The sequence below is a fragment of the Necator americanus genome, chromosome IV (genome assembly GCF_031761385.1).
Source record: "Necator americanus strain Aroian chromosome IV, whole genome shotgun sequence".
Classification (NCBI taxonomy): Eukaryota; Metazoa; Nematoda; class Chromadorea; order Rhabditida; family Ancylostomatidae; genus Necator; species Necator americanus.
In genome coordinates this window covers 32,927,175-32,998,507 of record NC_087374.1, presented here as the reverse complement: position 1 = coordinate 32,998,507, position 71,333 = coordinate 32,927,175, and the positions used below count along the sequence as shown (strand labels likewise).

At 39.3% G+C, this 71,333-nt stretch overlaps 7 protein-coding genes across 14 annotated transcripts in view; 4 read left to right on the top strand and 3 right to left on the bottom strand.

Moving 5' to 3' along the window:
- Positions 1–8,038, top strand: part of RB195_003515 (uncharacterized protein) — a gene marked incomplete at both ends in the record, with an annotated part of 10,042 nt that extends 2,004 nt beyond the window's left edge. Inside the window, 10 exons of one of the 2 annotated variants that reach the window (XM_064201202.1) lie at positions 1,500–1,585; positions 2,785–2,934; positions 3,004–3,123; positions 4,753–4,945; positions 5,083–5,161; positions 5,232–5,353; positions 6,291–6,448; positions 7,548–7,662; positions 7,721–7,866; positions 7,945–8,038. In XM_064201202.1, coding sequence (XP_064057083.1) covers positions 1,500–1,585; positions 2,785–2,934; positions 3,004–3,123; positions 4,753–4,945; positions 5,083–5,161; positions 5,232–5,353; positions 6,291–6,448; positions 7,548–7,662; positions 7,721–7,866; positions 7,945–8,038 — 1,263 coding nt within the window. Of the gene's footprint in view, positions 1–1,499; positions 1,586–2,710; positions 2,935–3,003; positions 3,124–4,752; positions 4,946–5,082; positions 5,162–5,231; positions 5,354–6,290; positions 6,449–7,547; positions 7,663–7,720; positions 7,867–7,944 lie in introns of those variants that run through there. The other variant, XM_064201201.1, reaches the window with a different exon arrangement.
- Positions 8,039–13,650: 5,612 nt separating this feature from the next.
- RB195_003514 (uncharacterized protein) lies at positions 13,651–19,594 on the top strand (the record flags this gene model as incomplete). Its single annotated transcript, XM_064201200.1, has 3 exons — positions 13,651–13,748; positions 19,330–19,419; positions 19,504–19,594. 3 exons carry the CDS (start codon positions 13,651–13,653, stop codon positions 19,592–19,594), a joined length of 279 nt encoding a protein of 92 aa, XP_064057081.1.
- A 3,600-nt stretch (positions 19,595–23,194) lies between these two features.
- On the bottom strand, positions 23,195–30,602 carry RB195_003513 (uncharacterized protein; the record flags this gene model as incomplete). 4 transcript variants are annotated; one of them, XM_064201199.1, is made up of 7 exons in its annotated part: positions 23,195–23,331; positions 23,388–23,504; positions 23,580–23,708; positions 27,068–27,154; positions 29,606–29,737; positions 29,810–29,941; positions 30,542–30,602. In XM_064201199.1, the coding sequence occupies 7 exons, from the start codon at positions 30,600–30,602 to the stop codon at positions 23,195–23,197; spliced, it is 795 nt and encodes a 264-aa protein (XP_064057077.1). The 4 variants fall into 4 exon arrangements, with proteins under 4 accessions (XP_064057077.1, XP_064057078.1, XP_064057079.1 ...); XM_064201197.1 differs by having other exon boundaries at positions 23,195–23,316; XM_064201198.1 differs by having other exon boundaries at positions 23,195–23,316; positions 29,606–29,728.
- Positions 30,603–34,058: 3,456 nt separating this feature from the next.
- On the bottom strand, positions 34,059–37,167 carry RB195_003512 (uncharacterized protein; the record flags this gene model as incomplete). 2 transcript variants are annotated; one of them, XM_064201194.1, is made up of 4 exons in its annotated part: positions 34,059–34,200; positions 35,193–35,290; positions 36,917–36,999; positions 37,068–37,167. In XM_064201194.1, the coding sequence occupies 4 exons, from the start codon at positions 37,165–37,167 to the stop codon at positions 34,059–34,061; spliced, it is 423 nt and encodes a 140-aa protein (XP_064057075.1). The 2 variants fall into 2 exon arrangements, with proteins under 2 accessions (XP_064057075.1, XP_064057076.1); XM_064201195.1 differs by having other exon boundaries at positions 34,138–34,200; positions 35,189–35,290.
- Positions 37,168–37,409: 242 nt separating this feature from the next.
- RB195_003511 (uncharacterized protein) lies at positions 37,410–42,530 on the top strand (the record flags this gene model as incomplete). Of its 2 annotated transcripts, none has more annotated exons than XM_013449264.2 (20): positions 37,410–37,557; positions 37,664–37,744; positions 37,982–38,105; positions 38,175–38,253; positions 38,339–38,422; positions 39,275–39,405; positions 39,544–39,643; positions 39,717–39,797; positions 39,888–39,965; positions 40,062–40,206; positions 40,363–40,488; positions 40,791–40,909; positions 40,961–41,123; positions 41,181–41,291; positions 41,440–41,555; positions 41,726–41,809; positions 41,865–41,960; positions 42,022–42,153; positions 42,231–42,308; positions 42,399–42,530. In XM_013449264.2, 20 exons carry the CDS (start codon positions 37,410–37,412, stop codon positions 42,528–42,530), a joined length of 2,208 nt encoding a protein of 735 aa, XP_013304718.2. The 2 variants fall into 2 exon arrangements, with proteins under 2 accessions (XP_013304718.2, XP_064057074.1); XM_064201193.1 differs by having other exon boundaries at positions 37,664–37,780.
- Positions 42,531–43,406: 876 nt separating this feature from the next.
- Positions 43,407–45,903, bottom strand: RB195_003510 (uncharacterized protein; the record flags this gene model as incomplete). Its single annotated transcript, XM_064201192.1, has 6 exons — positions 43,407–43,489; positions 43,601–43,975; positions 44,039–44,224; positions 45,523–45,616; positions 45,676–45,806; positions 45,864–45,903. 6 exons carry the CDS (start codon positions 45,901–45,903, stop codon positions 43,407–43,409), a joined length of 909 nt encoding a protein of 302 aa, XP_064057073.1.
- A 4,701-nt stretch (positions 45,904–50,604) lies between these two features.
- On the top strand, positions 50,605–64,132 carry RB195_003509 (uncharacterized protein; the record flags this gene model as incomplete). 2 transcript variants are annotated; one of them, XM_064201190.1, is made up of 10 exons in its annotated part: positions 50,605–50,673; positions 50,791–50,951; positions 51,049–51,195; positions 56,286–56,365; positions 56,791–56,840; positions 56,898–56,957; positions 57,044–57,124; positions 58,559–58,642; positions 58,708–58,779; positions 64,079–64,132. In XM_064201190.1, the coding sequence occupies 10 exons, from the start codon at positions 50,605–50,607 to the stop codon at positions 64,130–64,132; spliced, it is 858 nt and encodes a 285-aa protein (XP_064057071.1). The 2 variants fall into 2 exon arrangements, with proteins under 2 accessions (XP_064057071.1, XP_064057072.1); XM_064201191.1 differs by lacking the exons at positions 50,605–50,673; positions 50,791–50,951; positions 51,049–51,195 and having other exon boundaries at positions 56,290–56,365.
- Positions 64,133–71,333: the final 7,201 nt, after the last annotated feature.

Here is a 71,333-nt window from a genome sequence, read left to right as displayed (position 1 = left end):
GAATATTATCTCACTACACAAGTTGAGGAATACATCAGCGGCATCCTTTTTCACATTGAAACAACGGTTAGCAGGGTTTGGGTGTGACAAACTTGATCCAAACAGACGACAGAGACACCAGGGCTTCTGAGCAAACGTATGGAGGGGGAGCTCAATCGGAAGTGCGCAGCAAGTTCTGTTATCCTTGAACAGCTAACCATAACTAAGGAAGAATGAAGACCTATTCTAGAGCTAGAATTCTGAAAGGTTCGAAAAGGAGGAATTCCACTCAAGTATCACGTGAGGATAACAAAAAGAGGGAAGAAACTAAAACTTGTAGCTGAAACACAGATCACCCAACAGTTAATGTGGTAACTGCTCCTGAGAATTTTTCAGAGACAATGAGCAATACTTGCTTGTTGTTGCAATTGTGAATGAATTGAAAAAATTGTTTATTTGTGAATTACTGAATGTTCGAAAAATTATTTTTCGCTCATATCTGGAATAGTAAGAACATTCAACTTGGACAACCTATTCTATGAAAATCTTGGGGTTTGGATTAGACAAAACTTGAGCAGAAGGTAAATTACGACGCTGATGCCCAACATAATTTGTATTTGAATAATAATTTTTATAATGTAGTGTTATACTTTGAATGAATTTATAAAAAAAATAAAATAACCCATGAGAAATAAAATGAAATAAATGAAACAACTACGAAGTAACCCATAAACACTAAAATAAAAAAATGATATAAATAATCCATGAGAGGGTGTAGTGTAGCGGCTAAACGTTCCGCTTCCTGCATGATTGTTCGGAAGTTCGAACCCGCCCTAGTGCTCACCAAGCCTTTCATCCCTACGAGGTCGATAAATTGGTTCCAAAGCCATCCCAAGTCATTGTATAGGTTAGTTACACGTTCGTGAACCTCAAACGATTCTGAATTAAAGTGAACGTGGGGGCGCATCCTAAACGGACTGACTAACGCCAGACTCTTCATCCTTTATCCTTTATCTGTTTATTCGCGGTCCTATTCTCTTTCCTGCTTTGTTCAATTCTAAGCAATTCAAAGACACTCTCTGTATGTTTTCTATATTTAGAAGTGGATGCTAAAATATACTATATTTACACATACAATGCAGCTCAACTAGGGAATTCTGCACAACAATCGAACCTCCGTTTAATTTTCAGATGGAAAACAGATTGTATAGGCCAGTTACACGTTCGTAAACTTCACTTTATCAACTTTATCCTTTATAAATAACACAGAGGTTGATGAACTTCAGTGAAAGATAAATGGTCGGGCGGTGGTGTAGGGATGGACTTCATGGAAAGTCGTTACTTCTACAGGTTTTTTGATCATAGCCATTTATGTTTCGACCTATTTCGAAAACAGGACAAAATCCAGGTACACCTGGTTGCAAATTACATCCTTACAATCACAAACGGTCAGCACTACTAACTGTTTGTACTTTCTTATCTTAAAATAAGTGAGAAATAAATGATACGGGACCGCACGGATGGCACGGCGGCCCAATGACAGATGTCATCTTTTCCAACGGAGAAGCGTTGACCAAAGAGATCCAGCAGCTGCCAGTAACATCCGGTGAATTTAATATCCTAATTGTGTTAAGGTGTTCCTAATTCCTAGGAAAAAAATCAAATCAATCAATATTGTAATTTTTCCCTACCAATCGTGTGTATGCCATCCCATCTTACCTGACCTTTTGTGTTTGTCGGCGCAACGAGTTGAGGGACGTTGCTATGGGGACCATTTGAGAACATGCCAACATTCGCATGCTCCTCTAAATCCCACTGAATTCCTTCCTTGAAAATTTGTTTGCTCAAATTATGAATTCTGATTTCATTTGATCATAAAAATAAGGAATATTTTAAACAAAACAACGCTGTTTCACTACGGATGCATCTCCTTTATTGTTCATCTGTTTCATCTAGTTCTCCCTGATATCCCTTGTGGATCACTTTGTACTGGTTTCAAATGGAATCCGGAAGCGTTTTTGATTTTACTGGCTCAGCTAAAATGATGCGATTAAAGTGAGTTGAAAACACGATTTTTTTCTGCTGCTTTTTTTTACCAATAATTATTTTATGCTAAATAGCCTCTGGATTTTTATGTAGATGTTCTAAAATCAATGAAAGAAGCAGTGCAATAAACTAATTCAAATGAGACAAGCAAGGTGAAAATGTGCTTGAAATCAAAAGCGTAAAGGGACTAACGTCCTCAAATCACAATTAAAAATTTGTAAAAGTGAAAGGAACATTTTAAATTTAACAAGAAGGGAAATTTTGGAATAATTATTCCCGTGGTTCACTTGTTATAATTGCAGCATTAAAAGTAGCCATTCAGTCACACATTGAGTTGTTGCTTTGAACTAAATTGAATTGAATTTTGAAACTAAGTTTAAATTTTTAGGTTTGAAATTTGTTTTTATTTATCATATATTTACTATTATTTGGCCATATCTTTGTTTATTTCTACTTTTTGTTTTATGCTTTCATTTATTACTATTTATTCGTTATAGGTTATGTTATATCTATCTACTATTTACTTATTATTATGTACTATTTATTGTTCTCGTTATTCAGTTACTAACTTTTTAGATTGATTGCTTAATTTAAATTTTTAAGCTTTGAATTCTAAATTTATTGTCTTCTCTTATCACTTACGACAATTTGTTTACATTAAATTCTTAGTATAAACAAGTTTTAGTTACGAACTTCAGAGATAACATCAGGAAGCCAAGTGCGGCGCGAAGATTATGAGGATGAAATCGACTATTTTAGAGTTACCCTAGCTCAAAAAGGCCTTAGCGAAACACTTAATGGTGCAGAGGATTTTATGGAGTCACTCGCCAGTCGTCCAATAGATGAACTGAATCTTCAATGGCAGCAGAAAATCTCGCCACACACGCTGAACTCAGACATTGACCAGGAGTAGGATTTTTTTTGTTCTGTTTAAGAGTATTTCTTAAACAGCTACAATACTAATAAATACTATTTAAGTACTTCACGAAAAGAACCTCGACTTTTCACTTACGTCGACGGCGACGAGCTTCCACAACAACTAAAAATTCGCACTAACCCTCAAAGTGTTGAGGCAACCGGAACAAGGACAGGTTACGAGTCAGTTTCCAGTTTTTCTACTTTTTTGTTTCGGAAAATTTGAGGAAAATGGAGCTTTTCACTTTTTATCCTTTCGGAAGCTGTACCCGTAAATGGAAAAAAAATCGTTTCGAATTAAAGCAAACGTTCGAGCGAATTCTTTTCACCACATAGGTTCTAGGCAGGGTAGTTCGGGGATAGTTTTAAGCATAACAAGGACACGCAAAGTAACTCCCACACATCCAGGAATCAAAAATCCCAATTTTTTTGAATAATCGGTTTCTTATAACCTTTCAATCGATGGAATGAAAGTGGAAATGGTGGACTGGGTTGGTGAAAATATCCAAGAATTCAACTCTTCCATTAGTGTTAATCAAGTTTACGTCTAATAATGAAATCCATCACAACCATTTCTTTCAGCACATGGATTTCTCATAATGCCGTTGTGGATTTGCCGTTGAGGACGAGCCGTAACCGTTTCATTCGATGCGAGAAAAAAGTTATGTACATCATGGCTTATTTAGGAAACCTTACCGGGTTGGTGCTTTGATCATTAAATCCATGAGGTAAAATTATAACTGGTACTTTTAACTTAGCGTAACATGCACCATACAACCCAGTACTAGGAGTAACATCAGTTTAGTCGCCTTATTTCCTTTCGAATTTCCCAAACGAATCTCATTAAGGAATTATTGGACTATTGTATATCTTTTTTCCCATTTTTGGGGAAAAAACTTGAGAATTTTCAACAACTTCACGCGGTAAAGCATTTGTGAGATCGAAGAAGTAACGTGGGAATTTTTGAGGGACTCGGCGACCGCCCCCCGTCCGACTATCGCCTGTTCTGGGCCTCGAACCAGCCTTCTTAAAAAAAACACTTTTGAAGAACTCGATGATCTCAAAAACGTAATCAACAACTTTCTAGTCGTCACAGCTTCTCTCTTTAGAAAAAAGGCACAGATATTTTGCTTAAGAAGTGGCTACTTCTTGCTGATAATGATAGTATTGAATAATTACAAATAATAATAAATAATTACATTTTTGATCCTCCTTTTGTACTATTATAGGGATCGCCCCATTAATCTGGGGCGGTTCGGATTTAAGGTGGTTTATGACACCCTAAACTATATATATATATATATATATATATATATATATATATATATATATATATCTACACGGGGTCGTAGATTATGGGGAGGAGAGTGATTCCGTCCATTTCTTCCTGATTGCCGTAAAAAACGGGGCGGAAGATGCGGTCTCGAGCGTTCTAGTTCGATTGGAGCGCTCCAGCCTTGTGCACGCGCCGCATCTTCTGGGCCGTTTTTACGGCAATCAGGAAGAAATGGACCGAATTGCCCTTCTCCCCATAATATACGACCCCGTTTAGGCATAACCCACCTGAAACCCGCACTACTCCAAATTCGTGGGGTGATGCCTCTAAAATATTTTTAAAAAATTGATTTTTGAAGGTGGAAAAATATATATGCAAGGTCTCGATATTTAATTTAATTGAGTAGATTTAATAATTAACTTATCCGTCTTTTCTCGTTTGATACATGAATGTTCAGTGCCTGGGAATTTACGTACATACTACATATAGAAAGAATGAATGGATCCAGAAAATCCTTCAAGATAACATATTTTCAGACCCTACGACGGTCGTGATGAGCTCGTCATCTGCCGAGTCACGTTACTAAACGATCGCTCCATAATTTTCGAGCCTCGCCTATCACATAACGGCTACCGTATTCAAAGTAAAATTGGTGAATATTTGGCAATGGTACATGTATGGGATGATCATTTCACACCAATTTATGACCAACTGGAAGTGATGACGCTAGTAAGTTGTACCATATAGTAAAGTATGTACAGTATTCATTATTTTATATCATTATCATTTTTTCCAGTATTTCTCTATAATCTTCCTATTTAATTATTAGCAGTTTAGAGTTCCGCAATAATGAAGCGTTGATTTAGGCGCCTCCGATTCCCGAAACTCAATCGTTTGAACTCCCGCAAGAGGATGTTACACAGTTCGTATCGCTGATGAACATTGGTTATTGGTTTAGATATTTGTTAGAAATTCATGCTCTTCTAAAGAATCCTCTGTAGCGTATAATTTCCAGATTATGCTAGTGATTTCGACTACAAGACCATCTGTATTGAATATGTCGCTTATTTTCCGGAAGGGACTACTTGTACATCTAACAATACCGAGGGGCAGACATCACAGTGTTCAGCAGACGAGGTATAGTTTGTTTTTTTTTTCTTGTTTTTTTACTTAAAACAATTTTATCAGAAGATTTATCAGTTGCAAAACACTAGCAATTACATATTTGTGATGAATTAATCATCTGTATAGCAGAAAATAGAAATCTATAAATCAAAGTAGGCAAAAATCCCGAAGTCGGCGTTTAAGGTCAAACGAGGACATTTTTGCCGCAAAACCAATTCCGTTTATTTAAAGCGGTAAGCACTAAATAAGTAAATGAGCTGAACGAGTAATCAAAAAATAACTCAGGCCAAGTTGAGAATTTTCTTATAATCTATGGATAACTATAATAATATACCATAATAAATAGCATTTGCCCATTTATGCATTATTTGCCATAAGCAGTAACTTATTCGAGGATCTTGGAGTCAAATATATTCAATCGCCGTGGAGCTTCTTCTTGGTGAGCTGAGCTTCCGTTATATCTACAGCAGTTGCCAGCGCTTCACCCTAGGGGCTACAGCGAATCGTTTGGAGCGTCATGACACTGTTATGACGTTATGACGTTATGACACCTTCACAGTTAACATCTTCATCGGTAAAACACAACACCGCTTCATTTATAACCGCCAATGCGACATTTCATCAAATTAAATTAGATAAAAATTAGATTAAATCAAATTAGAATAAATTCTGGCTGGACTGTAATACTCGGATCAGTTGTGCTAGTTGTGACTGAAGCAGTAGTGATACATGACGACCTCGAAATTCATACATGCCGCCCCGTCACCTTACTGGCAAGGATTAGAAAAATGATTTTAAAAAAAGAAGATAAAAAAATGTCGTCAGAGTTCAATCAAGGGTGAAAATAATTTATTGAAAATTGGACATAAGCGGATAAACTTTTCAAAAACGAGAAGAAACGGTTCCTGCCTCTTCTTTTTGTTTGAAAGTTTTTTTTCTGTTATTTCAGAATAGCCTCTTCCACTTCTCAATTCCAATCGAGTTCAATTTTGTCGCTCCAAAAATATCGACATTTCATTTACGATTTCGTGTACGATCCGAAGATTATTGGGGTAGACAGTACGTGGCTGGTTACGCCAGTCTCATTCCATTGCTGTCACCTGGAAGGTAACGTTTCACGTTCCTTGTTAAGGACATTATATCCATTGAAGAGGTTGTAAAACTTTCTAAGCACAAATTATTCATGTGAAAATTCTACTTAGTACTTGTTTCACTGAAGTATTAGCTCGCCAATTTAATTAGAAATTTTGCGTTGAAACCAAAATCGTATTATTTATTTATTTATCATATTTATGATTATTTATTTACTATTATAATTACATTTATTTAATATTTATTTATCGTTATTTGTATTAAGGGCACTTTGGAGGATAGGTATACTTCATCAGAATTATTTATTTAATTATACCCTCTTAATACTTGCGCAATAGCGCAGTCGGCCAGAGGTTCGCACTGTCGATGGTTTGCAACAACCCGAGTGCAACTAAGCTTTTCATCTCTTCGAGATTTGGGAAATTGGCACAAGACTGTCTAGGAGGATAAAAACACTGAGTTGATACATAGACTAACCTCCATAAGTCACCGTAAGCCTAGCTGCACGATCGTAAACCCCAAACGGTTCTAAACTGAACTGAACGCGGCCTCAGCTCGTAACAAGCGGATTTATGCTCCAGAAACGTTATCCTTTCAATATTCGCGCAATTTGCCAAATTTATGGGCTGCCAGAAATTATGTGTGTAGATAACTATGGAATAGCTATTAAGAATTCTGACCTTCTCTTCGATGGAAGTAGAAATGAGAGATTATCCCAACTACAAAAATCCGCCTCAAAAATATTAAGAAATAAGAACAATGCATTTCAAGGGAATTCTAGAATATTTCGCTTAATTTTTTCCAATATCCGCCACAGAAGCGAAGCTAAAAGAAATAGAAATTATGGGAAATTATGATATTAGGATACCGAACCCGATGGCAGTACCCACATTTGCACAGGTGACCGCGACGCGTTTGCCCTAATATATTTGCTCCCTCTACCTGCCATACATCTCTCGTTTTGTCTTGCGGGCTATTTTTCTGAAAATACAGAAATAAATAATATAATAATACAACAATAATATTATAGTAATATATTATTTCAAATTATTTATTGTTGTATTTATCTAAATGTGATCTAAATGCAACTTCTATCCATAGAGCATATATTTAGAACTGATTATCGTGTCGAATGTTGGCGACCAATCAGAGTAGGAGACAACGCCAGTGAACTACAAGAGCTCTTCATTGGTCAATCTATCGACATCGATTTTCTTAACTGGAAAGAGGTGAGTAAGTGACAAACAGGGTTCAACCACAAGGAAAAAAACCGTGATTTTTTTTCAGGATGGCGTAATTTCCAGAGCCGGACTAACCACTCAGTCCTCTGGTACCTTACATATTTCCATTACGAATATTGTACAACGACGTGATTATATGACCAGAGAAACGTTGAACCATATGAAATACGGAGCAATGTTTGGTCGAATGGGGTATGCGTGTCAAATTTACGAAGAAAAAAATTCAAAGCGTATTCTCATACCATTCGTTTCTTATGCATGGATTTTTAGGATGAGATCAGATCTTTACTGGCGAATTATGAAAGTGCTCATGGAATTCGAGGAAGCGAAGCGTCAGCTGCTCAACGTACGGGCAAATCAGTAACGAAGAGATTCATAGAAACCAGCAGTAGTGTTGGCTTTGACGATATCAGCGTTCAGCGGAGGAGATGTTGTGAATTCCGTCACGCGCGTTGCGGTCGTCTAGGTCAACATAAGTGCCCATGTCTCTGTGCCTATAGTTTTGAACAGAAAATCAGATTAATAAATTCGCTCACTTCTTTCACATCGCTCTTTTTTCTGTTCTGAGGATTTGCACAGAATTGAACGATATGATGATTTAATTCTGTGAATTATGGGCAATTCATCAAACGGCATTTTTAAGTGAACTTTCCATAAGCGAATGCCAAAGATTTTTTCTGCACGTAACTAAACGTGGATCTTACGGAAATAGTTAGATATAAATAAATACCTCTGTATTCTACAAAATTCTTAGTCAGGTCGTCAAGATTTTCATATTGTAAGTTTAACGGTTCAACACTTTGGACGGATCTATCCAGAATAAATGCTGTAGCACTGATCAAACGGGAACGACGGTGATCATAGAAAGCCGAGAACAACAAAGACGACGGATTTTCCTCTCTTTTAGTAGTCATTTATCTGAAATTAGTTCTCTTAGGATAAAAGTGGAGGACACAGATCGATGACGGTAAAAAAAAAACTCTTCTCGGGTACGCCAGTTCTTCTTCAAAACCCACAAAATTTGAATCTCCTCATAGGCGGTCAGAATAATCGTTTCTTCATCTCCAACATGAAAGACATTCATTTATTTTGTTTATGTTATTATTCTTACTTATGTTGTTACTGGATATTTTATTTCTTCGATACTTTTGGTTTACAATACAAATAATTTAAAACCTTTTACAATACTACAAACCTTTTACTTTTACTTTGATAAATTTTCTCTACTTTTTTAAAAAATTTTATTTTACTTATTTCAGTTGTAGATTTAATTAGAAATTTTGCGTTGAAACCAAAATCGTATTATTTATTTATTTATCATGTTTATATTTATTTATTTATAATTGTATTAAGGGCGCTTTGGAGGATAGGTGAACTTGGCTTAACTTTGTGGCTTAAATTGTCATCAGTAATTACAAAACCAATGCAAGCATATATAAATAAATTTCGAATGTAAAGTGAACATATTACAATTAAGAAAAAATATAATTAATTAAATAACTAAATAAATCTTGAACCAAAGATGCTATTCTTTGAATGCATTATCGTTGTTTAATCCTTCCAACTTATTTGAATCCCCAGGGCGTATTCCGATCGGCCGTGGAATGATTCTACGCTCATTTGCAGTTTTTTTTTTCCGTGCGACCCATCAAAAGGATAATGAGGCTGCGACGAGGAAACGAATGAATTGTGTGCGATGTGTACAATCTGATAAACGTGCAGCTTCCACACACGGATCATTTAACGGGGGCCGCCGTTCTCACTTCCTCTCCAGACCAGCATCGACCACAGAAATCGGAGGTCATTTCACCTCCAACAACTTTCCCTTACTAATTTACCCTCAGTTTTTTTTTGTATTAAAACAATGAAAGTTCTTATCGAAGAAAATTCAATTCAAACTTTATTATTATATTTCATTATTCTATTATTTTAGATTTTATTTTTTCACTATAGTTCTATTTTTTGAAACAACCATGATAAAACCAAAATCAAATCCTACATTCCTGCGGATTCGGACGAGTTACAGCGTGTGCTAAGCTCAAAATATAAGAATTACTCACCAGTCGTTTCCGCTTTAGATTTTCATTGAGAAAAACTCGTTAGATTAGCTCAATGTTCGAGATTACATCTCTACCGCATCACCGTACGGATTCACGTGACACTCCTAAGGTGTACGTGAATTAACTCGTACAGTTAAGGAAGTATGATATCGTGAACTCGTCCACTCAGCTGAAAAATCACACCAATTAGGTCTTTTTTTATCGTACCATCGCATCACCGTACGGATTCACGTGGCATGCCTAAGTTGTACGTGAATTAACTCGTACAGTTAGAGAAGTACGACATCGTGAACTCGTCCACTCAGCTGAAAAATCACATCAATTAGTCCCTTTTTGATCGTTAATCCCACGAGGCAAACTAACTACGGCAACTTAGGCATGCAGTAAGAGATTTGCAGCTTACATTTATTCATGGCTCTTCCGGTTAAATCCATGAAAAACTTCAAGAATAACCAGACATTCCATTTCCATGAATAGCGTTCGCCTGCCTGAATCCTTGACATTTTCATCGGTTTTCCATGCCCGTCCATCTTTGTGCTTTGCAAACGCGCGTCGTTTCACTAATAGCAAACAATTCGGTTAATTCCGTTGGATGTTCGTTCGTTCGCTCTACCATCGTTCTTTTTTTCATGACGTTAATAGAATTCCGATGTTGTTATTGAATTACATGTTGCATTGACGTTTAATTAAGCGAACATTTGCATCCGCTTGCACTATTTCTTCTATTTTTATCTTATTTTCAAAGTGGCATCAAAAGTTTTTCTAACTATTGAATGAATAACGAACAGCAAGTCACATGATTGTTTGCCTTATTCTGCTGGGGTCTTCTGCTTCCGTTGGTGTTGGCGGCGTTACTGGGGTCTTCTGCTACTTACATAGTTTATTTAGCATCTTACTTTCCTTTCAGTCTTTTCTTTCCATTTTAGCTTCTCCTCTGTTTCATTTAAAGATGAAAATGGAGCGTTTTCTCCAATCCAGATAGTTCGTGGAAACCCATTCGAACAGAAAAGTATCTCGCACACACAACAAATTTTACCATTTTCTGATCTAGTTATCCATGAATAAGGTGGGATCATAGATCATACTTATTTTATTTTGTTTTTTTTAGTTTCTCATTATTTTTATTCGCTTTTCATCAACCTTGAAACCTCTGCAACTTGTATATCCAGAAACAAAAGTTCGATAACTAATCAATTTACACTAGGGGAAAATAGGAAAAAAAATAGAATAAATAAAATTTATAAAAATTTAGAAAAATATCCTGATATGATTTTCAGTCCGGAAAACGAGACCTGTGCGAAATGTTTTTTTTTTGAAGAAAATTTAAAATTTTTCTTTTTTTTCTATTCTTGCGTCTATGAAGGAGAATTTCTTGAAAATTCTCCTTCATAGATGCAAGAATTGAGAGTTTTGACAGCATACCAAAAAAAATTGAGATGGAATTTTTCAATTTCTTTGTGTAGAGAATGTGTCAAGTATGTCATTTATCATTTTATGGCAACTGATTCTCTCACTTGTTCATGTGATCTGCAATCTTGTCCCATCCGCCACTTTTCTTCCTTTCACCCATCTTTTTAAGATATTTTAGAATCATTAAAGTAATGTTTTGCTGTTATATGATGAATAATGTAATGAATTAATCATTCATAACATAAAAAGGGACCCCATATAAATCAAAATTTTATGAAAAACTTTAAGAAAAAAGTTTTGAACACGAAAGTTCCCATGGATACTGCGTTCGAACTCAAACGATAAAATTTCATTTCTACATTAGAAGCTTTAGTTTAGAAAAGTAGTAAAATATAAAGTAAGTAATATCCCTTGCGAGAATCCATTAAATTTTCCCTGAAAGATTTTCCATTAAGAAAATTACCTGGCTAACTTCAATACTTTCACAGTAACACTAGATGGTGCATTCATGCATACATAAGTATGTGCTCGAAAACACCACGAACGGATTGGGACCCATCATCATAAAGTCACCCGAACAAGTGATTTTAACGTTCATTATTTAGTTTAACCCACTTATTATAGTTTATTTTTCTATACCGAGCTGTCGCTACAGTAAGACTCAGAATTTGTGTCCTCAATCAAGAAAATTCGCTGTCTTTGTATCATGTCTTCTTCCTGGTTGTCTGCATTAGACGAATCCACCGTATAACATAGACGTTAGGTACGGTAGGACAGACAATCATCATAAAGTCGTACGAACAGATTGTTTTAACGTTTAATTATTTATTGTGACGCACTTATTACAGTCTGATTTCCTCTACAGTGCTGCTGCTACCGTAAACTCAGTATTTTTGACCTCAGTCACCAAAAATTCGCGGTCACGGTGCTGTCTCTTCTCCCGCGTGTCTGGATTAGATGAATCTATCGTATAGCGTAGGTACGGTGGAATATACTAAAGCCCCCAGTTCCGGATGTTTCTCCACAACAGGACACGAGTAGAAAATGGTTCAAAGCGCTAGGATCATCGCGCATAATCATGCAGTCATGAAAAAAACATGCTTTGAAGGTTCACTACTTAACACATCCCCCTCCCCCACGCAATATTGCACCATATATCAAAATACCCGGACAGAACGTCATCCATAGGACTTATTTCAAATATCTGACCTTCTATAACGTCTTCTAATGTCTCGTAAGAAAAGTTCGAATTGTATTGTATTACTATTAATTTTATTAATAATAATTCAATGCAATTCAAACTTCAAACAACAACTTTTTTATTATGATTAATTTGTTGTTAATTTTATGCATTTTTAATTATTTTATTAATAGTGTATTAACCTCACAACTCATCTCATCGATAGAATCTATAGAAAATGAGGAAAATGAAGAATAAAATACGAAAACGTAAGGTGGTAACGCCCACTTTTTCCGCAACGATTTACGTCAAAAACAGGCAAACAGAAAAACATAAATTACGTGCATGTTTGCCGCACATTCGTGTGTCGTTCTTGACTTTCGTGTCGTGACCGACCGTCATTTAAAACCACGTCTAATTGTAGCCTTTTCGTTTCGTTCCGTAATTTTATCCGTTATTCCTGCCCTACTTTATAAACGTTCCCATGTCAATAAAGGCTACAGAAAAGAATTATTTTTCTCGAAAAATTTTCACTCACATTTTTTGAACAGTTAAATGATAGTATTTTGCATTAATTCACATAATTACTAAGTGCAAACTTTTTGCGAAGCGGAAAGCGGACATCTTCATTGTTGTTTTGCTCAAAAGTTTTTAGAATTTTTCAATTTTCCCTTATTAAGCTACAGCGTACTGCACTTTTCTAAGTAACGGCCGCAGTTTCTATGCTCTCATTATTTTCCTATTTTTCACTGTCCAATACACTCTTGTTTTCGATGATATTTATAATAATTATTTATTGAAATGTGCATTTGCTGCATTTACTGAAACATCTGGTGTAGCGCAGTCGGTAACAACTTCCGCTGTGATCACACGATCGATGGCTGGCTCGGATCCGCCCTGGTGCCAACCAGGCTCTCTGTTTCACTACTAATAATATTGTACTGATATTGCGCCGAAAATATATTGTCAGCAGACGTTACGAGGTATGTGAGTAACTGCAAAGAAAATCCAGAAATGGCTCTTCGGATGGTAATTGATATATGTTTGTATAATATAATAATATAACATAATATTACGTCACAACATTATCGACCATTTCGATCTGTCAGTAATTCCAATGACAAACTTACACTTCATCTTTTTTTTTTTGATTTTAAACGGGGTAACCGATTTGAGGAAAAAAATTGTTTTAACACTGAAAAGAAAAGATTTCTCCTGCAAAGAACATCTTTCCCTCGACGGTTTTGCTTACTTTGACGATAACAGCATGGCCTTCGTTAATGGAGTCCAAAGATTTGTTTTCGTAGGTCGGAGAATCTCAGGGTAATGCAATGCGAGATGAGAATTTCATTTGCTCCTAAGAGTTCTCCAGAATCCCACAAAGATTTTCGCTTGAGTACCGTAACCTGTAGTGATGGACACGGGTACGTTTGAGCGTATTTACGGTTGAACGCGAGGATTCATTTTTTCCACTTTCAATTATTTCTTTAAATAGATGCCTAATTCGAAAGGAGCAGGTCCCGAGCGGAGATGGAACGAATCCTGCAATAGTTTAGAACAGAAAAATGCTCGTTCACATTCTCAAGAGCAAATGAATTTATTTTCACAAAACCTTTATTTTTGTTTTGAAAATCCTATGTGTGCGAATAGAGTTGCATAGAAAATCAATGCATTCGTTTATTCTGTTTACACCGCTGCTATATTTTCTATGTTCGTTGTTTACTATGCGTCTAAAGCAACAACAACATCAACGAGTTAAAGAAATACGCACAATAGACGCTCGGTTTTGGAGCGTACTAATGTAATCCACGCTTGTAATTAGGAGACGACGCTGCATCCGTATTCCTGATTCGTTTACGGGCAAAGACAAACACATTTTGATCCCCGCCACCCCCAGCGAGAGGTACGAGACCACGTCGACGTCTACGACGTCCACAAATTTCTCAAATCTAATGAATCTGTTATGTCTGCAACGTTTCGTTTGTCGTATCATAGCTGCGGATCCTGGCTCAAGCTGTCACCAGAAATTTTGATTTCGTTTCACATAAAGTTCTTTCTACCCTTCCGCTCAACTTTTAATTGGTTGATTCACTTAAAAAACGCTAATAGCGAATCTCTAACTCGTAGGGAAATTCTGGTTACAAAAATTATTCGTGGAACATTGTCGACCCCATATTTTTCAAGATTAGTATCGAATCCAGAAAATAGCATTTCTCGATGTGGTTCAATCGAACCGAAAGTGCAGTCCGTGTGGAGCAGTTTTACATCTCCAGGATCGCTAACTCTTCGACAGAAGACGAAAAACACGCGGACATCTGCGTACAGCTGTGGTATTTTGAATGAAAAAAGCTAATTTACTTTTCTTCTCAGCAATAAAGGATAAATTTTCTGGCGTTAGCAGATCCGCTTGGAACGTGTAACTGGCCTATACAACGACTTGCGGTGGCTCGCCGATGTGTCAAATCAGTGTTTTTATCCTCCCAGACAAGTCTGGTAGTAATGTATCGACCCCGGAGTGGTCAAAGGTTTGGTTGACGCTAGGGTGGATTCGAACCTCTGCGGATCGATCGTGCAGGAAGCGGAACCTCTAACCCTTTTTTCTCAGCAATATCAAAAGTAAATTGAGGAAACAAAAAACAGAGCTATTGACAAAAATCGCTGGAAAATGTGGTACGTTCACTCAATCGTAATCATCGTCAAAAAGTCACAGTACACATCTGTACTTTGACTGTATGGTAGAGGAGTTTTTCATCTGTACTGTCACTTTTTTGACGATCATTACGATTGAGTGGATGTACCATATTTTCTTGCAATTTTTTTCAACAGCTCTGTTTGTTGATTCCTCAATTTACTTTAGATACTGTAGATTTTGTAGGTACTTTAGATACTGTACTTTGACTGTATGGCAGAGGAGTTTCCATTCTGATTTCTTGTGAGGCGGACGAAGCTTCCGTGCTTTCACGTTCTTCACAGTTTACCAAACGCTTTCATTCGAGCGCGTCGACACATTGAAATTTTTAAAGTTCATTCGGAAAGAAGGTGATGTGTACTGTTGTGTACTGTATGTATGTGTACTGTACTGTTGTGCAAAATAGAACTTGTCCTAGTCTATGATTATTCGCAATCCATGAGTGATTTTATTGTTAGACTATTAAATAACTGAGCACAACTGTTCACCCCTTGTGATTCACTAGCAACCATCATGTCAGATTAGAGGCACTAATCGATATTCAAATAGAAATATAGTTGTTTTCGTTTGTTTCCGATGTTTGTTTTCCTACTATGTACTAGTCAGCCGTTATGCAAGCCTAGTCTTTTTTCTCTACAGAGAATTCGTGCACCCCTTGAACCCTCCAGCCTATTTTTTTCTTTCTTTTGGTGAATGTTACCCAATTTGTAACCCATGGATGATGGATAATTTGCGTCAATCCTTATCGGGATGCGCTTACGCGTTCGACTTCAATTCAGAATCATTTGAGGTTTATGAACTCCCGTGCAGCCTATCAAATGACTCTCGGGGAGGGTGGTTGACCTCATGTACCAATTTTTCCTTATGTACCAATTTTTCCTCATGTACCTATTTTTATCATCGTAAAACAGTTTTGGTACCAATTTATCGACCCTGGCCGAATGGAGGGTTTGGTGGTTCTGTGCCAGTTTCGAACCACCGGCTACTGCTCGCCCTTCGGGCAAACTCTCTACCAACTTTGCTACTCCTCAGTCCCAATGCGGGCGAATTCTCCGAAATTATCCCACATAGTTGCAGAGCTGAAATTGACAGCTGTCATTCAGGAACGTTTTATTGTTTTGGGACTTTTAAGTGCACCACGTCAACTTGTTAGTTGTTTCTCCTTTTTCTTTCTGGATTTTCTCATCAATTTTTCAAATGTGCTACATATTTGGTGCTAGGATAAGCCGCATATATATTCTGTATCTTCCTATTTGTTGGTAAAATATCACTTAAAGTCCGAGAAAAATTATTTCATTTAGATGCAATATTGAATATTTAGTTGGTTGAGCTAAACGCAGCGTCACGATGAGAATTAAAGAAAGCGGTGCAGCACGGAGGCGGTTACTGTGTACCCTTTTAAAGAACGATCCTGAAGTTTTGAAAGGAGCCCAAATTCATATAGTAGGGTCAAAACGACGTGAATCACCGTGCGATTGCGTAAGCGGTTGCGCTCAAAACGGTGCGACGGAGCGTAGCGCTTGGGTTCGAGTGAGGACTCGTGCTACCCGACCGTGCATTGCTGCAGTTCGCGATGGTCCCACCTCAATTCCAACCGCCATCTCCACCACGCCGCTTCGAGCGCAGCCACTTACGCAGCCGCTGCGAGCTTCATTTTGTTTTTATCCTACTGTATGTTACTTTAGATTACTATGCAGTATCTCACTCAGGTCAATTCGACAAATCGAAATTGAAATCATGATTACGTTCAAGAAATGAAATAGATCCATCTCGAAAGTACAAAAGGCTTGTCTGGTCTAAAGCGGTTTCGAGCCATTGACTGCCCCGACGAAGTGATGATCGCATACCACTGCGCCACACCCATCCCATTTTATAAACACACAGTTCTTCTTGTGACTTTCTTCTCTTCTCCTCTAATGAATTTTATCTCCTAGCTCCACAATTACTTGAAGAATTTTAGAAAGATTTTTTTGAATGTTACTTGTAGTCTTCAAACAATTTTGCAGTTTTCTGCTCTCTCCGAAAAAAAAAGAAAGAAACACTTCCCCTTAATATTTCTTATCCACAGCTAGTGGAACCACTCAGAAATGGCTAATAATAGAATTCTTTTATATTCTGTGACCTTTTTTTGAACTTATTAAGCTAATGATCATTACGATTTCTATTTTAGTCGTACAGATGATTAAATCTCACATAAACCACACTAGTTCACATTATTGCGAGCTGACAAAGTAAATTTGTGCCTCATCACTCGAAATGAGTTTTTCTTTCAACAAGAAATCATAGTAAGAAAATTTCTGGATAGTGCAGAAATCAGTTTCAAAAAAAAGTGTTCGAACGCATAAATACTATCGTATTTATGCGAATTGTTGTTGTTTTGCATCGGATTCAGAACAACAAACAAATTAGGTGGGCACCTCAGTCCTACTGTAATTGCTTTTTTTTTTCTTTCAACGAAAGCTCGCAGTAGTGCGGCCAAGTCAGACCTTTGATATGTTGGTTGGTCAGTCTTGCACCAAATTTCACTTTTTTTTCAAATAATTATTAACTTTATTATTCACAGATATCAATCAACAAAATAATGATCATCAGGATCCACTACGTGTGTTCAACAAAATACTAGACCGTCAACTTTGAAAGAATTTTCGAAAGAAAACTAAATTTTGAAAGAGAATTTTTTTTTTCGTCCAGTACTCTACATCTCCTATACACATATTTGGTTGGTCCGAAAGTCTCGCGCGAAATTTCAAACAGTTGTAGCTTTATTAATCATAGATATCTATCAAGAAAATAATAACCGTAATTAATTATTATTAACAATAATTATTTAACTTTCTTTCATTACTTAATTCAATAACTATTTCAAATTATTAACAATAATTATTCAACTACGTGTAACAAACGCTTCACTAGACTATCAATTCCAGAAGTCCAGAACTCTGGCGGATGCGAGTCGAAGACGGGCGAAATTTCACTTTCCACTTCTTTCTGATCATCGAATTTCGCTCTCTCCTAGACGCAGCTTCAGTGCTCGAAACAAATAGCAGTCAGACGGGGAAACGTAGGAGAAGAATAAAGATGGTGTGGTAAAATTTCCTAACCAACTTCGGCAATCATATGGCGAGAGGAAGTTTTACCACGTGAGGTCAGCCACTGTCACGAAGTAGAGCAATAACCAAATCCAGAAGTTGGTTCAAAGTTCGGCCGCACCCTCTTTATTCTACCGATCTTTATTCTTCTATTTTTTCTACCGGTCTATTCTATCCTATATTCTTCGGTTTTTTTCTACCGGTTTACTCAACTGGCCCCGTATGACTATTACTTGTTTCGGGTACTGAAGCTGCATTTACGAGAGAAAAAATTCAATGATCAGAGAAAGCTGGAAAGTGAAATTTCGAAAAGTGAATTTTTGCACTTCTTCGACTCGCAGCCGCCAGAGTTCTGTACCTACAAAATTGATAGTTTAGTACGAAAGCAGTTCTTTTTTCTACCTTCGATAAATTTTTTTTTTAAAGATGCCTGATTCGAAAAAATAGGCAGTAAGAAAGTACGGTACTTCACACATCAATTCAACGGAAATTCGCGTCTATTCGACGTAAAAAAGAGGTGAGTTAATATTCACAGAAACTATGCTGGAAAAAAAATAGAAAAGTCTAGTAAAGTGTTGTACATACGGATCATGATGGTCTTTTTTTTTATTGACATTGATCTATGGACAATAAAATTACAAATGTTGGACGTCTGTGGTGCAAGACTTTTCGGAGCAACCTAATACGGATAATAATAGATAATAATGAATAATAAAATAAGGTAGAATAATAAAAACCACTATATGTACACGAATCCTTAAGATAATCACTTGTGGTCAGGAAAACGTTCTATTCGAAACGTCAATATGTATTTGTTCGTGACATTTCACACCATATTACACCAAAAATCAAAAATTTTTCGCTCAAACTTTAATTCATAATGGGACAACTCGTTTCGCTGCGCCGTTCCCATTGGTCGATGTTTTTCAGCATCACATAAGACAGAATATGTGAGCAATTTATGCATTAACAATAGGCTTACATTCAGCAAGAGACGTTAAAAAAACAAATGACTTGTTGACTGCTGTTTTCCACAAGTCTCTAAACGTCTCTTATCCTTCCAAACAGTGAATAGTAACGAGAATGTTCACTTTTTTTCTATTTATGATGCTCATCGTTCGAATATTTTCTTGAATCACTTTCTCTTGCCACACATAATCGTGAACGTATATGCCGTAACGCCAGGTGTCCTTTTTTTTCTAATTTTCAGTAATTTTTTTTTCATAGATGTCTGACTCGAAAGGATAGACAACCAGAAATTATGATTCTTCACATATCATTTCTACGGAAATTTGCGTCCATTCGACGTAAAAATCAGTAAGTCAATGTTTATACAGAAACCATGCTGAAAAAAATAAAAATCAAGCGAAATATGGATATATTTTAATTTTTATGTTTCAGAAAAACCAAAACATCGACTTGTCAGTGCCCAAAACAGAAACCGGTGAAGTCAAAGAAGAAAATCGAGGAGAAACAGCCTGAAAAGAAATGAAAACCCCCTCATTAAACTAATTATTTTCTGTACAATTATCTCTTTTTTTCGCATCGAGATGACGGTGTAAATTGTTTAGGCACTTTGTGTATAGTAATGTAGTGTTTAGCTATTTTTTCTCATAATAAATTATGTTTACTACTTTGGGGTATTGTTGGAAAAACTATGGAAAAAACCAATAACAAAGCAAGGAATTATTTCCGACGTTGACGGAGGTGCTTTCCATGAATATGGTGCCTAATAGAAGTTTATAAGGCGCAGATGCAAAGGCAGTTGAATCGGAGAAAGAGCAAAAACAGGACTTCGTTAAAGAAATCTCGAAGAAACAAAAAAGGAAAAGAAAAGGAAAAAGGTGACTGGAAAATTCTCGAAACCTGAATTATTTAATCATAAAAGAGTTTGTTATTGCAGCCAAAAAGATACTCTGTGCCTTCTATAGGATATATGGTTGGCTTAAAGGCATCACCCCACGAATCTAAGGTGGTCCGGATTTCAGGTGGAGTATTCGTATACGGGATAGTAGATTATGGAGAGGGGTGTGATTCCGTCCATTTCTTCCTAATAGCCGTAAAAAACGCCCCGGAAGATGAGGCGCATGCACAAGACTGGCGCGCTCCAGTCGAACTCCTTGTAGAAAATGGTGCTCCGGAACGCTCGAAGCCGTATCTTCCCGACTGTTTTTTTACGGCAATTAGAAAGAAATGGACGGAATCACCCTTCTCTCAATAATCCCGTATATGAATACTCCACCGGAAATCTGTACCACCCCAGATTCGTGGGGTGATCCTTTTAAAAAGATGGGATGATCGAAGTGGTGCATAATAAACGCAGATGACACGATAAATATACATTATTTGACTTTGTTGATATAACAAACTGGTAATATTCCCTGATGTCTTCATCCTTGAATAAAATTCTGTCCAAACGTGCTCGATCTACAGGAAGAGCTCGCCCCAAACCCATCTATTCGTCACTGTTCCACAATCTGGGAGAATTGGCGTCTCGCCTGAACTGCCTGTTCAGGCGAGACGCCAATTCTCCCAGATTGTGGATTGTACCCAGGTCTGGTCTATAGGGTAGAGTCAAAACAACATGAAACACGTACGCAGTTGCGTACGGTTTCATGTTGTTTTGACCCTACCCTATAGACCAGGGGTACGTATGGTAGGGGTGACGCATGGTATTCCATCTACACCGGTTTTTTAGTACTGTAGCTTAGATCGCGGAAAGGTTTACTACGGGATATGTTAATCACCTCCTCTCCATAATCTACTATCCCGTATACGAATGCTCCACCTGAAATCCGTACCACCTCAGATTCGTGGGGTGATGCATTTAGGATGTAGACGTGACCCACAATTCTGGCTTCTCTCGATCTCGGCTTCAGTGGACGTGGCGGCCAGGAGCGTGGTGAAACCCTTGCTGGCACCACCGTTCGCTGCAGTTTACGACGGTCCCAACTCGGCTCCAACTGCTGCCTTTACCGCGTCATTTCGAATGCATCGTACGCAAATACACCGCAACTACACTCGTGATTCATGTCGTTTTGAACCGACTATACAATGTCCGCCAGTTCAGCGCAACGAAACAAAGAGATGTTACTGAGGACTCCGGGCTCTCTCTAGATAGTTGACCTATATGGGTTGGACTTTTGCAGTGTGCTGGACAACAGCACCTTTTTGAAAATATCCACTCGAGTGTTCCCTCAGGGCATGTACCGGCTATGTAATTGTGAACACGTGAACTTGAGTATTGTTTCAGGGCACGTACGGGTTCCATGGCCCGTACGTGCCCTGAAACGATACTCAAGTGCTTTATTGCATTCAATATAAACATGGTCACCGCGAGCAGGCAATCAAACCCTTATCAGCACTCCCATCATATGTTTTGTTTGAATATTATATATTTTTAGTCCTCATTCTTCTTCCCAAGTTTTTCCCTGGGAGTTGGGAACAATTTTATGTTAATAAATCGAAGGACCTTCGATAACGGAGGGACCTGACGTATGTTCAAACAGCACCAGCTTTTTCAGTACTGTAGCTTAGACCGCGAGCATGTTTACTGTACATGCTGAGATGTAGACGTGAACTACAATCGCGGATACTGAATACTTCAAATATTGGGGACATTTAACGTTTCTCAAAAGATAAAAAACTCTTGAAAACTGTAATTTTGTAATTTTGAAGGTGAAAAAAGTGAAAAAATTAAAATGTTAAATAAATGTAGAAATAAAATTACAAAAAAAAACATGTGAATATAATAGCTCAAACTTCAAAGCAAATAAATAATTGTAGCATAATTTTTGCCGTTGAAAATTTGTGAAGAAAAGAGCAGTAGCACTTTTTATGTTGACAAATCTCACGATTTTTTCTTCAGCACCTACTAGTCACCGAAAAAAATACACAAATAACGCAAAATATACATGAATAAATATAAATATAATATAAAAACGTATAGTAAAAATATAGGAATCAAAACAAAAAAGTTTATGTTACTGTCAGTTGCGTGGGTGTGTGCAAAAGGGGGGGGGGGGGGAAGGGGAAGTCATATTTCGAATTCCTCGGTTGCACATCCGAAACAAATGAATGTCGTGAGAACGCTTCACATGCATGTCGCTGTAGAAAAGACAAGCGATTTTGCTAATAACAAGTGAAGAACTTAAAGAAATAAACTGTAGGACTTGAATTTTCAGGCTAATGTATCCTAATATGCAAAATTGAAGCGACTTTATTTCGTAGGGACCTTTTTTCTACCTTTTTTTCTTTCTTTTTCTTTTAGGAATTTCTTATACCCAACAAAGCTCGAGTTTAACTATTACGTTGAAATGTGCATTAAATGACAACTACCCACTCGTAAATTGTGGGAATTGTGCACTGTACGTAGGAGTGAAAAGTCTCCGATATAACATCTGTGCAGTTTATGGATCGGGTGTAGCTCAGTCGGTAAGGGGTCCGACTGCAGATCACACGGTTCGAAACTGCTTTGGTCCTGACCAAGGCCCAACTCATCTCTCCGGGGTCCATAAAGTTATATTAGACTTGTCTGGGAGGATAAAAACACTGACTTGATAGATCGGCCCGCCCCCGCATGCCATTGTAAAGGTCAACACGCGTTGCAAAACCTCAACGATCACGAATTCCAGTAAAACGCGAGGGCGGATCCCAAGTGGATTGACACGCCAGAGGCTTTTAAAATTAGTGCAACTATTGGAAAATGAAAAAAGACTAAGAATAAAACGAGAAATACTTCCAGAAATTACATTAATTGGAATTGTTTAAGTTTCTTTCTTCCCGAGGTGACCACTTACACAAGACAATAGGATCCTCTTTTTCCAATTAGAGCCAAAAAAAAGTTACGTTACGAATTTCCTGAACATATCACACACTCATGCACACAGATGATGGATTTTTTTCTACTGTCCTACATAGAAATGACTTGAAAATTTCCTCTAAGAATTTCTGTACGTTTCTCTGTGAGCCGGTCTCACAATTCTTGCACAAAAAAATTCTAAATTGTGGAACCCTTTATTTAATCAATGATCATACTCCGGTTCAATACAATAATAAAGTTTAGCACAGAGGAAAAAAAATGATGTTGCTATCATCCTTTCTTCGAACCCCTTTTCGATGCGGGAGGAATGCGTAGTGAATAAAGTTTACTTTTAGATGATATCAAACTATTTGTGGCAGATCTGGTAGATGGAGTAGAAATTGAGCTTCTGGCTGTAAGAGACGTAACTAAAACCATAAAAACTATAAACGATTTCCGAATAGTCTGGAAAAGAAATCCATACTAGATTCGCGTCCTTTTGGAATATGTATTTTTAAAACAAACTGTCCAACTAGAATGAAAGCAACAACGATTAGGCATGTAGCACCAAATGTTACGAAGAAAATTATTTCCTCATAATCTATAATAGATCTATTTTTTTGTTCATGATTATTTTCAACGTTTTTCCATAGAGAACAAATACTGAAAATCATACCCTCATTGCTTTCCGTGACATAAAATAAACCCTCGTGAAAGTGGCCGTCAGCACTTGCAGCCTTTATCAATCGGTTTAGTTCTCGATTTGGAGCCAATTGCAGATAACTGTCGCCAATCATAGAAAAAACTGAAAAATGAAAAAAAAAATATTCCCCAGATCTAAAGATACTTAGAGATTTTACAAGTTTCAAAATGAATACAGGAAAATCTTTGCGAATCATTCTTAGGTTGAAGACCACTACTACAAAACCTAAAATCTAACTCTAATCGTTTATCCGGCCTTTTTCTCCGTCACTACTTTATTTCAATTCATTCCTATTCGCAAGTTTTCCGATTAGGGACTCTTTGCTCCGCGTGGTTTCGCTTATCTTTCCCTCGTCATCGTAAAGAAATGTCTTGGGAAAGGCGTTTCTTCCTACGAAGCACGTTAGAACAAGCTCCCGGGTGCGGGACAAGAGGTACTCGTGAAAACCGGCTGACCGCTCCTGTCCTCCCTTCGGCACCGCGCGCCTCCGGTAATTAGGCTTATCCTCCACGACCGCCTGAGATCACCTACACCCTATTGCTCTCTAATCAACGCCGCGCGCGACTCGTGCCGCGACGAAGCGGTGGATAGTGCGAATTTTGAAGGAGGAGTGAAGAACAATTGCCGAGGCGAATTCTGATGTACGAATATAGTAAACTAAGCGCATATTATTGGGAATAAAGGAGAAGAATAAGTAAAAATTATTTCAAAAAGATGCTCCAGGGAAAAGAATAACACGCATATATTTTCAAACGTCTCATAATTTAACACATTTCATGCCCTAAGTTTTCTATATAAACTAGCAGTACATAAGTATGTGTTTGTCACGATGCCATTCAATGAATTCGTGTTCAACTTTCAACTGCGGCAGTTATAATAACAGCAACATTATGCGCTTATTACTTTGAATATATTCTTTAACTCCTTTCTACATTTTATCTTTTCAAAATTTTACATAGATATAATGTTTATGTAGAGCAAGTATTTAAATATGCCAATATTTGACATATTTCAATACTTGCTTGTACGTTTTATACAGTTTTATATAATAAAACTTTGTATGGTTCTTCAAACTTCTTTCAACAGCGTTTCATCACTTCATTTCTATCTGTTTTCTGCATTACATCAATATGAAAGGTTAGGTGTATTAGTGGCGAACAGAGACCTTTGTATCTTCGAGATATACCTTTAGGTACAGTGTATGTCTGCGAGGCATTATTCGCGCCTCCTTAATCGTTGGATGCCAGTTTTACCCAGCTAGATAAGCAAAAAGAAATCCATAGAAAGCGAAAAATAGTAAAGAGGATAGCATAACATTGATCAGTGGGACATTTTTGAAACATCTCTTGCATTCCCAAGATGAATGAGTGCTTTCCATCTAACAACTCGAAACTGGGTAATTTCATTTTCACTCGCATTTCTAAATGACATGTCACTTGTACAAACCTATTTCCGCCGCGCTTACAGCTCTTATGATGCGCTTTTAAAATCAAACGGAAAGGAAAGTACCTGGTGTTAGATGTTGTTCGAAGATCTACATAAAATGTGCTTGTTAGTTAATATAAAAGAAGGAAAGAATGTCAGAATTTCATTATTTCCTTCTTTTATATTAACTAACAAGCACATTTTATGTAGACCTTCGAACAACATCTAACACCAGGTACTTTCCTTTTCGTTCGATTTTAAAAGCGCATCATAAACTTAACCCGAAAAAATCGCCGTAAAGTGGCAGACGGGCAAATGGGTGGGGAGGGTGGCGTGGGCGAGGCGTCTTGAAGACGTAGCACAAGGGGAGCAACCAGGTTACTGTAGCGATCATGACGGTATCAGGAGACGCGCGGTGCAATTAACGACGCTCATCAGCCTCCTGGATACACGGCGGCACATCATACGGGTACCTCTTGACCGTTCCCCCAAGCTCCCATGTGCACGCTCCAGTCCCCTTAGTGGTCTGCTCACTGGTTTTACTTGAATAAGCCGGTGAGCGAACCTCATTACTCTATAGCCGCACGCACGTGGACGCGTCGCGTGCGCACGGATGATTGCAACTGAAATCGTAGGACAGAACGGTGTCTTTCACTCCGTTTTTACGACGATTAGAGAGATTTGACTGGAACCCCGTTTTTTTCCGCAATCTACAATCCCAGCTCTATGATATCGAGACGTTTTGGGTGTCGCACCACGTCAAAATTGTGATTAGGCGCTGCTTTTAAAGATGTTATATTGAAGTTTTCGGATAAGGATCTGTGAACGAGCAGATGATGATCGGGTACTTCACGCATGTGAGAATGAACACACTGAGTCCATTCACAAGTCCAGAACAATGTGTATAGTAGGTTTGTCTTGTCTTCGTCTCCCTAAACGACACAACTTATTACGGGCGATAGAATGCGGACAATCTGCACTCCATGTACCATTGTGCGGGTGGGGTAGCTTCTACTGTTTACATGAGTTATATTAGTTAGATTGCGGACGTTCAACGACAATGGAATTGGTCTTCCTAATAGCGTGGTAAGTTGTATCATTGGGAAGACGAACGCACTTCGTTTCATGCGCATAGGCTGCACCGATCCTTCACCCCCTACGATCCAACTTGTTACGCGATATAACGCAAGCAATTCCGCCAATGTCCAACATTCACAATCCAATTAATGTAACTCAAATAAGCACGGGAAATTGCATCTGCCTCACTTGCACAATCGCAGACGAGTGGCCTATTACCATCGTCTGCTACCCGTAGTAAGTCCCATCGTTGGGTTGCAGCCGAAGCTGCTTCACACGCTTATTTCTAGTTCACTACAGGGAAGCGAACGTCATGACAGTGTGAAACTACACCGTTACTCCTCTCTCTACGTGGGCAGATCCCATCCTCGTCATTTCCGTGATACGCTGCCTTCGAGGCACATCGTGTATCGCTTAGTTGATTTTGTACATTTTCGAGTAGGCGGCAGTGTCTTTCACATCCGGAAAAAATGAAAAAATGTGCGATATTGGCATAGGGATCAGGTCATACCTCGCAGCAGTTTCTGAACAAATCCAAAAGAACTAAGAAAAAACGAATGTTAGACCAGACAAAAGCCCATTTTCCATAACGTTTTTTCTTTAATTTCTACGACTCTATATTATAGTCAAAACAACATGAAGCAGTTGCGTAAGCGGTTGCGCTCGAAGCGAAGGTGCGATGGAGCATAGCCGCTAGGATCGAGTGAGGACCACTGCTACCACCGTTCGTTGTTGCAGTTCGTGATGGTCCCACCTCGACTCCAGCCGCTTTTTCTTCCGCGCAGCTTTTAGCACAACTGATATATGCAACCGCACCGTCGTCTTCATGTCATTTTAACTCAACTATATTCACTTTACCGCATTGGACAAGAGACACAGGTCTGCATCGCGAGTACAATTACACCACATGCAAAACCGTCTGGACCCCACCGTACCCACCAACTTGGTTTATAGCCTACCTGGTTCTCCATCTCCTGCAATATATATCACTTTTCTCAATCCTAGCGTAAAAAGATTGGAATTTCCCTCGAGTACAACTGCTGGACCTGCAGAGATGAGGGATAAAAGATAAAGGGTAAGCCTTTGGCGTATCAATCCGCTTCGGACGCAGCAGCGAGTTCTGATTGATATTCGGAATCTTTGAGGTTCACGAATATGTGTTAACCTATATAATAACGTGCGGGGGCCAGCCGATTTATTAGGACAGCGCTTTTTTTGTCTTCCCAGACAAGTTTGCTACCAATTTATCGATCACGGAGAGAAGAAAGGCTTGATTTTCATTGGAGGGGGATTTTGAATCACCGATCGTCCAGACAGATGCGAAATTCCTGCCTACTCGCTCCAACCACCAATTCAGCGGATCATTTTTCGTTTCTTTTCCTTTCTTCGCATTTCAAATGCCCTTTTCTCCGACACTAATCATTTCAGTGAATGGAGCAACTTTCTCTAACCTATTTGTGAACAACATCCCAAAAACATTAATCCCGAACACAGAATCAACGCAGTCTTTGCTCGGTGCCACAAAAAAAGGGAAATTTTGAATGTAGAAGTGACAGCCGTCGAGGTTTGGGGGAGACGGGGAGGGGGTAGACAAGTGGGAGTGAAGCCTTCATACAGCATGTACCTACTTAGATACTTAAGTGCCCGCCTTCACTAGACGCGCGGATCTCAGATCTCAGGTGAGGGAATGAAACGAGTGGAAGAGAGATCTCTTCCACTCGTTTCATTCCCTCGCCACTGTCGTCGAAGATGTTTTCAAGTTTCTTGAGTAACTTTGACGAGCTCCTTGAGCCGTATCCAGCGGAGCTCTCAGCTGGTCCATCAGTGTTGAGAACATACCACCTCATCACGTTTGCGGCCTCCCTCGAAGGCGTTTAGCATCTCTCCGTATCCACTCTAGCGTTCTTTTAGTTCATCTATCGTCTCACAATGTGACCGGCCAATCTATGCTTTGCTTTCGATGTATAATCCGCTAGGACGGGACATTCCTCCTAAGTCATTCCTCCTAAGTCGGAGCTGCAAAGACCGGCTGTGTGCGTGTTGTGGTGTTGTGTGTTGTGTGCCTAGGTGTTGTGTGCCCCGGTTAAACTTCAGAAGAGATCTCTCAAAGGTCATGTGGGTAGTGAGTCGCTTCCTGGAGTGGCAGTGGAGTCTGCCCACGTCCCGGTGTGTAAGAGTGCTGGAAGAAGTGTCAAGTCGAACAGACGCGCACGGAGTTCTTAGTCCGTAGCTTTGTGCGACGGGTGCGAATGTTGCCCATGCTGCTCTCATTCTTCTATTCAGTTCTTCCTTCAAGTCGTTTTTCATGTTCATAGAACGTCCGAGGTATACGTATGACGAAGTATCCATGATCTGGGAGCCTTCAAGGTGTACTGCTACGTCCTCGCAGAAGACGTTCTTTATGAACTGCGTCTTATGTCTTTTTATTCGCATAAGTTGTAGGACGAATTTTGGTTGTTAACCTGCGATCGTTCTCATTCGAAATCAATTACGACAGATTAGGATTATTAAAACACAACATTTATTGTGTGAAAGCATTGCAAACCTTCAATTTCTAACTGGAATGTATCGGCACCCGTTTTCTGTAAACGATCTTTCTGGTAAACAGTTATTCTTCTTGTTGTCACTAGCAGCGTTACCGGCCATCTCGAGCACTTCGACGGCAAAGTGTTCCAGAACGGGCAGCTAGGAACACCGGAGCATAGTTCCCTTGGCGAAGCATATGGTGAAAACGTGCGACTGAGAATTGGAGTGCAGCATGCGACAAACTTTCCAAAGTGGATGCTTTGTGGTAAATTCGTGCTAAAACTTATCAGCACAAACCATGGACCGTTAATGACATTTTATACCAAAGTTTCATTTGTGTTGGGCAATTTTTTAAAGGAATCACCCCACTAATCTGAGGTGGTACGGATTTCAAGTGGAGTATTCGTATACGGGATGGGAGACTATGGAGAGGGGGGTAATTCGTCCCTTCCTTCCTAATTGCCGTAAAAAAACGGCAAGAAAGATGCGGCGCCGCACAAGACTGGCGCGCTCCAGTCGAAATCCCTGTACAAAATAGTGCGCCAAAACGCCTGAAGCCGTATCTTCCGGGCCGTTTTTTACGGCAATTAGGAAGAAATAGAAGAAATCACCCCCTCTCTATAATCTACGATCCCGTATACGAATACTCCACCTGAAATCCACCTCAGATTCGTGGGGTGATGCCTTTAAAGGGGCGGGTGCAGCGCAATCGGTAAGAGGTTCCGCTGTGTCTGCACGCTCGATGGGAGGTTCGAATCCCTAGTGCCAACCAAGCCTTTCATCCTTCTGTGGTTGATAAATTGGAACTCTGACTTGATATATCAGTTAGCCCCCGTAAATCATTGTACATTGGTTGGTTACGCGTTTGTGAACCTCAAACGACACTGAATGGAAGTGAACGCGGTGGTGCATCACAGGCGGATTGATTGAAACCAGACACCATACCCTCATCCTTTAAGTAATGAGTTTACCGTTATCATTCTCGATGCATCGGATATTGTTCAAGAATGAAAAGTTGGATCCTTTAAAGTCATTATTCCTGATGACTATCGCGCCTTTAATGAACCATAAATTGGAAAGTACATCGATTTTTTCTGGAAGTGCTGAATGAGAAGATACTTTTGTCGTAACTATCTGGTTAAACAACACAGTAATCCCAAACAATTAAAAACAACCTGTCATCTTTTCCATCACTAGATTACCTCTGAGAGTCGTGCAGTTTTTTGAGAATAAACTTAGAGAATCATTGGCAACAGGTCCGACAATCTCACAATCAACAGCTCCAGTTCTAGGCTCACAAAGTTCATCTAAAAGTAATCAATACATTTTTATTGCCATGATACATACGGTACACATAGTCGGGTTAAAACGACATGAAGCCCGGCGCATTTGCGTAAGCGGTTAAAGCGATGGAGCGTTGCGGTTTGGCGAGCGGAGAAGACCCTCGCTAGCATCACTCGTCGCTGCGGTGCACGATAATCCCGCTTCGATCCCAACCGGTAGCTCCAACACGCCGGTTCCACTTGAGGGGCACCTGAAGGCACCGTATCACAATTTTGAAGCAGTGCGCGACCCACACCGAAAGCGTAAAGTTTGTATAGTAGACTGCGGAACCTAACATGATTCTGCTCATCCTTCCCTCTTCGTAAAAAAAAAAACGGCGCGTGAACCGCTTTATTTCCAACAAAGTACCTTGGAACGCGCTTGTACGTACACGATACGATCACCTCAGAACCGTATTTATTGGTTTCACTTGAACAGGCTGATCAGATGACATCGCAGATCCTCGACGGCTCGCATTTGGATGCGGCGCGTGCGTAAGTATGGTGCGTTGCCGTTGTCAAGTCCTGCCTTTAAGCCTCATATCACTTGGACCCGACTATAAGATGTTAGAGTAATACACTTGCCCATGTCCACAACACTGACATTGATGGCGTATATTAAGACTATGAACGCAGCAATCAGCATCAACGATAAACACCGCCCAGTCCAAGAATAGCAAAACTAGTAAATGAGTATAACTTACCTCGATATGTCCACAGACAGTACATGTTGTAAATATTCACATGTAATCATTCTATACAATAAACACCAGCATCAATAAAATCTCCCTGGTGCGGCGATGGAAGAATTCAAAGGTCTTGATGGGTGATGATCTTGAATGGGCTCAGAAACGATGAAACGGAGCAGCGATGGTGCGACAGCGATAGTTACACATGTACCAAAAACGAGGAAATTCGCGCTTCTAAGCTGCATCGACAGAAGATTGGAGTTCAGCTGAGGTGACACATTCAACATCGTTACATCACTGTGCAGATTTCGCTGACCGTTAAACAGTGACATGAATCCTACGTTGCTTGCTCCGTCTTCTGGCGCAAGAGAATGAAATTAACCTATCCATAAATTCTGGAACAATACACGATACGGATCGTGACCCTGTAGTAGAGAGTTAGGAGACCTAAGGATCTCAAATATTCAGAAATATTCTTTCTAGCCATTATCGTCCTGTTTGAGTCCATGTAAAAGCTCTACTGAAGCGATGGCGTGAGATACGGTCAATAGGCAAAAACGAATTCACCATTCGCGCAGGATAAACTCGTCGTCGAGTGAACAGAGACTTCTGGGGCTGTTGAAACCTCTGATTCACCGATTTCTGAGAAAAGTCTCGTATTCTTGTCTTGACAAAACGGCTACCTCCGGCAACTCATTGCGCAGGCTAGCTACACGTTCATAAACTTCAGAAGATACTAAATTGGAGTGAACGTGGTGGCGCATCCCAGGCGAATTTATTAACGCCAGACACTTTATCCTTCATTCTTAAAACGACATCCGAAAGTGTACACTGAAATGGAGATTAATGTATATTGAGAAGTTTATGTCCATGACACGTGGAAGATATCAACATCTTGCACCGTCATCGAAAGTGCCTAAAGTAAGTCGTCTTCGCTTCTTTGGTCATATATTAAGGACCGGCAGATCGCATTGTTTAACGAGCTCAGAGGAGTTTGTCGGGTTCGAGCTGGAAGAAGCCATCTGGCCGAAAACGGAACTTCTGGACTGAGGTGGTGAATGAGGACACTCGGGGTGGATAGGCAGTTCAGGCGAGGTTTCGCAGAACCTGGAATAGTGAAGAATGGATTATGTGCAAGCTCTCGCAGAAGATCGAGAAGGTTGGGCAGAGCTGTGTTCAAGGACGGCACACCTCGGCGAAGATGCGAGTAATCGCGTCAGGCCGCCGATTAAGTCAAGTCATGCCCACTGTTATGTGACTCTTAATATAGGTGCTTTCGGCGTACTTTCATCATATTACAAGTATAGTAGGGTCAAAACGACATGAAGCATGGTGCAACTGCGTCCGCGGCTTCTCTCGAAGCGTGGAGCGTAGTCGTTAGGAGCGCACTGGAACACTTGCTGGCACCATCTATCACTGCAGTTTGCGATGGTCCCACCTCGGTTCCAACTGCTGCCTCCGCCGCGCCGTTTCGAGCGCGCAAATGATACTTTATATTGTTTTGACCTAACTATAATGGAAACCCGACGTCTCCAAAGGCAGCATACCACGAATTTGACATGGTATGGATTTCCCATGAAAAGCTTCCATACAGGGACGTAGATTGCGTAAAGCCAGGTGATTCCGCTCATCTTCCCGCAGTCGCCGTAAAAAACGGTCCGTAGGCCGCCGTTTTTTTTTTTTTTTTTTTGAACGACAGCTTGCGCGCTATCCTTGTGCACGCGGCGCATCAATGTGCGATCCTTCGAGGATTAAAGGCATCACCCCACGAATCTGAGGTGGTGCAGATTTCAGGTAGAGTATTCGTATACAGGATGGGAGACTACGGAAAGGGGGTGATTCCGTCCATTTCTTCCTAATTGCCGTAGAAAACGTCCCGGAAGATACTTCATTCGTTTTGGCGCACCATTTTGTACAAGAGGTTCGATTGGAGCGCGCCAGTCTTGTGCGCCGCCGCATCTTCCGGGACGTTTTCTACGGCAATTAGGAAGAAATGGACGGAATCACCCCCCTCTCCATAGTCTCCCATCCCGTATACGAATACTCCACCTGAAATCTGCACCACCTCAGATTCGTGGGGTAATGCCTTTAATAAGTTCAGTTCACCAGCTTATTCAAGTCAAACAAATGAATACACTACTGAGGAGAACGAAACGTGTACATAGAGGAATGTTCTAGCGCACCTTGTAGGAACTAAAGCGATTCCCATGCCGTTTCTTACAGCGATCACGGAGAGATGGGCGAAACCACGTGATTTTCTGCAATCTACGACCCCGTATAGAAGGTTTACACGTCAGATTTATGGTATGCTGCCGTTAAAAGTATCACCTCATGAATCTGAGGTGGTACTGATTTCAGGTGGAGCATTCGTATACGGGATCGTAGAATATGGAGAGAAGGGTGATTCCGTCCACTTCTTCCTAATTGCCGTAAAAAAAATGCCCCGGCTCCGAGCATTCTGGCCTGCTGTTTCCCACGAGTTCGATTGTAGCGCGCCAGCCTTGCGCACGCGCCGCATCTTCCGGGCCGTTTTTTACGGCAATTAGGAAGAATTGGACGGAATCACCCTCCTCTCCATAATCTAGTATGCCGTATACGAATACTCCACCTGAAATCCGTACCACCTCAGATTCGTGAGGTGATGCCTTTAAATGCAAAAATCTCCAACAGTTTCTATATGTTTACAAACGAATTTGGAAAAAAAAATTGGGTCCCGTCTGTTGTGCTCCATTTCCGTCCTTCCGACGGATTTACAGAAGACATCTGCGCGATGGGACCTCAGCTCAACAGTGCAATTGCAATGGAGTGCCAGCAGTCACCTGCGAGACTCGCCCCGCTTCGAATGGGACCTTGCGCTAGGTTGAACCACAAATTAAGTCATTTCAACCAGACTATATCAACTTATTTAGCACGAACTATCCATAGTCATTCACTGAAAGCCAAACGACTGTGTTAGCGAACATAATCTAAATGAAATAGAACTCGTTAGACAATAGTCGATAATAATTGCTGCGAGAAAAAATGAACATGAATAAGAAAAAGTTGGCTACATTTGCACAATTCGTAATCCGTAGGAGAATACACATATTTCTGGAGAAAAACGTAAAGTACAGTACTGAAAAACTGTAATTAAGATGGCTACTATTAAGAAGTTTCTAAAAGCACAAGATTTGTAGACGTAGTCGGATGTGTTAAGACGGGTGAGCGCGACGCGTCTCCCATAACTATTTCTCTCTTCCTCTCTCTATTCTCTCTCCCTCTCCTTTTCTCTCCTTCTCTCTCTGCTTGATAAGATTTCATTTCCCTCAGCCCAGCTCTAATTCAGCTCTGATTGAAGACTTATCGCGCTCACCCAATTGACTTGAATGAGATGCTTGTGAAACTAGTAATAAATTCACATTCGATTACATTTCTTAACAATCAAGGAAGTTAGCAGCCATAAGCAGTTCTAAAGACAATTGGGGCTCAATCCGAAATTCTGGTATTGCTGCGTCAGAGTTCTCGTAACGACTCCTGTACAAGAAGTAGTGGCATACCTTCTGCAGTATATGAGATCTGAAATTTCCCTCTTAGTTTTTGTGGCAGTGGAATCGAATATCTACTACGACATATAATAATAAATATCATATGTTTGGATCAAACGACATGAAGCACGGTACAGTTGCGTAAGCGGTTACGGTCGAAGCGGAACGGCGGAAGTATGTAGCAGTTATACAGTAGAGCCAAAACGACATGAAGCACGCAGGCGGTTGCGTACTCGGATTCTCTCGAGGCGCTTCGGTGGAGCGTATTGGCTAGGGCGTTGTGAAACGCTTGCTGGGAACACCCATCGCTGCGGTTTGTGACGGTCCCACCTTGGTTCCAACTGCTGCCTCCACCGTGCCGCTTCGAGCGCGTACAGAAATGCAGCGCAACTACACTCGTGATGCATGCCGTTTTGGCCTGACTATAATCGAGATTGGACAATCGCGAACTGCAGCAATGAATGGTGGCAGCAGGGTCCTCACTCAATCCTAACTGCTCCATCGCACCGCTTCGAGCGCAACCGCTTACGCAACTGCACCGTGCTTCATGTCGTTTTGACTTTACTATTTATATGCAAGGTCTACCAGAAAGAGTCAGCATGTTTACCCGGGGGGAGTAACGATGAATGGTATACTAAAGAAAAATAAGTTAATTAAAGTCCTGCAAAATCAGATCAACCAAAAAAATCCGTTACCGCTCTACGGAGGAAGTCACTAATATTCTACAAATGTAGAGGCTCTCGTTGTTATTGTTGAAATTTGCGAATCACTAATTGCAACGACGAGCGGTGCTAGCACTGGCCCTTCATCGATCCCAACCGCTCGCTCCACCGCGCCGCATCGAGCGCACCCGCTCACGCCACTGTACCGAGTTTCATTTCGTTTTGACTCGACTATATCTCAGTTCTTAAGTTTCAATCCTATGTCGCATGCTAAGATGAATAGAAAATTAGGCTAGAGATTTGCTCTATCTATAATGACAGCTTATGAATTATTTTCGAGTAAGAATGAAAACGAACGAACGGAATGGAACGGAAATGGACAACGTTTTGCTGGTCGTCAACTGGATTGCTCGGTCCATTCATCATTGCACGAATAGTACCGGAAGTATACGCAAGTTCCTGAAAAATTCAAATTCGGCTGAACTCTGGTGCATATGCGTAAGTGATTCTGCTCGAAATTAGACCTTTGCAAATTCCAGTCGGAGCTTAGAGATGAGTAAAGGTCCCACCGCGCTACTTTGAGTGCAGCTATTATTGCAATTGCGGTAGGTTTCAAGCGACTCCCAATTTCCGGTGTACAGAACTTATTATCTTGATCACTGCATCCTCCGAAGTCGAAGGCGAGGACACCGTGAACAAGGACTTCGGAGGATGCAGCGCTCAGGATAACACGTGATTTTATCCATCTTGCAGTTCTATTCTTTCCGGTGATCTCATCCCGAACATGTGGACTACAATACGATGCAGCTGGTCACTCCAGTGATCATTTTTGCTGAACGATAGCGTGACGTCCTACTCATTGATGGATTTCGCATTTGTTATTGCCTTGATATCGCGACTAAGGAGGTGCCACAACAAGAACTGCATTAGATTTGAATCTGGATGCGCAAGCCTCCTATTTATTCTCTGTATAGCTGAGAGTAAATAGGAGGCTTGCGATTCCTAGCGATGATTTTCGAATCAAATCGTCGCTAGGAATCGCAAGCCGTCGTCTTGGTTTAGGAAGAGTTCGTCCGTTTGATTGTATCATTAGTATCTATGAAAGTATTCTTTCTCCATTAATTCGTGTGGATATCACCCCGGTATTGAAACGTTCATGTTGTGTTTATATGTTTATAACATATGTTTTATGTTTATAAGTACCGGCATTCGTGTTGGCCCATGCGACCGCGACACATACGCTGAGACTCGCCCTCTCCTTCCTCTTCCCCTTACCTTTCCTGCTGTGACCCACGTACCACGAACTGGACCATCGAAGGCTCCTGACTCACTAAAAGCACCGATACCCTAACGAACCACGACACATCGAACATGTTTCTGCATAGAACTCAGGTACGATGGCACTTCTAGAGGGTCTGTACGATTTTTTCGAGTAATTTTTTCGACGGGCTAATTTTGAGGTCCTTTCACACGTTGGCAACTGAGAAGATGACTTATCCATTCAAGATATAAATTAAAACAGTGGACAGTTCTCGAGAAAAATCGAAATCAATCAACCAAATCTGCTTCTCACCGCTAGCTTAAAGACATCACCCCACGAATCTCAGGTGGTACGGATTTCAGGTGGAGTATTCGTATACGGGATAGTAGACTATGGAGAGGGGGTGATTCTGTCCATTTCTTCCTAATTGCCGCAAACGGCCCGGAAAATGCGGCGCCGCACAAGGCTGGAGCGCTCCAATCGTACTCCCTGTAGAATATAGTGCACCAGAACGCCCGAAGCCGTATCTTCCTTACCATTTTCTACTGCAATTAGGAAGAAATGAACGGAATCAGCCCTGTCCATAATCTATTATCCCGTGTACGAATACTCCACCTGAAATCCGTACCACCTCAGATTCGTGGAGTGATGCCTTTAAGCGTTTGCTCAATGAAAGCGGCGTTCATATCTAAATTTTGGTAATTTGATGATGTTATACCCATGTTTTAAATATGAAAGTACCCCTTAAAACACCTCAACGTCGCCCTCCGTCGTTCCTTTGCACAGGACCCCAAGAAAAATCCAATATCGGAAGAAATGCCTACTCGTCTAAGATGAAACTTGATTCCATCACTGCTAACCAGTATGAGATAATCATAGTCCTTTTTTGTAACGTATGCAGGCTTCTCTGAAATAGTTTACATCCAGCTTGGAGTACTGAAGGATTCCCAATTTCCACGAACATTTAAAACTCACTTTTTTGATTTGGTGACACCGCTTTGTTCAGCCGCATCTTTCCGGTTAAACCGCTCATTCCGGATGAACATCGAGATAATGGGCTTTCCGCTAAAATCATATCCAAGCTCGATTACTTCGTATAATTCGTGATACTGGGAGTGGTTAATTGGAAATTATTATTCCGACATTTCGGATGACACAAATTCAGCAAGCTCTGGCCGTTGTAAGCCGTATTTTCGCCGTCTCATATTTGTAAACTTTAAAATCATCTTGGGGAACCGACGACATATTTTCTTGCCTAGAAAGCTTACATATCTTATACAGAAAAATTGTATATTTTTTCCAGATCACACATGTGACATGTCACGATTAATTACGTTAGTTCCCCTCCGTTGTACCGCGTTACGAACAAGACTCGCATTTCCGGATGTTCCATCTACCAGTTTTATCGTATCACCATTTAATATTCGTTTTTCGCCGACACCACTTGCAGAATTTCTTCTAAACAGTAAGTTAAATTCGTCTCTTCTCTGATTGATGAATGTGCAATGTTTCTCCTGTCTTCTGTATCCCATTTTGTTAATTAATATGTTTTATTATTAATTCTGATTCAGCGCGAGGTTTTCGTCAGAACAACGAGAGGATAAAATCAGGGAAAGACACTTCTAGAGATAAGAACAAAGCACGAAGATCAGGTTATCGTCCACCAGATTATCCGTCGTATCGTCCAGGTTTTCCTCGTTGTTCTATTCCTGTTCGTCGTAGAAATTTTAAGGCAGGAAAGAGTTTTTAAGTTAAGAAGATTTTCACTGGAGGTTATTCGAACTGTTTTTAAACTGCAACGGTTTTTTTTTCTGATTCTGAAGGAAACTATTTTTCTCTGTAGTTGGTAACTTCTATTCCTTTTCGAGTTCCAACAGCACACACTTCAGATGGCAGACATAGTGCCGATAGCGAAGGCGACAATGACGAAGATCCAAGAAATGAACTTCTGGCCAAAATGAAACGGTTTTTTGCCATATCTCTCTTTGCGTATGGGATTCTGTACATGATCAGGTAATAGCACATTTTCAATATTGTTCACTTTATATTGAATCCTACTCTTAATAATTTCAAAACTTACAGCCCTAAATCGGATGGTCCTACTGGTTTTGTGGCCATAACTTGGAGTGAATTTGTTAATCAAGTCCTTCCAACCGGACAGGCACGTTCATCTAGCCTTTCCTTCTTTGACCTTTCAAATCTGATGGACTACTTTTTTTTGTCTTTTTCTTATCGTGTCATATCAGATTCACAAGATTGTCGTTTTTCCTGAAAAAGATGTTGCATATATCTATACCTATGCTGGATCGAAGATGCACTCGGGAGAGCCGGTATGTTCTGATTTCTTACAAGTTTTCTTTTTTTTTTTTGCAAACTTGGAGTTTTCGGGAATCAGACAAGTTATACTGTCATTGTCGCTCTTTGGAACTTGTTTGGATGCCTCTGAACTTTTTCCTTCATTTATTCGCATCATCGTAACCGACCGTAGCATGCTACTTTCTCTCCTATGGTGAACTCAATGTTTCTAAGCCTTTTAAGGTGTGTTCGGTGAACTTACATTGTGAAACTAAGGTTTCTGAAGCGCCAAATAACAAAGAAAGTTGATGTCTAAGAGTCTAAGACTTGCCCGCGGAGCCACGAAATTGTGGTCGAATTTAATATTGTTATTGTTTTTGTGCTGGAATTGCTGAAGCTGATGGTCATCTTTCGTGTGAAGAACGAAGAACTCGTTAAAGGCGAATTCGTCTTACCTCCCCTGCGTTCTTTAGAATATTCCCATTTGAGGAGTCATTTTTGTAACATATATTTAAATGGATTGCGTCCCAACACGTGCTTCCGTCGGCTTTCCCTCGCAGTTTGCCGTACTCATGTTCGCTGCAGCACAACTATGTGGCCTATCAACTATTCTCATCTACGTTGAATTCGAATCGTGGAAAGCCCTGCTGCATATCGGCTGGGATTCCGCATATGGAAGATCTTTTTTTTCATAAGTCATATCAAATCCGTGAATGAATGTTCGAAAGTGAGATCTTTTGTAAGGATTCCTTACTGTCGGCGTTATAAAATCCATCTCAGCTAGATATCAGTTACTGGTTATCCCTTCTTTTTTTCTCGAAAATACATCCAGGCTAACTACTTTGCTTCTTTCTTTGTCCTTTTTTTATCGTCTCAAAACTTCGTAGATGGCAGCAATCTACCGTATGGGGATTCCAAGTGTGACACGATTTGAAGCGGAAGTTCGAGCTGCTGAGGCAGCGGTACAATTACCACCGGAACATTGGACGCCAATCCAGTATCGCCGTATGGATGTGGTGTTAGTTTTGCGACTCCTACAAGCTTTGAAATTTTTCACTTTCTATAGCTTAATGCTTTGTGTAGCCGTATCCTGCTTACGGAGAAAGTGGAGCCTATTCCTAATTTTGATTATATTTTTGAACACATTTCTGTTTAGCAGCCAGTGGTTGACACTTATCCTTGTTAGTGGCCTTGCGATCGGCGCATACCTTCTTTTCCGCAAATTCAAAGGATCTTTCAATATCTCCGACATGATGGTCTGTTTAATAATAATAATTTCTGCACATACTGGAGCTTCTGTACGATATTTTCAAATGTGTTGGTTTGCAGTCCAACATAACGAAAGGGAAGTATACAGTTATTGATCCACACAGCCCAGAGGGAAAGAAACAACTAAAAATCAAGTTCAAGGTGATTGATTTTCCCACATTTTTATTGTCACATAATCTTCATCCGCTTTATTCTTATTAGTGCTGTTGGTGACGTTTCATTTCCCTTCAGGATGTAGCTGGCTGCTTTGAGGCTAAACAAGAAATCAGTGAATTTGTTGACTACCTCAAAAATCCAAATAAATACACAGTAAGTAATGGATATCACTCCTTGTTTTGAACCATATGGGTCTTCGGAGATGAAAGTGGTTTTTCGTCCCTTCACTATTATAAAAAGAAAATTAAGAAATTGGGTGCAAAGCTGCCTCGAGGAGCTTTACTAACTGGTCCACCAGGATGCGGAAAGACATTGATTGCAAAGGCGTTAGCAGCTGAGTCTACCGCTCCTTTCATTTCCATGAATGGATCCGAGTTTGTTGAAGTTATCGGTGGTATGTTCACTCCCCTTTCTAGAGCAAATATTTCTGATTTCATCGCTTTCGGACTTCATAGGTGTTCATCTTTATTGTTATCAAATGTTCTAGAATTTGTTCACTTCGATTGATTGCTTTCCTTGAAGAAATTTCAAATTTTTTGAGTTTCTTTAGGTCTTGGTGCTTCTCGAATTCGTGGTCTTTTCAAAGAAGCTCGATCTCGTGCCCCATGTATAATCTATATTGACGAAATTGACGCTATTGGAAAGAAACGAAGTGAATCGAAAGGAGGTTTGGGTGGTATGTTATTTTTTCAAGCATGGATTTGTTAAAGCGATTCTATACTGCCTACTTATTTCATTGTTTTACGAGCGACTATTCCTTCAAGTTTTCGATTCTTAAACCACCATTTTTAATTCTTCGTCCAGAACCGGGAAGTTCTGCTCCTTGTGCACAATAACTCTATATAGAGGCTTTACGATTTAAGGAAACCAATATATTCTTGTGATAGTTGTTGGTGTGTGCTATCTTTTGAAGCGAATTTACACCTTTTGAATTTGGTTATGAACTAACATATGTCAACTCTTCAAAAAGAATTCCAGGAGGTTCTAACGAAGAAGAACAAACGCTCAATCAACTACTAGTTGAAATGGATGGAATGGGAAGCGGACAAGGCATTGTGGTCTTGGCCAGCACAAATCGACCAGATACTTTGGATAAGGTGAGTATCTTGTGGGATTTTATTAGCACTAATGCTAAGAGTTTGTTTAAGGCTTTACTGAGGCCCGGACGATTTGATCGACACATAAGTATCGACTTACCGACAGTAATTGAACGAAAAGAAATGTTTGAACTGTATCTTAAGAAAATTAAGCTCGACCATCCATTTAACAAATATGCTCATCGATTGGCACAAATGACACCAGGCTTTACTGGTAGGTAAGAATATCTCCGTGGGACTTTTGTAGCAACACTAGCTCCTTGAAATTTAGGTGCTGACATCGCTAATGTTGTTAATGAAGCCGCTATTCGCGCTGCTTCTACTGGGAAGCGTATTGTTTCTGTGAGAGAGTTGGAGTACGCCATGGACCGGGTTCTAGCTGGTTAGTTACACTTGTTCCTCTATATTTTTCAACTATTAGAACTTAAACGGAGTAATCTTGGGAACTAATTAGAAATTCCTGGTTTCGACTTAGAATAGAGAACCATGGAAGGAAAGGTCTTCAACTGTATGTCGAAACAGTTTTTCAGGTGCGGAGAAGAGGTCACGTACTCTAGTTGAGGAGGAACGCGAAATTGTCGCCTATCACGAGGCTGGGCACGCTCTTGTTGGTTGGCTACTAGAACATACAGATGCTCTTCTCAAGGTATGCAATTGGAATAGTAGAAATTTGGCCTTATTATTACTTGGTACTACTATTAGTACTGATATAAACATCATTTGCAACGGCTGTTATTCACTTCGTAAAGAGATCTCTTTACGAAGTGAAGCTCTTAGCTACAATTCTTACTTGCGCCTCGATCCAACTTTTTGCAGGTCACTATTATTCCTCGCACTTCGGCTGCCTTAGGTTTCGCGCAATATAGTCCCAAGGATAAAAAACTGTTTAGCAAAGAAGAGGTCTGCTTTGTCTCAAGTGGTTTTTTCAACACTTTCAACACTACACTTTTCTCAGCTCTTTGATCGAATGTGTATGATGCTAGGTGGTCGTGCAGCAGAAAACATAAAGTTTGGGCGGATTACTACAGGTGCAGAAGACGATCTCAAGAAGGTATCGCTGTATTATTAACGAATATTCTGCTTTATATAAGATGTAGGTGGCAATTACACAGGTGACAAGATCTGCATATAATCAAGTTAAAGTCTATGGCATGAACAACGTGGTCGGCACATTATCCTTCCCTCCAGACGATGATTTCAAAATTAAACCATTCAGCAAAAAATTTGGACATATCATGGATCAGGTGAGATAGCTAACTTTCCTCTTAGAAATTTTGTTGTCCAGTATTACCTTCGTGATCACGCGAATTTCATGTTGTAGGAAGCTAGCACCTTAGTAGGTCAGGCATACCGTGCCACAGAGGCTCTTTTAAGAAAAAATGCGGATAAGCTTGAATTGGTATGTGTGAAAATTCTTTTTTTATTTTAACAAGTGACGTTTGTTAGTATAAACTATTCGATGTCGACCAGCGCGATGTCACTTCTTCAGATCGCTCAAGAATTATTGAAGCGAGAAATGCTGAACTACGACGACGTCAAGAATCTCATTGGACCTCCACCACACGGTGACAAACAAGTTGTCGATCTAGTGGACAATGTCCTACCTAAAGACGGGAAATAGTTGTTTGTGCAAACAGATATGGATATATTAGATGTATAATGTATAGAATGAATATTTGAGTACTTTCGCTGCATGCTACTTTTTTCTGCTATTGCTTTAGGCATTTTCCTTTTGAAAACTGCTAAACAATTGTTGTTGCGATTGTTGTTTGGGAAGCCCTAATTGATTCTGTTCAGCGGGATTTTCTTCTATTAATAATGCTGAACGGAAATCAGATCAATGAGGTTATTATGCGTTAATTAAACATAGTTTTTATAGTTCCAATAATGAGGCAGGCATGTTTGTACAAAGGTTATAATTAGAATTGGGGAATTGCAGTTTTTGCGAAAGAGATTGTGGGAACTTTGAAATATATTCTGCTCTCACTATTTCTTATTGCTGGAAGTATTTTAATGGCCAGTACCAGAGAAACTTTCTCAAGTCGGGTCAAAACGACATGAACACGCTACAGCTGCGTAGGCGGTTTCGCTCGAAGCGGTGCGGAGGAGGTAACGGTTGGAATCGAGGTGGGACCATGGCGAACTGTAGCAATGAACGGTGATAATAGGGGTCATTACCCGATCCTGACCGGCACGCTGCAAACAGGAACTCCGCGCTCCACAGCGCTGCCGTCTATGCAATTGCACCTTGCTTCATGTCGTTTTGACTCTACTATATTATTATTGAATTGACCACAAAACATTTAAAAAAAAGCTACTTACGCTACACAAGGATTCACAAATACTTTAGCGGTATGTGTTTGCTTGAGTAACTCTTTTAAGTGTTTTTTTTTCTTAAACTACGCATCCCTCTAGAGTTTACTTGGTATGAATTTTCCTTTGCTTTTTTTGTGCCTTAGGTTGACTTGACTGCGAAAAACTACAATATACAATATATTTAAACAATTTCCATAGAAAACATCATGAATAAGTGGATCATGACGAGCTTGATTAAGTGTGCGCCTAGTCTGGTAGATGTCTCTGAAAATAAAGTCTAGATGAATCAAATCCATAGTACTTCATGGACCTTCTAATCAACAATCATGGACAAAATTTACTGACTTTCTGTAAAATAAATAACAAGAAACGTACTGCAGGAATCGACAGTGGTTAGATACTTGATGACGAACGGTTCCTTTGCTTGTTTCTTTCCAATACACAACTTTGGATTGCCAGAAATTGCAATCGCAGTCCTCATATCGTCAACTTTCATGTTAAGCTCAAAAAGTGCCGTCAAATCTGTGAGCTTTGGATTGTTTTCAATGACCAGCATCGGCATGCCACTGTTCTGTCCTAATTGTCGAAGATTTTTCAATCGTGGAAATGACGTAAGATTGCTTCCTCTGAGTGTTAATGTTCCGTAAACCACTTCGATTTGATCAAGTGATCGATTATCGGTCTCTTTGAGATCGATATTGTCGAAAATGAATCGGCAATCGTATGGTAACGGTTGTCGATAGGAACATGCTGCAACAATCGTATCTATCTCGAACCGACGAATTTGTCGATATGTTAGGCATAATGACTTACTGAACGGCATTTGAATTGTTCTGAATGTACCCGGATCACAACGTTTCTTTTTACATTCTTCCAACAACTGAGACGTGTCCAATCTGTGATTGTTCAAAATAAAAAGCTTCACTCTTCTTCCATCAACAATGGTGAAGTTCGGTAGTTTTTCCAGAAGAGGATTATCGAAAATGTCAAGCGATGAATCTGTAACATTCTGAGTTAGGGATTCAGAGCAAGTACGACCATTTCCTCATCATTAACGATATTCTGGTTTGAAAAAAAAGCCTCTTCGTTCTCCGTTTTATTCGCAGGATCCGTTTAAAGGCAGCATACCACGAATCTGGGGTGGTACGGATTTCAGGTGGAGTATCCTTACATGGGGTCGTAGATTATGAAGACCGAGCTGGTTCCGCTCATTTCTCCCTGAATCACTGCAAGCAGCCGGCCCCTGAATGCTGTTTTGTACGATGCCTTCCACTGCACCGCGCCACCTTTGCACGCGTAGCATCCCTTGCTGCCTATCGGGGCAGTCCGAGTTGATTTTCGACGAATCGCACGGCGTAGGCGGCGTAAGGGGTGGAGCGTTGCTATAGATGGCGTCGTACAAAACGGTATTCTGGAGGCGGCTGTTTGTAGTAATTTAGGGAGAAATGAAAAAAAAAACCACCCCGGTCTTCATAATCTACGACCACGTATACGGATACTCCACTTGAAATCCGCACCACCTCAGATTCCTGGTATGTTGCCTTTAAGTGATTTTAGTCGTCTGATTAGAAATGTAAGCGTACTGGAGGTAGAAGAACGAGCAAGACTATAAAATAGGATCTTCTTGATCACATTTTCTGTTGGACAGCGCACTAGAACCGAAACCTACCCAGATCATATGAACACGACGTATATTAGATTCAAAACGAGATGAAGGACCGTGCAACTACGTAAGCGGCTGCACTTGAAGCGGTGCGGTGCGGCGAAGCGGTTAGCATCCATGGGGGACCCTCGCTAGCACCATCTAGGGATGCAGTTTGCGATGCTACCGTCTCGATCCCAACTGCTTTCTTCACCACACGGCTTCGGGCGCAGCCTCTTACGCAACTATACCTTCCTTTATGTCGTTTTGAACCTACTATGTGGAAGTGTGAGCTTATTACATCTACAGTCACAGCTAAACGCATTGAGTCGGTTCGAAGCACTGGGTCTCCGGGTGGATGCATTTGTCCTTTTCTCTTCTTTTCTGTAAACTGGTTGCGCTCAAGGTGTCCCCATGAGAATGTCAAGTCCGCTGTCCGACTAGCAAGGACCCACCGTGGACGCATCCGATGCAATTGCATCAAGCTTTACGTCGTATTCACCTGTACGGATTGAATGCAGGGTGCTCCTACCGATCGCTTCACGAGCAACTAATGTTTTTTTGTGGGGAAAAACCTCTTTCTTTAAAATTGGTCGCCTCCAATAAGGAGGTCTGAGTAGGGCGACAATTAAGATAGGAATGGAATTCCACTTACCCTTAGGTAATTCCACTAGCTGGGCATCGGTAATCTGAGTTAGGCTTGTATTGAACAATTTTAGTTTAAGTATTGTAGTTACCGTTCTTAATTTCTGAAATAGTGTATCTAAAAAGAGTCACGAAAAATAGCACTTAAGTGTTGTCAGTAAACTTCGAAAAGATTCGGATGCTGCATGATGCGATCGTCATCCACGCTGAGACGCAAATGTGTACAGTTGCTCATTCTTTCAAACTGTTCATGCGTTCTTATATCGCAAAGATTGAGCCGTGGTCTAGCGGTGACTGAAATTTAGCACAAAATAAATACTTTTTACATTCGAATGTTCTTTTTAAACTTACAGCTCATTAATGGGCAACATATGAGTAGAATCAACCACATGCTAACGCAGAAACTAGGAAAGTGAACGTTATTGGAATGATAGTTGTGCTATTTGTTGTTGTTCAGTTGCGTGATTCAAGTGTGTTAATGAATCACAGTTAACGATAGACATCTGAATTATTGATCGAATTCGTCCAATGCCTTAACAGATACAAACAACTTGAATCGACAAAAAGTAGTTCTAGCGACTGTCCCGACCTGTCTCTACCTAACGACTATTCGCGAACAGCAAAACAGAGGCAAATTTAGAGCATAGCCTTAAATTTACAGGCTATCTAGTTACAGGTTTGTCCAATGAACTTCGTCGAATCCTAATGCAGAATGAGGCAAATAAAAGTGGCGCGGGGAAGAAAAAGTTCCAGGAAAAGAGTTACATCAAAGGCAAGGAGATAGTTCGCTAGCCTGCCCATATGCTCCTCAGTATCAGATAGATATCCTCTTCCTCCTCCTCCTCGCCTCCAGTTTTGTGATTGGCTGTTCACTGAGATTGCAATGAATGGCTTGGATATGGATCTTTCTTTACTTCTGATGAAGAGCGGTTTCACCTGAGTGGTTATGTCAACTCTCAATGGGAGGCACTGGACAGCGGATAATCCGCATCACTTCCGCCATGATCAGAAGGTTGATGTGTGGTGTCCAGTGTCTGTACACCGTATTATTGGTCCTCTTTCTTTCATCGGGGAGGGTGTGGCGCAATGAATGGCTTGGATTGTCAAGCCTGGTACCAATTTATCGACCTCGAAGGGATGAAAAGCTTGGTTTGCACTAGGGCGGTTTCGAACCCTCGACCGTGTGGCTACAACGGACCTCTAACCGCAACTCATTGTAGAGGCCAACACGCGTTCCAAAACCTCAACGATTACGAATTCCAGTAAAACGCGTTGGTGCATCCCGAGTGGATTAATACGCCAGTGACTTTATCGTTTATCCTTTTTTCTTTCATCATTTGGTGAACTTGCTGACCAGGTCTTAAAATTACGAAGAGATGAACGGTGGACTAATGATTTTCAACATCTCCTATAACCAGGTTAGCGAACTATCTCCTCTTCTTTGATGTGTTTCTTTGTAACCTGGAACTAATTTTCACGGGCCACATTTATTGGGAAAGTTCAGGTTACAAAGTCCCACCCTGTTTTTAGTTGAATAAGTACATGTTCGCCTTACTTGGGACTAATATAATACTACTACTTAATACTTGCTAATTTACTTGGAGAACTCATTGATAATCGGATGAGAGTTGCCTTGTTCCTTATAACATAGGGGTGAGTAGCGTAAGATGAAGAAAACAAACTAGAACTGACGGTAGACCGCTCGTACAAACGGAGCCCATTGGTACAGGGCTGGTGAGCTGGTTTTGAGTCTAATAGTGAATGATTGGGTCCTTGATCACCTTGACTCCCGTTGATCTTCGAACTGGTCGAGCGGGCGCCAGTAATTCTTCTATTTGTCCCGATCGCGTGCCAGAGTAGCCCAGTGGTTCCTCCTTTCGCCCTTCGTGGGACACGAAGAGCATCATATTTTTCTTTCTTCGTGAAGAAATCTGACCATTGGGTCGGCGGTCTTCCTGTAGTGCGCTTAATATCGCGGGGAACCCAGTCGCTCACGGCTCTGGTCCAACGGTTGTCATTAAAGCGCATCACGTGTCCGGCCCACCTTATTTTACTTTCCTTGGCAAACGCGGCGGCGTCTCTAATCTTCGATCGCTGACGTAGGAGAGAACTTCGAATCCCATCCCTCACTTGCGTGAAACGGGATACTCCTAACATCACTCTCTCAATTGTGCGTTCAATGACGCTCACCGCGTTTTCTTCCTGCTTGCGAAATGCCCAGGTTTCTGAAGCATAGGTCAAAGCAGGAAGTACGGTGGTGTTGAAGAGGTGAGCATGGAGCCGGGTGTTCCTGGTCTTCTTCACTACATCCTCGATGCTCTTGTACGCGATTGGGTCACCTTGGTAAATAATTCCTAACTTTAAAGATGAGCAGAGTTACAACTCGTTCTTCACTGGGTCCCTCTCAAATTTGATTCAATTCTATTACGTTCCACTTGCTATTGACGAAAGTACCTGCACTCAGAATCGTAATGGCACAATGCAAGATCTCTAATAAAGGTACGGTTTCCAGTCTGTGTTTTCAACATTTTTTTATTAGAAATTATTACTAAATAAGTTTTATTTTTTTTCATAACAGTTTTATTTTCAGGACATCATTAGTTACGGACGATACAGCTGCACTTTCTCAAAACTAATTGTGACTAACTAATTGTGTTTAGGTTTGCTTTGGTTAAATTTGTGTCATCATTGTAACGAGTGGAATTAAATAATTCAGTGGAAATTGACATTTATAAACGGGCTAACGGCACTTCGAAAGTAAAGCTTATTAGGTGATTCTTTACAGTCATACGCTATTCTTAGCGGGTAGCATCTCTGCTTCTGGCCTGGCAAACCAATATTCTCTTCGTTTTGCACAGATTCTCTAACGCTGAGTTGAACAGATTCAGTCTGAAATCTGAGAATATATCCTTTAATTTTAAGTTTTTCACCAATCTCATGGATATCACATGGTGTAGTCCGTGGTTGGCGGCTTTGAAGCTGTAATCTCTAACGTTCTTTTACGGTAATCACTCCGTAACATGTTAGATGTCTTCGTACCATAGTTCCAAGTTTTTCAAACATATTCTTTATTTTTTAAGTCTTTTTTTCACAGTTACGGTGGGATCTCATACGATGTCTCCATCCGTCATTATAATATGCAACAAGCAGTAGTAACAAGACTAGTGGTGAAAATCTAAAGAGGAGCTAGTGGTGAACAAGAATTTCATAGAGGTTCTGTTTTCTTCCCGAACCAGTCTGAACGTCCATAATCAAGCATCACAAACTTTGTATAGCAGTGAAAGTGAGCGAAGTGAGCAGCACAGTAGGCCTGGAAGACCAGGGCTCTCTGGAGCTTTAGACTTCTTTTGGTCCACGCTTCGTTCGTTTTCAGTGCTCAGTAAAAATGTGAGACATTTTCTGTTAATTTCTGCCCGGATCTAAACCTGCTTTTGTTCCAAACGGAGGTTTCGAAAATATTCATACTTGAATCTTCACCTATACTCCTATACGCTACAGTATCAAATTTTCCTATCACCTTTTTTCCAATAATCAACACAGAGTGGTATAAGGATAAAGAATAAAGGGTAAAGTTTCCGGCGTTAATCAATCCGCTTGGGATGCGTCACCACCTCCACTTCAACAGAGAATCGTTTAAGGTTCACAAACCTGTAACTGGCCTATACAATGATTTGGGGTGGCTAGCCGATGTGTCAAGCCAGTGTTTTTATCCTCCCAGACAACTCTGGTACCAATTTATCGACCCCGGAGGGATGAAAGGCTTGGTGAGCACTAGGGCGGATTCGAACCTCCAATCGATCGTTCAGGAAGCGAAATCTCTGACCGCTACCCTACACCCGCCTCTCGGAGTGATATATTAGGATTAAATAACCTTGAAGTTATCATTATACCGAAAGAAAAATAAGGAGCCTACGTTAGATCGTATAAACAGTTACCTCCTACTAAAGCGGTTGTCTACATGTGCGTATTTAGTTTTACGAAGAAATCATGTCATACATGATGAAGGTAACATATAGAGGAATGGATATACGGGAAGTGTGTTTGGGGTGAATCGTCACCGAAGCAGCTCCGTCTCACTTTATTTTAGTACTTTCTCGAGATGGTGCATCTCTTCGATGTTGTAGGACCTTTCCCACTACCTTCTGACACTACCACGCTCACCTGACGTCTTAAGACCTGTCATACCCCACCAACTTACCATCTGATGCTGACGCATCCACCTGACGTCGTGGGGTGTCCTCCACTGCCTTCTGGCGCCAAAATGTCGTCACTGGCCTGTCACTTAGGCCCTCCTGTATTCCAATGCTTCTGTACCATTTTGGCGATGTGATATCCACGAAAGAAATGAAAGGGCTTTGCAGAAACGCTGGAACAGATGAAAACATTCAAAAAGAAGCAAAATTTCTATCTAGTCTAATGTTAAGACTAAATGTGTAACAAACTTTCACGTTTGTTATAATGGCTAGAAAAGAATCATTGGTCACAATTTGTCAGCTACCTGGATTCTGGAAAGAAAGGGTACTCCAAAAATTCAGGTGAAAAACTAAATTCTTTCTAGACATGCATACTTCAGTGTTCATTTTATTACAAAAGTGGCTGGTTAAAGGTATCAAACCAAGAATCTGAGATTTCAGGTGGAGTATTCGTATACGGCATAGTAGATTATGGAGAGGGGGGTGATTCCGTCCATTTCTTCCTAATTGCCGTAAAAAAAAACGGCGCGTGCACAAGGTTGGCGCGGTCCAATCGAACTCCTAGAAAATAGTGCGCCGGAACGCTCGAATCCGTATCTTCCGGACCGTTTTCTACGGCAATTAGGAAGAAATGAACGGAATCACCCTTCTCTCAATAATCTACGATCCCGTATACGAATACTGCACCGGAAATCCGTACCTCAGATTTGTGTGGTGAAGCCTTTAATATGCTTTGTTGCGTAACAACGTATCGATAGAACATTCATGTTGTTGTTTACGAAAATGTCGGAATCCTAGTTATCTCGGTTCGATTTTGCTTAAAACTTCAAGTTTTGAACCACCAAGTTGGATTGGGACAAGTGTACCTTCACCCTCTTGCGTTTCTTACTTCATTTCGAATGGGTGACGTCACATCATCAGTGGATGAACGGAATAGCCACATTTTAGCTGGATCAGTTATATCAACAGTGAGTGAAGGAATTTTCAATTTAATCCTCATCAGTGGATGGTCGGAATAGCCACGAAACTTGAATTTCTACTGTACTCTTTACTTGTAATTTGCCGTTAAAGACTGTGGATTTCAGTATGCCCTACTTGGGAGTACTATGAATATCTTCATCATCATTAAAATCGTGACGAAATCGTGGTTTCATAAACCGTTTGGTTACATTCTTGTCTTTCTTCTTACACTTAACCTGGGGAATCTACTGATTACTGCTATTTGTTCAGGACTGCTAACATTACTGTGAGTTACAAACAGATAACTTGAAAAATTTCTAATTTCTAATATATTAGTGTTTTACTCTTACGAAAATATGTGCGAACCTTTTTTTTTACTTCAGATGGGGACTTGGCACATCTGCAACGCCACCTTTTATTGAACGAATGATGGGTCACCTTGCAACCTTCTTTTGGTATTCTAAGTTATATGGACATTTGGAGATCGCCATAAACCGTCTGGTAGCTATTCAATGGCCTGTAAAATATCAGTCAGTATATCATTTTTCTTTCCAGTTTTTTTTTTTCATCTTAACAGATAATGTGAGAAGTGACAGAACTATAGGGATAAACAAAAGAACAATCAAATGCAAAGCATTTTCAGTGTCGCTTTTGCGGGAAAAAATTTCGTTATTTCCATATCCTGCTTTTTGGCTCTCTCTTTCCTTCATACTATCGTGTTTTTATGGGGTAAGAGTGTTAAAAGTGTTCATATCAACTCTGTTGAGTACTATATATTATACATAAATTAATTTTTACATCAGGTGATTGCTATATTATTTTCAACCCCTACATGCTTTCATTTACTGCGCCAAAGTCGAGATGTAGCGTTTTATTTCGATGTGTGAATTTTGGTTTCTCTTCTTTATTGTGCATATTGATTGTGTTTCTTAACACAGTTACATATTTTCGTATACGCAGAAAGTTAAAGGTAACTAAATCTTATTCGTTTCTATTATCTTGTCACATTAAACACATTAGCATTTACATTTGTTCATGGACGTCTACAGCCGGTTCCAAGGTTCGCGTTCTCGGTAATGTGTTCCAACGGAATTAATGGGAAACGTTTACTGCGCAATAAGCAATTTTGCTAGTAGAAACATTATTTTCCGCCACTGCTGTGTTGTTTCTCAGGTTGATATTTTGTGGAAAATTTGTGAGACGAACTCATCAGAGCAAGCATGCTGTACTTGGAGGCATTTGAAAGTTTACATTGATGTTTCACTTTTTATCGTTTCGTTCGTTTTATTTGGAAGTGTTTGGAAAAAATTTTAAAAAAGTTTTATTTGGAAAATCAAAGAATTGTTTTCTTTTTCTCTACGAATGCTAAATGTAACAATAATTACATGTACTAAAATGTAAACCACTGCAGATGCAGTCGAATATAGTTTTTCAAACTAAGATGAAACAATAACAAGAAGTATTTAGCTGCTGCCGCAACATTCTGTATACAAGAACTGTCTCCACCTCCACATCCAGGTTTGCCCTGCTATTTAAAAAAAACAGTGTATAATTAGTTAATTACAGAGTTGTGTGAATGCTGGAATCATGGTGTCATTACATCTTATTGTATCTCATCTTTTGGAAATAGCCTCGTTGCGTAATGGATGGCGGATTTGTTTTATGGAAGTTCTGACATGGGAGACTGGATATTTCTTTGAAGCGTATCAAACTTTTTCTCTGTCCTTCTGACAAACAGGATTTATTTCTCCGGGCTATTTCAGGATTGCAATCCTCGCTTTCAACAAAAGGCAACTATGTGGCAACTCCGTTAAACAACATGTCGTTACATTCGTTACTACCATGTAGCACACCGCAAAGAAATATTCGAAATTACATTGCATTGGAACATCACGATATTCATGAATTATTCGTGCAACAAAGACAGGATTTGAAGGAAAATGCTGATGTTACAACTAGAAGTCTGTTTTGAGCGTTCTTCAACGGTGTATTCTTACACCACTTTGCCTCTTTGTACACTGTAGAATTTTATTGAAATAAAAAGTTGGAAGGAATAAAGAGTACACATGTTTGAGAGTGGGCAAATGCAGAAAAAATGTTTTTGCTGTGCAGTCGTGGAGATACATACAGTATGCCGCAACTATTAAATTGAAATAATAAATACTTATGCGGCCGAAAGTGGTAGATGGTGTGCACTCGAGAAAAAAGCGATATTCAAAGCACGACAGGGAACGCACACAAAAAAGGAAAGAAAGGAACTGGATTTGAGTGCTCGGCGCCAGCTCTTATATGCTGTGGCTGGCGCGGGAAAGCTACCGTAATACATTGCAATTGGAAATCTTTCCCACGCGCCTACTGAAAAAGTCGTACCGGACATGAGATCTACTCTCAATGTAGTCTGGCCTGGAGGTGTCAAGTGGTCGTGGGCAACACCCGCGACTGATTTGGATACACTGTACAGTACAGTACACTCAACTTGCAACAAATGAGTTGAAAGAGGATGGGAGCGAGGCACCTTTGACCCACATTGATTATGGAGGCAAGCCAAATGGAGGAGAGAGTGTATGACAGACGAAGGTTGGAGACTAGTTGACCGGATCGAACACATTTGTGGAGTAAAAGATATAAGATTGTGGAAGCTTTGCTAGTTTCCATGTCAAGCACAACACACCTCCCAAAATTACTCAATTTATTCATTTGAACATGACCACATGAATAAACACATGAAAAGGAATCCAGAAAAAGAAACTACACAGGATTTATGATAAATTGCTTTACCGCGTGACGTTCACCGTTTTTGTTGGGTTGAAGCCCCAACGCTGCTGTTAATAACCGATTTCCAAGCGTTCCTATTAGGTCATTCAGGCCGATACTTCAACATCAACATCATCCCGTACGAAATGAAGTAAGGAACTTTATTCCCCTCAACAAATGCCGTTACACCTATACATTCGGGGTTTTCGATGAAATTGCTTGGGTAGTGATCGTTCCTGTTTGTCCACTTTTTTCCAGATGCAGAAGTGATTCCATGTCCGTTAATAAGTGCATATGGTGACAAGGAGACGTAATTTGCAGTTCAAACCATCACCTTAAACAGGTTCTACACCATCTGTATTTTCTATCCGTCACAATAATCCTGCAAAAGATCCACGGTCTATTTAGACACAAGAATTTCGCAATGTTCCATCCTATTGTGCCGATGGGTTGTTCTTATGATTCCATAGGATTCAGTAGCTCGCTTATTAGTTGATTATCTTCAGTATGTTGGTTCTTGATTTATATTCTAGTCACTGGAAGGTAGTGTACAAGGTATCTGTTGCATAATTATAAAGGCTTCATTGTAACCGTCGGGGGCTGATCTCTTGCGCTTTGATTCACAACGTTCTGGAGTGTTTTCTTTTCTAGTTTCTTTTCAATATCCCGCGTAATATTTAGGTAGCAATTTTTTTTTTACAAAATCAACTATTTTCACTTGTATCGCAATTAGTAGTTCCTTCGCTAGCTCTAGTTTTTCTTCAAAACAAACATAAATAGATACTCACTCAATTTTTCCCTGTGTGCTGCATTTTTTATGATGTTTTTAACATTTTGGAGTCGTTTCGATGAGATAACGACGTGTTTCAATTACTCATTATTTAGTTGAAAGCGTCAACGATAGGAAAGCAGGGCTTGCTACATTCGAACGTTCCTGCCGTATCCACATGAAATCCGCATGTTGTTCTTGTACTGGGACATACAGTAATTTCCTGCCAAACTACCCTATCACGCAGAAAAATGTTGATTTTTATGATAGAAGCAATACGATTAAAAATGGGTATTTAAAAGGCATATCTGCACCGGATTTCCACAACACATCCATTATTAGATTTGTCATCCTCCTAGTTCTCCTCCTGGTTCTTTAAATTACCTGCACGATGTAGAACCTATGAAAAACTTTCTTCTCGTCCTTCAATGGACCCATTCCCAATTTTCAGACTGCTAAGGGCAGGATTCCCGAGATTTTCATTGCATCCAATACGTACCACAGTGATTAACTTTTGCAAAAATTCCGGGTGCGTGTAAGAGGGTCCCGTTGGATTTTCGAGCATCCTTGTCATGCCTTAGCGAGGCGATTGGTGATGGAGCGTATCGTTGCCAACTAAATAGCTGACTGTGCCTACCTACCGCTGATCGTACGCTGCACCACTGGCTAAGATATAACTCACGAGCTCCTAAATCGTTTTGAAGAGTCAGACACGTCCATTGGAATTTTCTGACGAAAATTTGAGGAAATACCTTGTGATCTAAGGTGACCTCAAATTTTCAGCCATATCGGAAGCAAGAGAACCCCTCACGTAAAATATGAAGGAAATATGCATCCCATAGCTTGAAAACACGCATATGACAATTTTTGTCGAAAACGGATCAGTTTTCAGGAGTAACGGAAGATGAGGATTATCGGAGTTCTGTGAATTCCAAGCTTTTTGGTGCCTACGTTGTTTTGGCAGTTGTGGAAGAGGTGAAGGAGTAGGAACGGAAGAAAGTGATAAAAAGCTGGTTATATGGAAAGTAAATATGTGCTTAAGGGTGGGACCTCCTGTATCTCTGATTTTCTTTAAGATTTCTACACATGATTAAAGTAACATCTATACAAAATTCGCTCCTTCACTCAGTACCACCAAACAAAATATAATATGTTAATAAGTAGCTAATAGTAAATAATTGTTTTAAATTATTCATTAATTTCGGGAACTTTCAAAATTCTTTTCTCTATAATATTTCTTTGTAACCGTGTAATTCTCTGCGTCTCTATAACCAAGTGTGGCTTTGTCGAGGGATGTTGGCGTCTCTTCCGGAACATACACACCACACACTTAATTTCTCGGTGACATTCGCCACGAATTCGGCGGGAGCGTATTTACTGCTCCTCGAAAATTCCATTTTGCACAAGTTATCAAAAAACGATGATAAATTTCGTAGTATCGAGTTTGATAAGCTGTAACGACGATAAATGTCTTACTTTTTGATCTCAACACAATTCATATTCGAAAACATTCGAAACGTTCAGATGAAAAAAAAACTGGGGATTGATTGTAAGATTAATAGAAGTCGAAGTGTGATTAGTTTGATGTGTGTCCACGGGAAAAATTTTTCAACCAAATTTCTCTCGTTCTTCAATGAAGCCATTTCAATGTACAGGAGTTTGCAGGGGTCCAGAACTAACATAAGAATATAAATAACAATTTAGCAAATAGTTCAATGGTATACCGTAAATGATCATAAATCAGTTTTTCATATGTTGATAGTCACGATGTTTAACGGAATAATTACACCGATAGAGCAATGAACACTTTTTGAAATCGTCTGGAAGATGTTCTTTTTACATTCTGGAGTGGTTTTTCAAGTTTCCGAAAACAGTTCCCTTCTAGGCTGAGTGTAATACGTAAAAGAAAACACAAAAAAAAAAAGAATCACATCTTGCTATATATGATGTGATCATTCCTATGTCACGTTTTAGTTATTTGTTTCTCTTTCAATGTGGCATTTCGGTGCAAAAGGTTCTCTTGCAGTGACTCTCATATATTTTACAGTTTTTGCTCCTTTTGCTCCTTTCGTTACAGTTCTTCACGTACAATTTCAGGAGAATGTTACTTTTCGTCATATGCTGTACATTTCTTTGCAGCGTTCCAGTACTGTCTGAATCAGAGAATCCGGTTGATGGTAAGATACTTATATGTTAGAAAATTTTTCTACACAATGCTAAACGAAAAAAAGAAGTAGAAGTGAGGAATTTTGTACATTTTCTATTCTATCATACCTACAAATGTACTCGTTCATAAGCTTTACTTCAAAGTTTTTAGTATTTTTTCCAACCGCATCGCGAATTATTATTTTTCTTTATTTTTGTATTACTTAATTAAGTTCCTTATCTTCCTTCATCATACTTTCAACAGCGATAAAATGAGTTGAAAAAAAGGAAAAAATAGTTGAGGAAGATGTAAAGAAGACGAGACATGGTCTACTTAGAAGGCGAGGCCCATTTGGGAAACAATTTTCGCCAAACCCTGCCTTGCCAACATTCTTATTTTTGTTTTTATTTTCTCATGTTGTTTTTAGATCATTCTCAATTTTGTCACTATTTCCAGCTACACCTCAAGCAAATACGGTTGATGAACAAATAAATGATTTTGTTATGGTAAGATATGCAAGTAGAACTTTACAAACGTTTCAATTTCAAAGAAAAAAATTTAAGGCTGTACTACTTCTCAGAGATCTTACGCATCTTCATAAACATATGACAAATGAATCAGAAGTGAGTTGTGGATTGTTTTGGGTGAAACACGTTTGTTGTTGGCTAAAAATGCTTGAAAAATACAAAAAAAGTAGTTTTCGTTCTAGAAACTTCCGGAGGAGGTAATGACACCGATGCAACAACTGTTAGACTACGCAAATGAGCAAATCGGTAGTGCAGGTCCTAAGGTATGGTTTACTTTTTTTTCCTCCGAATATTCCATTTTACAAATTTCAGTTAACTGATGAAAATTCAAGAAGTATCACCGTCGCTGAGAAGTCTGAAACCTTATATCTTTTTTTATCAGAAACGAATTAACGAAATTCTGGATCTCTTCCGGCCTCGCTGTCACTTTTACTCAGTACGCTTCATCAAAATTTTTACCTCTCTTTACTTTTCCTTCAGAAACAAGAAGTAATATTGAGAGAAAAATCTAAAATTCACCTAAAATTTTTTGCTAATCTTCTTCTATTAGCGAAGAAAGAATTTTGCCAATGAATGAATTTGCGTTTTTAAAAAAGAAACGTTCAGAAACCGGCCTTTTTAACGCCGTCGCTACAGTATGGCACTAGCAAATTGAAAAGGTAGTTGGAAGTGAAAGTGTATGTATTTTATGGCCAACATTAAACTGTTTTCTCATTCATCATCCACTAAAGTCAAACCACCAACCAGAACCGATTCGGGAAAGTACAGAACTATATTCTTGATACAGTGTAACGTTCCACTGGCACATATTTCTGGTTTATGACCGGTTACTCTTAGTTGAAGGCACCCCCCTCCCCACGAATCCGGGGCTGTGCGGGTTTCAGGTAGGTTATGCCTATAGGCGATCGTAGACTATGGGCAGTAAGGTGAATCCGTCCATTTCTTCCTAGTTGCTGGCCAGAAGTTGCGGCGCGAACACAGGGCTGGCGCGCTCCAATCGAACTCGTTGTGGAAAATAGCGCCCTGGAACGCCCGAAACCGCATCTTCCAGACCATTTTTTACGGCAATTAGGAAGAAATAGACGAAATCATCCTCCTTTCCATAATCTACAACCTCGTATGGTCATGACCCACCTGAAACGCGCACCACCTCAGATTCGTAGGGTGATGCGTTTAATAAGTCTAAAGGCGACAGTGAAGTGCTATATTTTAGAAGAAAAAACATTTTTAAAAAAATCTGATGGTAGGAAAAAAACTAAAAACCTATTTTAAAGGAAAGCTTAGTCCTAGATCACATAAACAGAAATGTTTTAAAGAGAACCATAGGAGGGTTAAAACCATAATAATCGCGAATTTTCACACTATTTTTAAAAAAGTACTGAGTTTTTCAAGGCGCTATCAGGGAAGGTGAGTTTTCTCCACGTCAAACGAATGAAAGCAACAAATAGAAACATCTAGAAACTTCAAAAACGTCCCCTTAGGGATCAGAGAAGGGCCCAAAAACACTCGAATTTACTACTGAAGTAAAATTACCGGTAGTGAAAAGTCTCTTTGGCTTCATGACACATCTGGCTGTTCCATTTCTATTCGCTTTCTAAATCTTATTAAAATTCGAAAAAGATCCGAAATTATCTAAGAAAAAGAAACAGATTGATTCTGTTTTGCAAATTATTCTTCTATTAAACATTTTTTTCCAGGTAAAAGAATTTTTCCGAAGAATTTACGATCTCAAAACAGATGATGCATTACGTGAAAAGGAAAGGGAAGACGAAATTTCCGAGGTAACATGACCTTTCTTCTTTTTTTGAAGATTTTCGCTATTCCATATTAATGACAATATAAACAGATCGAGAAGGCATTCAAAGATCTTGGAACGACCGATAAGGAGGAGCTGAAAAGTATGTATGGAAAATATCAGGTTAGAAAGGTTTCGATGAGTTTACGGTCCCATTATAAGCAAGTTCTGAACAAAAATTAGTGGAGAGGCGGATCTCTTCATTTTAAAAAAATTAAGGAAAAAAAATAAAGTAAAAAACTGGCGACATCCACAATTATAGTCAGTTTTCATTAGTTGACTATTATTATCAGATGCGCCAGAATCTTATTTTCTGCAGCACGACTCGATGAAGCTGGAGTACGCTGAGCTCTCTCTACTGTATGAAGGGAAACCCTACGGATCTTTTTTCTATTTGTTTTTCATAGTTTTTCAATTTTTTCTAAATAATAGTGGACGAATAAGATTACCTACATAGTTTCGACGAAGTACTACTCATTTCCATCGTTTGTTTTGCTTTTAGGGTTTCCGTAAGATCATATTTTGTAGAGATTTACTTTTTTCCCATTTTTTAAAAATATACACGATTTTTACTTTCCGTACTACTTTTATAAAAAAAAGTTTTTTTTTACTTGTACAGCATATTTTTCCGGTGCAGGACATATCCTGAAAGTCGTGAATTTGCAGGAATTTCTGCTCTATTTCTGTTGTATCAGTGCGTTAGCCTTCTTCCGAAACTGATTTTATGATCTTACTGTGATTGCGTTTACGAAAAGCGTTAGTCATGCACAAATGCATTAAAAATGAGATAAAAATTAAGTCCCCAGAAAAAAGGATCACAGAGCTATCCTAAGAGCAAAGCAAGCGATGAAATTGGAGGTAAAGGGAGCCGTTGAGACCACCTAAAACCGACCACTAAGGCACTAATACACGAAAAAATAGTGAATAGCTGCGAAATAACAAAAAAAAGAGGTCCGGGGAGTTTTCTGCAAACTGTAGAGGGAGCTTCAGCGAGGACTCGTCGCACTCTTTTATTTATAAGGCGATTTACGCCATTCACTGTATAAAAGTGAGGTATAAAGAGCTTGATCAATCCGTTCGAGATCCGCCAACGTAACGTTCGACTTCAGTTCAGAAGTTTACGCGTTTCACGTTCAGAAGCCAACCCTGTGTTTTTATTCTTCCCAGACAATTTCGATATCAATTCATCGACACTCGAAAAAAAAGGTTCACTAGGCCTTGAGTAATTTCGAACCATCGATCGTGCAGTCACTGCAAAATGTTTTACCAGCACGTTGCACTGCTGATAAATATGTACACAGTAGGGGCAAAAATCACAATATAAGGGGATTGGTGTGAAAAAATTTGACGTTGATAGATAGGTTTGGAATGCGCCAGGACTGTCTAACCTTAATTTTTTCTGTGATACGGTAGTTTCTCATCAATGAACTCTAGGCAACGGTTCAGGGGAAATTTGAGGGGAAATTTTTTCCAGCGCTTTGCTGCCGCTCACCTTCGGATAGAGATTTGCTTTTTTAAAGGCGTAGAAAAACGGTTATCAACCAGGAGGGGTCTTCCTCATTTTTTTACTTCTATTTTACCAGTTGCTTTATTTTACTTTTACAACTATTCACTAACTTCTTTTTTTATGTCGGCAACGGCTCACTTAAAGGCATAATCGAAACCTAATTGCCTTCTTATGACGCCCTTATAAACATCAAAACGTCGAAGACCTAAGCACGTTACCGAAAGACTTCTCCCTGTATCCTCGTGTGCATCTCAAATTCCAATGCTTTTCCCCATTTTTTTCAATTTATTTTTTCCTGAGAGGAAAAGAGATGTACTTCTATCGTTTTTCAAAATCCTTCAAGATTTTTCAAAGAAATCACCAGCGATACTGTAAACATATCGGAAATCAGATATACATCAATCATTGGAGAGTGTTCGTGTCAGCGCTCAATTTTTCCGCTATCCATCTCCTCAAGTCGACAAATTCATCATTTCGACTGGATGCTGTATCCGTGTTCGCTTTCCGATAAGGAAACGAGGTAGGGATGCAAGAGAAGTTCTTGTTCAAGTAATTCGTCTAAACTGTAAGTCTGTCGTGAGAAGTCTCAAGAAAAGAAACCACCAACCAGTACAACAGAGAATAAAGGGTTCAGATATTTTGATGGATTCTCCATATCTCATTCTTTCGATTGCCGTTTTTAGTCTTCATCGCTTTCTATTGTTTTATTCAATCTCAAAAGATATCGTGAGAATGGTTCTATACAGGATCGTAGATTCTGGAAAACCGGGTGGTTTCGCTCATCTTTTCGCAGTAGCTGTAAAAAACGATCCGGAAGCAGCCGTTTTTTTTTGCGACGACTAGCATTGCAACGCGTCCCCTTGGGCACACGCCACATCAACGAGGGAGTCTTCGAGAGTTAATAGGGATATGAAGAGCTTGATCAATCCGTCCGAAATCCGCCAACGCAACGTTCGACTTCATTGAGAAGTTTACGCGTTTCACGTTTAGAAGTCAACCCCGGGGTTTTGTCCTCCAGACAGATTTTATATCAATACTCGAAAAAAAGGTTCACTAAGCCTCAAGTGATTTCGAACCATTGATCGTGCAGTCACTGCAAAATCTTTTACCAGTACGCTGCACAGTCGATTAATACACAATAGGGGCAAAAATCACAATATAAAGGGATTGATGTGAAAAAATTTCTCACTAGTCTTTTCAAATTTTCAAGTTAAACAATCAAAGCTGAGGGGTACGAAACGTACTAACGTGCCTCGTAGGAATTAATGAGATTACCACGCGGTTTCTTTCGACGATCACGGAGAGATGAACTGCACCGTGTGGTTTTCCATAATCTACGATCCCGTATAAAAACGTTCCATGAGAAATCCATACCATGTCAGTGTCATGGTATGCTGCCTTTAATTCAGATATCTAAGGTCTATGATCCTCTATAGGTAGAATAACCATAAGGGCTAAGTGTGATTGGTACGTGATAGTGTTGGCCGGCATCAGCGACGTAGAATATCACCTGAATATGTGCTATCGTGTTAGAGAGAGCGCTGACTTTTTAATCAGTACTAAACTGAAGTGAATTTACTTTAACGTTTATACTTGCATAATTTATTGCTCACCTCAATGTAGGGGAAAAATGTTGTGATATTAAGTCTCTTATAATAATCACCGATCATAAACTTGAGTTTATAGTTACCAGTCTTTAACGATACACGTGGCGACACCCATGGTACGCGACCATCTGAGGATGTTGAACTGAAAACGGAAATTAGTCAAATTTGTTATATTATATTCTATATATTTTATTTATTTATTTTATTTATTTAAATTTTTTTATTTATTTGATATTGTAGCATGCTCGTAGTATTTTAGCATACTCGTATTTTAAAACGGAATTTCACTTCTAGGAGAAGAATTTGTGAGAATTTTTGCTTCCTCATTGTTTGCAAACATCCACAATATTTCTTTCATTTCATTCATTTTTCATATTTATTCGAGCACATTAATACAGCTGAAGAATATAGAGAGAATGAGCCGTCACTGAAGTCGAACATATTCTTATTTCTAGATTTTTTCTAGATCCCTATCTCACATGTTTTTTTGGATAGGGAAACCTAAAGCTAAAAATGTTTCTGTGGGGCAAGGTTAGTCTATGGTTAGGGACATAAAAATAGGCAATGGGAATCAATAAAATGTTGCTGAAAAAAATCAACAAATTACAGGAAATACTGTAGCCAGACTGGGGAAAAATGTAGTTGGAGGGAGGGGCACTTACTGGCGCCCTTATTTCCCGACGCTCTAACTCTTCTCTCTTATTAACTTTAGTTCACATGTCACAGATTCTCTAATACTAATGCTTAGGCCTTAGGGTTCCATTTTTGATTGATTCGATTACTTACTTCGAGAAATAAGGCCACCACTGATTGGGCCCCTGGCCCAACCACATTTTACTCGTTAGACTGTCATCTCCTTTAAAAATCCGATAAATTAAAGGAAGCATACCACGAATCTGAGGTGGTGCGGATTTCAGGTGGAGTATTTGTACACGGGATAATAGATTGTGGGGAAGGGTGTGATTCCGTCCATTTCTTCTTAATTGCCGTTAAAAACGGCCCGGAAGATGCGCGTGTGCACAAGGCTGGCGCGCTCCAATCGAACTCGTTGTAGAAAATAGGGCGCCAGAACGCTCGAAGGCGTATCTTCCGGGCCGTTTTCTACAGCAATTAGGAAGAAATGGACGGAATCACACTTCTCTCAATGATCTACGATCCCGTATACGAATACTCCACCGGAAATCCGTACCACTCCAGATTCGGGGGGTGATGCCTTTAAGTGAATTAACTGACCTATTCCCTATGAGCTTCCATCCATCAGTCGCTTCAACATAAGCGAGAATGGTAACGCCTTCTGCTGGACGTCCAAAAGTAATATCAAGTACATGCGATGAGATTGAAGCAGTCGGTGGATGCAGTGTAACGGAAAAAATAAAACAAAGTAACACAAACAGTGAATACTTTTCTTCTGCATAAATAGGAACAGACAAGATTGAGATCAAAACTGTACCAATTGATATATATTTCAGATGATCTGCAACAATTATCGTTAAATCATCGTTAAAACCTGATTTCTGCGGTAAAACTTACTCGATTTAGTTCCATGCAGGGACATTGACTAAGTAGCAGCGACAATAGCTAGGGATTTTTTTTATGTCTCGACTTTCAAGTACCTTAATAAATTACTCGGTAGGTTGCCTAGGAAACTAAAGTGCACACAAAAACGCCTATATTAAAAGAGTTTTCGAAGAAAAACCGTAACGATTCGAATTAGCTCACGGTTTCGTTACTTGGAATTGATTAACAAGAGATGAAGAAAAAAAGAAAAAAAGAAAGGGACTCACAAAAAAATCGAAGATAGGAAGAACAAGAAGAAACATCTGTACATCGTTCATAGCTTCGTTTATAGAAATAAGAAGATATTCAACATTAATTCTTGTTTTGTAGAATTCTGTGTTGTTAAAAGTAAACTATTATATTGCTAAAGTATTTAAATTAAGTTAAACTAGGATTTAAACATGGAAAGGTTAAGAGAAATTGTAAGGAGTCACCATCGGCTCGATGTTCTCGATTGTTCGACATCACCCAAGGCAGAGCGAGATTTTCATCCCAACACCGAATAAGTGGTGGGACCCAATAAGTTTGGTGCCTGATTTTTATGACAGGATACAGACATAGACTTGGCGGGCCTTTTGACCCCTCAAGTCATTGCAAACGAAGTCGCGCACACGTTCATAACCATCAATTATTGTGAATCAGAGTTGAACGCGTTACAGTATCCGGACTTTTTTCGGGACTTTTTTCATATGCACTTTTTTCCCTATACTATTCAATTTATTTTAATTAAAACAAAGTTAGACATTTGCAGGAAAAGTCAACATCACTTGATCTTGAGGAGCTTCCGCTAACAACGAAGGATTAGGAATTCACCAAGTGAGACCAAGCGTGGCCAAAAAAAAAAATCCTTCACTTGAATATAGTAGCACTATCTTCAATAAACATGTGGTAATTGCATTTGAGATGAGAAAATAATAATACTTACACGTTCAGGCATTCGTAAATCAGTATAAGACACCCTCACTCACTCCTTGTTGCTTTGTTAGATTTCCATGGACTCTTGCGGGCTGATCCGAACAGTGGAAATACGACCCAGAGATATCTAAAATCCACAGGCTATATCTGTAAATTCGATGGCCTGTCACGCTTCTAACTTTATTTTTAGCACAAATAATGCTTGCTTGAAATAATGAATGAGGCGAACAAAAAGAGATTCATTAGAGTTTGATTGAGGCACGGTTCGCCATAATGGCGTGCCTAAGACATGCTCGTCGAGTAGAGTATATTCTAGTAAATGGATTATGGTAAGGATTACATTATTACTTATTATGACTACAACATCAAAGCCCGTAAGATTTTAGGATTTATCCCTGGAACTCTTGCGATCTCTCGATGCAAAGCATGATGAACAAAAGATCAGTCCAGAGATCGCAAGAACAAACGTAAATGGAATGAATGAACGTATGATTAATGTTGTTAGATCTGTGAGTTTTTAATGAGATGTTAATTCGAGAAAATTTTCCTTGGCATGTTATCGAACTAATTGCTCGTTTAAATGTGTTAAACGACCTTTCCTAGGGATTCTCTTGATTGAAAAGCAAATTAATTCTCATCAGAATAACATAACCGGCAGAAAATCACTTCAAACAGTGAAGTTGACTATGAAAACAATTATCAGATTAGTTCGGTTGTGCAGAGGGGAGTAATTTTCAATTTGTTTGAACTACGGCATAGCTATCATTGTTCTGAAAACACTCTTTTTAAAGCAGGTATTCTCTTTCGCCTCAAATCAGTTTCAGTTAATTTTTAATTCTTGTTAATTAAACAAAATTTGAAACGAATGATGACGTTAAAACTAGCTTTTCATGACACCACACATCGTTCTCTAAGTTCAAGTTTTGTTCAAAACAGGAACAAAAATGATAAGTTGTGTTATAAACTCCCTTTCCTCCCTTTACTCCCTCTTCCATTTCTCGAAAGTAAACTCGAAATAACTATATCCAATTAATAATTACAGATAGCATAATTTTTAACGCAGCATTAAAGTGCTTTCTTTCACTTCTTTCACTTGCAGTGTGCTGTTTTCCAGAGCTTCATGTACTTCGTACGATAAGAAATCACGATCGGAGGCAGAAAGGTCAACAAATTAAGATGGACATCGGAATGGAATTCCACGGTGTCATGCCGGTCACTGTAGAGTCTCAATCACTTTCCTATAGCCTCTGAAGAAAGTAGAACTAAATCCTCCACAATTGTCCCACCCATGGCTACTGTTCATTAGAAAGGTAGCTTAAGAATATCTCAAATTAAAGTGACTGCTCATTGCACCGCATTTTATGCACAGGGAGAAGTACTACTGGTACGAGGAAAGAGGGGAACACAGGTGTCCTCATAATCACAAGTTTCCCTAAGGGAACAATTGATCTATGTAAAGTTTCTACTTCAAAACAGCCAAGGTGTTGGACTAGTCATGGAAAGATTGAGATGTTTTGTTTACGCACGTTTTCTCTTATTCACGCAAATAATCATTTTTTCACCTGCTTTTAACTTGTGGCTGTTGTTTTACATCTAATTAAATTTGCAATAAATCCTTTATTTTCTTCCTGTATTTCCGCCCTAACCATCTTCCCCGTCTGAAAAAGTCTAGAAAAACTATTTAGTAGCTGCCAAGACGTTACTTCCACACCTCCCATTTAAAACAAGAAAGAAATTGAATCTGATCCGCAAAATCAACCTGGTGGGTATTGTTGAAACACTATTAGCACGCTTATTAAGAGATTATTAAGAGATAAAGGGGACAATTAGGACATGACTCAACAATCACAAATGATCGCACTAATGAATGATTCATTTGTTGCATTTCTCAACGGTCAAGAATGAATTGTGTTCTTAAAAGCACTGAGACCATTGGAAATATACAGCACCTCTTTTTCTATCTTTTTATTTCTTTCTCTCTCCTCTCTGTACGTGTCTAGTACACTTAGGCATTTTTTCAGGACTGAGTATTACTGTACTATACCAATAGCATTGTCAATGATAGTTTTTATCCTATTTTGGTTCTCACTCACCTGTAGCGTCAGATTTTTGTTCATAATTGGTTAGCACAGCTTATAGGAGCCACTCAAGCGGAGCGCTATTGCTTGGTGCTTTTCATACAACTTCTTTTGCATGTTAACTTATTTTTAATGCTACGATGCTTCGTTGAACCTGGTTACTTAGGTCGAAAAATTGTCTTTGCTGTATATCATGGTGTAGTAATTTTCTATGTTTTATAATAGCAATTGTGAAGAAAAGTACTGTAAGTAGAACGGTTTGCATGCAGACTTATTACATTCACTAGTTTGAACGTCCAACTAAAGCCGGACTTCACACTTTCTGTGGTGTTTGCTTCGGTTGTCTTCATTGATCAACGAAAATTAATATTATTGCCGTTTTCTGTGAAATTAGACTTGTGTATCTCTAACAATCTTTCTTCATCTTTTTTAATTATAACTAAAGGCGAAAGGTTTCATAGTCTTCTTTCTAAACGCGTCAGTTCTACATTTAGAGAACATTCAAAGTTCAGCTTCAAACACTCCTTAGCAATATAATATAGACAAAATTTAAAAGCATTACTCAAAATATTGGTTTTCCTCCTGTTTTGTCACAACAATTATACAGTTATCAAGGAATGATGTTTTAGCACAAAATGACGTGAAAGACACCATCGTACTGATAAAGATAACGTTCCTCGTCAGATCACGTAAACTGTTGTCTACTATTTAAGCAGCCGTTTACATACGTGTTTCCACTTTTTGAGGAGGGCATGCTACCAATCTGAGCCTAACGAAGAAGGAAATAGACACGCGGAGGAGTCATAAAGGTGAAAAGCAACGCGCCCAGTGGCCACGACTATGAAACGGCTACAACCATTTATCTTTTGCGACATGCACACGAAGTTATTTACGCCGCGGGACCCGTCGCAACCCCTTCTATAGCTATTTGGCGCCTGCGGACCCGTCGCAACTCCTTCTGTAGCTATCTGGCGCTTCCGGACCCGTTGCACCCCATTTTATAGCTTTCTGGCGTCGAGGCACCAACTCGACGCCGGCGGACCCGTCGTACCCCCCTTTTCGAATTTTGTGACTGACACACACACACACGTGACAGAATAAGCTCGATATTATACATCATGATGCTGTTAAAATTTTCGAAAACAGTCTTAACTTTCCCGATATGGGAAATATCAGTTCGATATGATTCACCTAATGATAATGATGAATGCTAATGATGCTTTTTTTCACATTTAACTTCGTGATGGGATTTAAGCGGTCATTTTGTGGGCAAAAGTTTGCACACTTCTCACATTTCTATTTCCTTACATTATTCATTACATTATTATCACATCATTATCCTTACATTCCTTCTCCGAAAACAATGGACTTAAGCGCGCTAAAGTGAGCCGACGAAAGTAACTGATCACAGCTCGCTCTACATCTTCAAGCGACTATTTTCCAATTCTGCGAAGCACAAATGAAGATATAATTGTCATATTTGTGTGTTTTCTAATGGGATGTCACTTTGAAAAACATTCGTTGACGTGTTTTCTAACTAATTCCTTGTCTGAATGCGGTTAACGACTTTGCTTGAAGTTCTCTTGGCTGAAAAAGAGATTAACTCTCTTCAAAACACATAGAATATAAGTACTAAAAATGTTTATGTTCTCACTCTTCTGGCGAGCTTAGTCTGTGTTCACAATCTTTTTCTTCTCACAATCTGAATCCATAGGTTTTAGAAATTCAATTCCGTAAAGTCTCAGGTTACGTTGCGTGAACATTATTTTTTTTTTGAAATAATTGAGTTTCGAAAAACCGTCAGGAAATCTCTCCAAATAGTGAAGTTGACTATGAAAACAATTGTCAGATTAGTTCAGTTATGCAGAGGCGACTAATTTCCAATCTGTTTGAACCTCGACCTCCCTTCTATAGTGATCATTTTTCTAAAAACACTCTTCTTTGTGATTTTTGCTTTCTTTTCGTTTGCGCTTATTCTTCTACAGCTAATATTCTGTCTTGCTTCACGCTTCAGATCACTTTTAGTTTATTTTCAATTCTTCGTTACTAAAATTACTTTCTACAGATTATTTGAAGTAGATGATTATGTTAAAATTTGCCTTTCAAAATACTACATATCATTTTCTTCGTTTAGGTTTCGCTCAAGACTAAAACTCAAAAAAAAAGTCTAATCTAGTATTTATTATCTTTGCCTCTTCGCCTCATTCTTCTAATATCTAATACTTTGGAACATGTCTTTAAATTGTTAATGTAAAATGTAGGGAATTAAGTACATAAAGGGAATTGTTCGGATATAAACGCTCATGAAGTACAGATGTACGATCGTGCATGAATATTTTCTAGATGCAAAATATTCGGATATATTATAAGAAGATATTGATGAAATGTTCCATAAATGTTTATATTTATGAAAAAAGAGTGACAGAAGTTCCGCTTAAATTTGTATTGATAGTTGAAGGCGAGCGAAGACAGCACCACAAGAAATCTAAAGTTCGGCTATAGGTGGACGTTCCCACGACGTTTTTTTTCTTAAGGATGATTAGGGGGAATTGAGTGGAGCCACGCTCATGCTAGTGATCTATGTATACCTCAAACTCCATATACACCCACAGAGTTCCCATTTGCGTCAATTTCGTGATACGCTGCTTTTAAAGAGTCTCTCAGCGAGGATAACCGGAGTAAGCAACAGGAGGCCACAATTCAATTCCTTCGATGTCTATGAATTTTTCTGGTCGATCGTGAAGCATAAGGTGGTGGAGCATTTTCGTGGTGGTAATGAAGTCAGACGAACTGTTATAGTTATACACCTTGCATGCATGTGCACCTTGAAATAACCAAGAAGATATTTCACTCTTCATGGAAAGAGAGAAGGACGGTTTTTTCTTACGCTTGTTTTCGATTATTCGAGTAAACATAATATCAAGTGATTTCTATCACCTGCTTTTGGCTTATGACTATTCTCTTACATACGACTGGATCAAGTACGGATTTTTTATTTTCTCTCACAGTTTAGAACAATCCACTAGTAACTGTCGAGAAGAAAGTTGTACAGCGCATGTTTCAAAGAAGAAAAAAAACTGAACTTGATTGTCGGAATCAGCCTAATTGGTATCGATCGATAAAGCACTATAAGCATGCTTATCAAAGGATAAGAGAGGAAAACGAGCGCATGACTCAATAAATCACAAATAATCAAAATGAATAAATGATTCATTCGAGACCTCATTTCTGAAGGGTCTAATTGTGTTCTAGGAAGCAGTCGGACCTTGAGAAATAAACGCTGCACAACGCTTTTCTTTCTTTTCTTTCTTTGCCTCTCTACTCTCCGTGAGGATTTTTTCGGTACCTAATATCGCTAAATATCAGTATCACTGTCAATCAATCAATAATAGTCTCTTATCCAATTTTGGTTCTCGCTCACTGATACCGTCGAGTTCCTGTCCACTACTGGTTAGCACAGCTGATAGGAGCTATTCAGGAGGTGTACTGTGGTTTATTACGGTTACGGTACAACCTCCTCCATGCCTGACTTTTGTCCTGCTTCTAATTTTTGCAAGCTAAAATTTGCATATTTCGAATCAGGAACGCAACGATGCTTCGTTGAATCTGGTTGATTTCATTGAAAAATTATATTCGCTGCATGTCATGGTATTCCGGTTGTTCCTTGGTTTATAAGAGCAGGTACAGTGTTTAGTAATACGGTTTGCATGCTAATGTATTACGTTAGCTGTGTCTGAAAACGTTTCCTAATCTTCTGCGATATGGAAATTACTGATTCGTTAACATTTTAGAAAGCCACCTAAAATCTAACTCACCATCTCATGAAGTACTTTTTCCCTCATTTAACGTCGTGATGAAATGGATTTAAGCGTCTTTTTTATGGACAAGAACTTATTTATTCTTTGACTTCTACTTACTTCCTTCGGATACTTCCGTGCAAACAATGGAATTAATAGCGTTCATTTCTCACTCTACATCTCTAAGCTACTATTATCGAACGTTGCCAAACGTAAATAAAAATATGATTACTGTTCTTAGATTTTTGAGTTTTTAATGGGATGTCAATTTGAACAAAACTTTTTTGGCACGTTGTCTAACTAATTCTTCGTTTAAATATGTTAAACGACCTTCCCTTGGGATTCTCTTGATTGAAAAGCAAATTAATTCTCTTCAGAATACATAGGGTGAAATCATTAAGAATATTTATATTTTTTATATTTTATGCCGTTTATTTTTTAGACGGCAACCTTCACCGTTGAAATTCGAACCGGAAGACAAACTAAAATCACCCTCTTCTCTTGCCTCCCTCTTCCATTTCTCGAAAGTAAACTCGAAATAACTAAATCCAATCAATAATTATTTGGCAGCTTAATTTTTAAAGCAGTATTAAAGTGCTTTAAAATCTTGGTTAGTCCCCAAAATTTGTGGTTTTATGTATATTTTTTATAAGCCAGCTTACAAGTAAAAATGTATAATATAGAACAGGGAAAGCTTTTTTTACCACGTCTCTAAATCTTGTCGTATTTTTATCTGCTTCCTGCTATGGACTGCACAATTACATTAAATTTGTTACTCAATAATCAGTTTCCTGGTAGTAAATACGTTGGGAATTCACAGTCCACAATACCAGCAGTAGGTGTCTACTCCTCCGAACAAGAAGTTTTTTTTTTACCAACATCTTCGTAAAGTTGAGCAAGATTCGCCTATACACCCATCATTCTCTGCTCTGTAATTTATTGCAACGTCACATAACTCACTTTCTGAGAATTTTTATGAGAATTTTTCTTATTATTCTTATTATTTCTTATTATTCTTATTTTTTACTATTATTGAATTTTTCTTTTTATGAGAATTTCTGAAAATTTTTTGAGCCTTTGTGGCTAACCTACCTAATTCCTCACACTTTTCCGTCCTAGTTCACTTCCTTTTTGGAACATCCGTCATTTTTACCCGAAACAAAGGATCGTAATGGCGAAAAATAAGAGAAAAGTACATTTGTTGGAGTAGCAGGTG